Raw genomic sequence first — 72089 nt, 5'->3', positions numbered from 1 at the left:
CATGTCATCTTTAGGGACCGGTGTCTTGAAGTCTTTCAATCCATTAGCTTGTTAGGCATACAATGTGACAACGAGGAGCGGTGTAGAGGCACGAGATGAGTCTGTGATTCAGCAGAGATCTAGAGGAGGAGTTGTCGAGGAGCCTGCGGTTGATGGAGAGAGCAGGTGGATGAGGAGATTCAGATGGAGTCTCCGCCGGCCCAGGTGCATCAGAGGAGCAGCCCAGGGAGTTCAGCACAGGCCGAGGGACAACAGTCACCGAGCGAGCCACCGAGAGTCTACAAACCCCGATTGCCATACCCTGGGAGAGTCCGTAGAGATAGAGATGTGGAGCAGAACTCCAAATTCCTTGGTCTTTTGAAGCAGCTTTACCTTAATATCCCATTCCTTGAGGCACTCACTCAGATGCCTAAACACGCGAAGTTCCTTAAGGATATTCTTTCGAATAAGGAGAAGTTAGCTGAGGTAGCTTCCACCCCTTTGAGTGCAAATTGTTCTGCTATCTTACAGAGGAAGTTACCAGAGAAGAGGGCCAATCCAGGGAGTTTCACAATTCCCTGCACCTTGAGTGATGATACGGTAGTTCATGTGCTGGCTGATCTTGGTGCCAGTATTAATCTCATGCCGTATTCTGTGTATCCCAAGCTGGGTTTAGGCGAACCGAGACCTACGAGGATGAGTATCCAGCTTGCTGATCGTTCCGTGAAGTATCCGCGTGGGATTGTCGAGAACATGCTCATTCGCATTGGTAAGTTCATCTTCCCGGTGGACTTCGTTATTCTTGACATGAATGAGGATGATAATGTTCCACTCATTCTGGGCAGACCTTTTCTTGACACCGCATATGCGTTGATCGACGTTCGCGATGGCAAACTGATCCTTCGAGTCGGGGATGAGAACGTCACGTTTGACGTTCGACAGGCACCTAAGCATCCCAAATCGACTGATGACTCCCTATGCTTCATTGATACGATCACGACTCATGTGTGGGAGTTTTCCAGTGACCCCGGTGGAGGCCCCGCCTCAGACACACATATCTTAGATAGGGAGACACCGGAGGTTGAGATGGTCTCCTTGACTGCACACCCCCCTGATGCTAACATTGAGTCGCCTTCCTTTGATTCTGAGTTATCTACCGGAGATCATCGTGTTCATCAGTTGCTTGAGTTGGAGGAGTTACGGGACCATACTGACGCGCATTCAAATTGTTATAAGAAGCAGGTGAAGGAATTACAGGATCGTAAGTTAGAGGGTATTGACCAGTTTAAGTGTGGGGATATGGTCTTATGGTATAATTCCCGGTTGAGGTTATTCCCGGGAAAGTTGAGATCCCGTTGGTCAGGTCCGTTTATTATTACTGAGGTTTTCCCGGATGGCACTGTTGAGATAAAGGACAAAGGCGGGACATTTATGGTGAACGGTGATGGACTGATGCACTACACTGGCGAGCCGATGACTGATCAGACGGTCGAGGTATTCTACCTTGACTCGCTCTATGAGACGTAGACGTGATGGATGCACCACTCGGGAGACTGTCCGAGTTGTAGAGTTTGTATTTTTGTTATATGTTTGTGCTATCTGTTTTATTTGTTTTGTCTATTTCAGGATGTTCCAAGATGAAACCGCTCGTACTCAATCTCCATTCGAGTCGGTCGATTTAAGGGGTGTTCCATTTTTGAAAAAAAAAAATTTATAAAAACCAAAAACACAAAAATATGTTTATTTCTTTATGTTTTTGTTTTCCGTTGTGTAGGCCGCTACATGCGAGCGATTTTGAGTTTTTGCAGGTTATATTATATGCATGGTAGATACGATGGCGTTGTGGAACAGGTTCTCCCGAGGTTGCGGCCGCGAATGAAATGCTATACGGTCGTTTGGTTACTACTCAGCTATTGAAGATTCTGCACACAAACCAGGGGAGTAACCCGTTCTTTGTTTTTACTCTTGTATATTACCTTTTTATTTTCTGTTTTATTTATTTTTCTTGTACTCATCGAGGACGATTTCGTTCTAAGTCTGGGGATGGGGTTTATTTTACTTAGTTGTAGGAAATTTAATGAAAATTTTTTTTTAAAAAAATAGTCCCTTGAAATTTTTTTTCTCTACGTTAAACAGGAAATGATATTATTACTGAGTAGTGGTTATTTTGTAACTTCTTGATGTTTTCAAAAAATATATATAATAAATAAGAACAATGCCCATTAGATCCTCACGTAATGTATGATAACCGAACGGTTTAGACTCAGTAATCGTGTGTCGGTAGGCTCAGCCTTTGAGAATGAAAGGGCGGTTTGGTTGTTGACCTAATTGAACCTCTTAAATGGCTTGACTTTAGTGGGAAACATCTTAGGGGTTTTGTTTGTTTAACTAAGCTCGTGACAGGATTGGAATGAAAAGTCGGGTCATACTCAAGCCTCGAGTCACATGATCGTCTGTATATTATTTGTATAATCTTTTGTATATGTGTTTATTCCTGTGAAGCTCCGTACTCTGTTGCGTGGTGGTGCAGACCTGAACGTTGATGCTAGCAGAAGACAGTTTTGCTCGGCCCTCTGTTGCGCGGTGGCGCAGATCTGAGCCTTGATGCATTTCTGTAGTTTCGTCCAACATGGTGTATATTAAAAAAAAAATATTTTAAATCAAAACCACCATGAAGGAAACTACTGTCGGTCGATCTTGACCAAGCTAGAGTTTATAGGTTGTATTTGAGTCAAAATGTTTAATCATGTGGCAATAGGTTTAAGTCAAGTTGGGGTGGCTCGGCCCGATAAAACCATAATGGAATTGGTGAAGTGACAGCAGGGATTTTAGGTGTGGGTTCCACTTAGTCATACAAATTAATAGAATTATCACGCCTTATTTGCCTCGGTATGTATTAGGGGCATGGGTTTAAAGTGGACAACAATACCGGCAATCGACCTGATCTAGCTTATTAGGTGAAAGTTGGAAGGGGTAACGGGTCACTTGTTCTAATACTTTAAAAAGAAAAAAAAATATATTAATAATAATAAATAAATAAAACCAAGAGTTGTCGGTTGAACTCGGATATGATCCTGTGTAGTATTCTTTTTCAGGGACGAAAAAGTCTTAAGTGTGGGGATATTTGATGTGTTGTAAAACACTCGTATTTTCCGCACCTTTTATCTACGTTTTTGTATTACATTTTATATGTTTTAACTCGTTTTAGATAACTTTTACATAATTTTATTCATGTTGTAGGTTTTGGGTGAAAGAAAGAAAGAAACCGAGCTTTTGGAGTGGTTTACAAGCCTTTTACGCATACTTTTTCAAGTAAAAACTCAAGGCCCGGTCCACTACATCATGGAAAAGCCCAAGCCTACTATTATATTATATTATAAAAAATTAAAAAAAATTAAAAAAAACCCCTAACCTAGCAGCCTAGTTCCAATAGGCCAGAGGTAGAAGCAAAGGAGAAAAGTTTTTTGCAAGCAAGGTTTGGACTTGTGGCGGCTAGGGAAGGAAGAACAAGCAAGAACAAAGCCTCGGGAAGGTTTTACATCAGTTGTAGCAGCCAAGAACATCCCGGAATTCATCCATATCCTTTCTTTTCATAACATTGTTCATCATCTTTTTATACTTGTTCAATTGATTACTAGTTTTGCAATTGATTTAAAGATTGAAGTGTTTATGATTGTTATTGATTGTTGAAAGAATTTTGAGATGATTGATATGAGTTTATTGATTTGTTTATTAATTGTTCATGGCTGTCCAAAAAGTATGAGAGGCTAAACTTGTTAGTTCTACCTAGGAATGATGATAATTGTTAATGTTTGATGAGCTTGTTGGATTGTTTGATTGATAGACTTGAATTGTTATTGTAAAGTTTGATTTAGACATGAAATAGGTTGTGTTTAGTGGCTGGAAATTTTGGTAATTTATTGCATAAACCCCGTGTGTCGGTTGATTAGTTTTGTATTGATTGATCGGCGCATTGTTTGATTCTAGACTATGTGTTTAGGGTTTGTTTGCGGTAGGTACCACCGTAGGGTTTTGCTGCGTGATTATTTGGATTAAGTAAAACGGTTAAACACCTTCTTTGAGACCGAGAGGTGATAAGAAGTTAGGGTCATCTCATTGCCTTTATATGCTAAGAATAAGGATTGTGCGAGAGCGAGTTCGTTCTTGTCAGGTTTAGGTGTTTTGAGTGATTAGTTGATCTATTTTGGGTTAAGTTAAATTTTTCCTCTATCCTTGGTTGTGTAGTATTCATTGCCATTAGGGTCAAGTGTTGGTGAGACCGAGAGGTGATCTAGCATTAGAACACGTTAGCAATTGTTTCCCGGTTTGGTCGTTTTAACCGATTTTGAGTAGTTTAGGCTTGTTGAGTGAGACCGAGAGGTAATCCAGTGAGCCCGAGCGATCCTTAGTCGTGTCATCTTTAGGGACCGGTGTCTTGAAGTCATTCAATCCATTAACTTGTTAGGCCCACAATTTGATTCAGACCTAGGTAGACGTTTTTCTCCATCTGAAGTCAACTCAGTTAGTTTGTCGTTAAGTTTTCTATTTTTGGTAAGTTTTGTTAGTTAGTCCAGTTAAGTAAGTAAAAATCAAAAATCAATTAAATATATTATTCTAAGGTAGGTCTTGTCTAGGGTTAGTAATCGTTAGCATCTTACGTGTCCACGTGTTCGATACTCGGACTTCCTAGGTCTATACTACTTGCGATCGGTACACTTGCCGGTTGTGTGTGGTTTTAGGATTTTCGTTTTAATATTAAAGCTTCGTTGTGAGGGTCATTACTATAGGGTCATTAGACACACATCAAGAAGTTTCGTAGATGTAACATTCTGTATGTCACACCCCGATCTAGGGCCTAGGAGTGTGACCAACAGTTGGTACCTGTTTTTGTAAATATATCAGAGTAGCGGGTTCATTTTAGCGGAAGTCTTTAAATATTAAAATATTAATTTGCATTATCAAAATTACTCGGGAATTAAACACCGAGCTTCATGATGTGTTGTAAAACACACGTATTTTTCACACCTTTTATCTACGTATTACAGTATATTTTATGTGTTTTAACTCATTTTAGATAGGTTTTACATATTAATCTTTATCTTGTAGGCTATGGGTGAAAGATTGAAGAAATCGAGCTTCTTGAGCAGTTTACGAGCCTTTTACGCATACGATTTCAAGAAACAACTCAAGGCCCGGCCCGATTACATGTTATACAAGCCCATGTCTTACACTAATCAAGATATAAAAAAAAACAAACCCTAGGCTGGCAGCTCTTCTGCATCGGAAAACACAGCAGGAAGAAAGCAAGGGAAAAACTTTTTTCGGTTAGGGTTTGAAGGTTGTGGCGGCTAGGGAAGGAAGAAGACACAAAACCAAGCCTCGGGATCATTCACCACTGTTTTTTTACAGCCGAGAGCAGCCTCGAAACATCTCATATTCTTACATCTTTTTCATTGTTCATACACTTTGATTTTCTTGCTTGTTGATTTGTTTTGCAATTGATTGAGAGATTGAATTGTTTATGATATTTGTTGATCATTGAATGCTTGAATTGATGTTTGAGATGAGTTATTCAATGGTTTTATTAAGTGTTCATGTCTGTCCAAAGATGATTAGAGGCTAAACTTTTTAGTCCTACCTAGGAATGATGATAATTGTTAGTGTTTGATGAGCTTGTTGGATTGTTTGATTAATAGATGTTGATTGTTATTGTAAAGTTTTATTTAGACATGAAATAGGTTGTGTTTAAGGGCTGGAAATTTTGGTCATTCATTGCTTAAACCCCTTGTGTCGGTTAATTAGTTTTGTGTTGATTGATCGGTTCATTGTTTGATTCTAGACTTTGTGTTTAGGGTTTGTTTGCGGTAGGTACAACCGTCGGGTTTTGTTGTGTGAATTTGAGGTTAAAGTACAGCGGTTAGGCACCTTCTTAGAGACCGAGAGGTGATAAGAAGTTAGGGTCGTCTCATTACCTTTGCGTGCTAGAATAAGGATTGCGCGATAACGAGTTAGTTTCTTGTCAGGTTTAGGTGTTTTGAGCGATTAGTTGATCTATTTTGGTTTATGTTGAATTGTTCCTCTATCCTTGGTTGTGTAGTATTCATTTCCATTAGGGTCGAGTGTTGGTGAGACCGAGAGGTGAGTCAACATTAGAACACGTTATCAATTGTTTCCCGGTTTGGTTGTTTTAGCTGATTTTGAGTAGTTTAGGCTTGTTGAGCGAGACCGAGAGGTAATCCAGTGAGCCCGAGCGATTCTTACTCGTGTCATCTTTAGGAACCAGTGTCTTGATATCATTCAATCCATTAGCTTGTTAGGCCTACAGTTTGATTCAGACCTAGGTAGATGTTTTTCTCCATCTGAAGTTAACACAGTTAGTTTGTCGTTAAGTTTTCTATTTTTGGTAAGTTTTGTCAGTCAGTTAGGTTAGTTCAGTTAACTAATTAAAAATAAAAAAAAATCAATTAAATATTATTCTTAGGTAGGTTTTGTCTAGGGTTTGTGATCGTTAGCGTCTTACGTGTCCACGTGTTCGATACTCGGACTTCCTAGGTCTATACTACTTGCGATCGGTACACTTGCCGGTTGTGAGTGGTTTTAGGATTTTTGTTTTATATTTAAAGCTTAGTTGTGAGGGTCATTGTTATAGGGTTATCCGACACACATCAATTTTTTGGCGCCGTTGCCGGGGACACGGTTTTTGGCGTTTTGAGAGCAATCCGAGTTAGGACTTAACTTTTGTGCTACTTGTAATTATTTTTTGTTTTGTTTATTTATTTGGATAGGTTGGCTTCTTTTATTGATTTGTATAGTTGTATGCGACAGACTCCATCTCGTGGACCACCTGACACTGAAGCATTTCCCGAGACTGAGAGAGAGTTTCGTGAGAGACGTCGCACCGTTTCACCATCATCCACTTCATCATTTGTTGGCAGTTTATCCTCATCTCCTACATCTTCCGATTTCGTCGATAGTGATAGGATCATGGGCGACAATCCACCATCGAGGAGGACAGTTGCAGACCGGGCCCGACCGGCCAATGCTGGCCGCGAGATCCAGCATCGCACCACCCGCCATTGGAGTTAATGCAAACTGGCAGATTCCTTCAAATATTCTGAACACCATTTCTCATTCTGCTCAGTTCCGTGGGTTACTTCACGAAAACCCGCATCATTATCTCACTCGCATCGCGCATATCTGCGACACCTTTCATCTTGCCGGCGTATCTGAAGACGCCGTGAAACTCCGCGTTTTTCCATTCTCGCTCATTGATAAAGCGAGTCTGTGGCTCGGGTACCTCCCACAGGGCTCCATAGCTACTTGGGCTGCCATGCAGACCCAATTTCTTGAGAAATACGATCCTCCGGCTAAGGCCGCTCGTCTACGTAATCAGATTCATTCTTTTCAGATGGAGGACATCGAGAGTTTCTACGAGGAATGGGAGCGTTTCAAAAATCTTTTATCGTTGTGCCCGAACCACGACTTGCAAGATTGGGTGGTTTTCGAGAAGTTCTACAATGGAGTGACGTATGTGACGCAAAACATGCTTGACATGGCGGCGGGAGGAAATTTGCTGACGACGAAGGACCCGGATGAGTGCATCGCTTTATTTAATGGGTAGTGGATACCTGCGACCACCCGCCAAGGGTGGTAAGACCGTCGACTCCATATCACGCGGCATGCATTCGGTGGACACGACCACTGCACTCACAGCACAGGTTGAGGCGTTAGCACAGATTGTGAAAGACTTGCAGATTAAGAGCAAGTTGTGCGAGATATGCAGAGGAGGTCACGATACCGTTCAGTGCCCAGTCAGTTCGCAGGAGGAGGCCGTAGACTTCATAGACAATCCAAACCGAAATCCAAATTCTTTCAATTCTTATAATTCGAGATGGAGAGGTAACCAGAATTCCAACTGGAGGGGCGGTAATCAGTCTAGTTTTCATCAGTGTCAGAGCCTTTTCCAGGATGCCGGTGAGGGAGCGAGCAGTGGGGAGAAAAAGCCTACTTTAGAGGAGATGATGGGGCAGCAGACGCAGATGTTGTCACAGCTCATGACACGAGAGGATTCCCGACATAAGGAGATCCAGGAGAAGTTTCGCAAGCACGAGCAGTTCATGAGGAATCAGGGAGCGTCGATTTAGAGTCTCGAGCGGCAGATGGGATAGATAGCGAGTCGGTTTAACGAGAGGCCGCAAGGTACGTTACCGAGTAACACTGAGCAAAACCCGAAGGGATTCGTGAAAGCTGTGACGACGGAGCGGTGCAGGGGCACGAGATGAGCTCGTGATTCTGGAGAGGTCGAGAGTGAGAATTGTCGAGGAGCCTGCAGTAGTTGTAGAGGAGTAGGTGGATGAGGAGATTTAGATGGAGTCTCCGCCGGCCCAGGTGCATCAGAGGAGCAGCCTAGGGAGTTCAGCATAGGCCGAGAGACATCAGCTACCTAGCGAGCCGCCAAGAGTCTACAAACCTAGAGTACCATACCCTGGGAGACTCCGCAGAGATAGAGATGAGGAGCAGAATTCTAAATTTCTTTATCTTTTGAAGCAGCTTCACCTTAATATTCCATTCCTTGAGGCACTCACCCAGATGCCTAAACACACGAAGTTCCTTAAGGATATTCTTTCAAATAAGGAGAAGTTGGCTGAGGTAGCTTCCATCCCTTTGAGTGTTAGTTGTTCTGCTGTCTTACAGAGGAAGTTACCAGAGAAGATGGCCGATCCAGGGAGTTTCACGATTCTCTGCATCTTGAGTGATGATACGGTTATTCATGCGCTGGCCGATCTCGTTGCCAGTATTAATCTGATGCCGTATTCCGTGTATCGCAAGCTGGGTTTAGGCGAACCAAGGCCTACCAGGATGAGTATCCAGCTTGCTGATCGTTCTGTGAAATACCCTCGAGGGGTGGTCGAGAACATGCTTGTTCGTGTCGACAAGTTCATCTTCCCGGTGGACTTTGTCATTCTGGACATGAACGATGATGATAGTGTACCATTTATCTTAGGCCAACCATTCCTTGCCACTTCACAGGCGTTGATCGACGTCTGCGAGGGTAAGTTGATCTTGAGAGTTGGGGATGAGAACGTCACCTTTGACGTTCGACAGTCACTTAAACACCCCAAGTCTGCTGATGACTCGTTGTACTTTATCGATACCATCATGGAGCTTGTTGGGGAGTTTTTTAGCGAGATCTGTGGAGGATCTGTCTCCGACACTCAGATTCTTGATAGGGACATTTTGGAGATTGAGATGGTTGCCAGGACCGATCAGTCAACGGAGGATGACACTGAGTTACATACCCCTGAGTCTGAAGTGTCCGCTGGGATCGTACGGGACAATCCGATGGACCGACCTTCTGTCGAGAGCCCCCCTCCATCCTTAGAGCTTAAGGATTTGCCTGCCCATTTGGAGTTTGCGTTTTTGGACGAGGAGAGGAAGCTACCGGTTATTATTACATCTGCTTTGACGAAGGTTGAGAGAGAGAGTTTGTTGAGGGTGCTTCGGGAGCACAAGGAGGCCATTGCATGGAAGATTATTGACATTAAGGGTATCAACCCTTCGTTCTGCACTCATAAATCCTCATGGAGGATAATTTTAGGACTGTCGTTCAGCCGCAGCGGCGGCTTAATCCGAAAATGCAGGAGGTCGTGAAGAAGGAGATTATCAAACTCCTTGATGCGGGGATCATTTTCCCAATTTCTGATAGTTCGTGGGTTAGTCCAGTCCAAGTGGTTCCTAAAAAGGGTGGCATTACTGTCGTCACCAATGAGAGGAACGAGCTCATTCCCACTAGGACTGTGACTAGTTGGAGAGTCTGCATTGATTACCGCAGACTGAATGATGCCACGAGGAAAAGACCACTTTACTTTACCTTTCATCGATCAGATGTTGGAGCGTTTGGCGGGTCAGTAGTATTACTGCTTCTTGGATGGTTTCTCTAGGTACTTTCAGATTCCGATCTCTCCCGATGACCAGGAGAAAACCACGTTTACCTGCCCATACGGAATGTTTGCCTACAGACGTATGCCGTTCGGACTTTGTCTCCAGCCACATTTCAGAGGTGCATGGTGGCTATATTTCACGACATGATCGAGGACTCCATGGACGATTTTTATGTGTTTGGGAGCTCCTTTGATCATTGTCTCTCCAACCTTTAGAGGATGTTGGCCCAATGCATTGACACCAACCTAGTCCTTAACTGGGAGAAGTGTCACTTCATGGTACGCGAGGGCATCGTTTTGGGGCATCGTATTTCGAGTGCGGGGATAGAGGTTGACCGAGCGAAGGTCGATACCATTTCTAATCTTCCACCCACTTCTGCGAGGTCCATCCGGAGTTTTCTGGGTCACTCTGGGTTCTATCGTCGGTCCATTAAAGATTTTTTTAAGATCGCGAAACCCATGAACAAACTTCTGGAGAAGGATGCCCTATTTGTGTTTTCTGAGCAGTGTATCGAGGCGTTTGATCTTCTGAAATACAAACTCGTTAACGCCCCGATCATGATTGCTCCCGACTGGTCGCTTCCCTTTGAGTTGATGTGTGATGCGAGCGACTTCGTAGTCGGAGCGGTTCTTGGACAGCGAAAGGATAAACACTTCCATCCGATTTACTATGCTAGCCGGACCTTGAATGGTGCACAGTAGAGTTACACCACCACCGAGAAAGAGCTTTTAGCTGTGGTGTTTGCATTCGATAAATTCAGGTCCTATCTTGTTCTGTCCAAGACGATTGTGTACACGGATCATTCTGCCATTCGTTATCTCTTTAGCAAATAGGATGCTAAGCCCACGCCTTATCCGATTGATCCTGTTGCTTCAAGAATTTGACATTGAAATCCGTGATAAAAAGGGGGCCGAGAATCTGGCGGCCGATCATCTTTCGCTTCTTGAGGGAGCTGAGTTAGGAGAGCCGGGGGTCAGGATTAATGACCACTTTCCAATAGAGAGTCTCATATTTGTTTCGGATCAGGATGAGGGTTTTCCATGGTTCGCCAACTTCGCGAATTATCTTGCGGACGGGTATTAACCAAAGATGTCTTACCAGCAAAATAAGAAATTCTTTGCTGATGTTAAGTTTTACCTGTGGGACGACCCGTATCTCTTTCGTATAGGTGCTGACCAGTTGATCAGGAGCTGTGTTGACGTTAAGGAGGGATGGCAGATTCTAGGCCACTACCATGTTAGACCGACAGGAGGTCACCACGGTGCGAGTTTGACAGCGAAGAAGGTTTTTGATTGTGGATTTTATTGGCCTTCGATTTTTAAAGATGCGCACGCGTTTGTGAGGAGTTGTGATCGTTGCCAGCGGGTCGGCAACATTTCTTCACGAAATGAAATGCCCCAGAATGCTATTCAGGTTTGTGAGGTTTTCGATGTTTGGGGCATTGATTTCTTGGGACCTTTTCCATCTTCGCGTGGAAACAAGTACATACTCGTGGCGGTTGATTATGTCTCGAAGTCGGTTGAGGCCAAGGCCTTACCCACGAATGATGCCCGATTTGTACTCCGTTTTCTCAAGAGCCTTTTTGCTCGTTTTGGTGTCCCGAATGCAGTGATCAGTGATAGAGGTACTCACTTATGCAATGTGCAGATGGAGAAGGTGTTACGATGCTATGGGGTCACCCATCGGCTTGCAACCGCCTACCACCCACAGACTAGTGGGCAGGTGGAAGTGAGTAATCGGGGGATCAAACGGATTCTTGAGAAAACGGTTGGTTCGAATCATCGGGATTGGTCCGACAAGTTGGATGATGCGTTGTGGGCTTTCCGTACAGCCTACAAAACTCCGATCGGTTCCACACCGTTTCGGATGATTTATGGAAAGGCCTGCCACCTGCCTGTTAAGTTTGAGCACCGTGCTTCTTGGCCCCTACAGAGGGTCAACTTTGATATGTCTGGCGCAGAGAGCACTCGTTTCCACCAGTTGCACGGGTTAGAGGAGCTGAGATATCACGCTTACGCGCAGTCATTTAGGTATAAGGAGCGGATGAAGGAACTACACGATAGGAAGTTGAAGGGTAACAAGTAGTTCAAGTGTGGGGATTTGGTTTTATTGTCTAACTCCCGATTGAGGTTATTCCCTGGAAAGTTGAGATCCCGATGGTCGGGACCGTTCACGGTTACTGAGGTTTTCCCGTATGGTATGATTGAGATAGAGGATAAAGGCGGGAAGTTTAAGGTGAACGGTCATAGACTGAAGCACTACATTGGCGAGCCGGTGACTGATCAGACGGTCGAGGTATTCTACCTCGACTCGCTATCCGAGATGTAGACATGATGGATGCACCACTTGGGAGACTGCCCGAGTTGTAGAGTTTGTATTTTTGTTATCTGTTTGTGTTATCTGTTTTGTTTGTTTTATCTATTTTAGGATGTTCCAAGATGAAATCACTCGTACTTAATCTCCATCGGAGTCGGTCGATTTAAGGGGTGTTCTATTATTGAAAAAAAAAAACTAGTTAAATAAAAAATAAAACAAACAAAAATTATAAAAACCAAAAGCACAAAAATATGTTTATTTCTTTATGTTTTTGTTTTCCGTGTTGTACGCCGCTACATGCGAGCGAGTTTAAGTTTTGCAGGTAATATTATGCGCATGCTAGCTACGATGGTGTCTTGGAGCAGGTTCTCCCGAGGTTGCAGCCGCTAATGAAATGCTATACGGTCGTTTGGTTATTACTCAGCTATTGAAGATTATGCACACAAACCAGGGGAGTAACCCGTTCTTTGTTTTATCCTTGTATATTGATTTTTTATTTTAGTTTTAATTTTCATTTTATTTTATTTGTTTTCCTTGTTCTCATCGAGGACGATTTCGTTCTAAGTGTGGGGATGAGATTTATTTTACTTAGTTGTAGAAAAAAAACTTATAAAAAATTTTTGATAAATTTGAAAAAAATAGTCCCTTGAAATTTGTTTTCTCTACATTAAACAGGAAATGATATTATTACCAAGTAGTGGTTATTTTATAACTTCTTGGTGTTTTCAATATATATATATACATAATAAATAAGTACAGTGCCCATTAGACCCGTATGTAATGTATGGCAACCGAACGGTTTAGACTCAGTAATCGATGTGTCGGTAGGCTCAGCCTTTGAGAATGAAAGGGCGGTTTGGTTGTTGACCTAATTGAACCTTTTAAATGGCCTGACTTTAGTGGGAAACATCTTAGGGGTTTTGTTTGTTTAACTAAACTCGTGACAGGACTGGATTGAAAAGCAGGGTCATACTCAAGCCTCGAGTCACATGATCGTCTGTATATTAGTTGTTTTATCTTTTGTGTTTGTTTCTATTCATGCAAAGCTATGTACTATGAGTAAAAAAAAAAGCAAAAAGCCAAAAGGCAGAAAAAGAAAAAAAAAAAGAATGCATTTGTAATTGCGTGCACTTGAAAGAGAGCTAGAGTTTATAGTTTGTATATGAGTCGAAATGTTTTAATCATGTGGCAAAAGGTTTAAGTCAAGTTGGGGTGGCTCGGCCCGGTAAAACCATAATGGAATTGGTGAAGTGGCAGCAGGGCCTTTAGGTGTGGGTTCCACTTAGTCATACAAATTAATGAAATTGTCACGCCTTATTTGCCTCGGTAAGTATTGGGGGCATGGGTTTAAGTGGATAGCAATACCGACAATCGACCTGATCTAGCTTATTAGGTGAAAGTTGGAGTAAAAATTTGGGTAATGGGTCACTTGTTCTAATACTTTAAAAAGAAAAAATAAATAATAATAATAAATAAATAAAACCAAGAGTTGTCGGTTGAACTCGGATATGATCCTGTGTAGTATTCTTTTTCAGGGACAAAAAAATCTTAAGTGTGGGGATATTTGATGTGTTGTAAAACACACGTATTTTCCGCACCTTTTATCTGCTTATTATAGTATATTTTATGTGTTTTAACTCGTTTTAGATAGGATTTACATATTAATCTTTATCTTGTAGTCTATGGGTGAAAGATTGAAGAAACCGAGCTTCTTGAGCAGTTTACGAGCCTTTTACGCATACGATTTCAAGAAACAACTCAAGGCCCGGCCCGATTACATGTTATACAAGCCCATGTCTTACACTAATCAAGATATAAAAAAAAATAAAAACCCTAGGTTGGCAGCTCTTCTGCGATCGGAAAACACAGCAAGAAGGAAGCAAGGGAAAAACTTTTTTCGGTTAGGGTTTGAAGGTTGTGGCGGCTAGGGAAGGAAGAAGACACAAGAACCAAGCCTCGGGATCATTCACCATTATTTTTTTACAGCCGAGAGCAGCCCCGTAACATCTCATATCCTTACATCTTTTTCATTGTTCATACACTTTGATTTTCTTGCTTAATTGTTGATTTGTTTTGCAATTGATTGAGAGATTGAATTGTTAATGATATTTGTTGATCATTGAATGCTTGAATTGATGTTTGAGATGAGTTATGCAATGGTTTTATTAAGTGTTCATGTCTGTCCAAAGATGATTAGAGGCTAAACTTTTTAGTCCTACCTAGGAATGATGATAATTGTTAGTGTTTGATGAGCTTGTTGGATTGTTTGATTAATAGATGTTGATTGTTATTGTAAAGTTTTATTTAGACATGAAATAGGTTGTGTTTAAGGGCTGGAAATTTTGGTCATTCATTGCTTAAACCCCTTGTGTCGGTTAATTAGTTTTGTGTTGATTGATCGGTTCATTGTTTGATTCTAGACTTTGTGTTTAGGGTTTGTTTGCGGTAGGTACAACCGTCGGGTTTTGTTGTGTGAATTTGAGGTTAAAGTACAGCGGTTAGGCACCTTCTTAGAGACCGAGAGGTGATAAGAAGTTAGGGTCGTCTCATTACCTTTGCGTGCTAGAATAAGGATTGCGCGATAGCGAGTTAGTTTCTTGTCAGGTTTAGGTGTTTTGAGCGATTAGTTGATCTATTTTGGTTTATGTTGAATTGTTCCTCTATCCTTGGTTGTGTAGTATTCATTTCCATTAGGGTCGAGTGTTGGTGAGACCGAGAGGTGAGTCAACATTAGAACACGTTAGCAATTGTTTCCCGGTTTGGTTGTTTTAGCTGATTTTGAGTAGTTTAGGCTTGTTGAGCGAGACCGAGAGGTAATCCAGTGAGCCCGAGCGATTCTTACTCGTGTCATCTTTAGGAACCAGTGTCTTGATATCATTCAATCCATTAGCTTGTTAGGCCTACAGTTTGATTCAGACCTAGGTAGACGTTTTTCTCCATCCGAAGTTAACACAGTTAGTTTGTCGTTAAGTTTTCTATTTTTGGTAAGTTTTGTCAGTCAGTTAGGTTAGTTCAGTTAACTAATTAAAAATAAAAAAAAATCAATTAAATATTATTCTTAGGTAGGTTTTGTCTAGGGTTTGTGATCGTTAGCGTCTTACGTGTCCACGTGTTCGATACTCGGACTTCCTAGGTCTATACTACTTGCGATCGGTACACTTGCCGGTTGTGTGTGGTTTTAGGGTTTTCGTTTTATATTTAAAGCTTAGTTGTGAGGGTCATTGTTATAGGGTTATCCGACACACATCACTTCAGTTTTACAAAACGGTGATATTAATAATACAAGGATTCATAATATTCAAAAATGAGCCATCTCTAGCGATCTTCTATGACTCCAATCCTTGTATACATCTATTGTCATCTAATTAACTGCAAGGGTGGAAAAAACACGTCAGCTATATGCCGGTGAAAAGTTGACTCGATAAAACATTTATAACAGCCGTTAAATACAAACATAGTTTTCTGTTTCACAAACTCAACAGGAATGCCTGTCCATTCCCGAGATTTGTACCACTGCCCTACACACACAATTCAAAGGTTCCCCCGAGTACATAGCCCCTGTTCTGAGACAACCTTCCCCTAGGCTATGTAACCCTTATGGAGAACCGGTTATGACTGACTTGGTTTTGTATGCCAATTATCAGTTATGTTTGGATCCAGACACATGTGTATTCGGTCTAAGTTGCTTTTTATTATCTATTTTTTATTGTAACGATTTTAGAGATTATATCTCATGCAAACATTTATCAGACTCTTTGTAATAAACAACCAGTCTATTACAAGAGTAAAATTAGTTTAGACAGTAAAAGGTTAACGTGTTCACCTTATATTATCAGTTGGAGATATCAACCTCCTTGGCTTCAGTATGCTATTAACCTATATATTATAATAGGTTTGCATAAGTACCTAGTTGGTATTATTCAGTAAACTTTTAAGTCTGATTTAGTTTCAGCAGACTCAAGGTCTGATCAGCAGTCTTGAAGTCTGATTCAGTTTAGCAGACTCGAGGTCTGATCCGCAGACTCTTAGGTCTGACCTAATCTTAGTATAGTTATAGTCGTTTTATGAAAATACTTTGGATTTACGTATGACATTTGGAATAGCACGCTTTGGCCTAATAAAGGATATCACGTTGGCAAACTTCTCCAGGTAAGCAAACGGGTTCCGCGGTTGTGTAACGTCCGTAAATTTCTAACCAAAGGTTTAACCTTGTAGTGTTGTGTGCACCTTTCGGGCTTGACCTGGCATTCTTCCGAGAGTTCCTTGCCACCCTCGTAAATGTATTTTACTTAACTTTTCTTACAAGTTCAACGATTAGTAAAGTGGAGGGGCCAGAATGTTATTTTGTTATTATATTTTATATATAAAAAAAAAAAACTAAACCCTAACCCTAACCCATCACCGATCGGCGCCCCCTCCCCCTCTCTTTTCGATTTCCATGCAGGTTTCAGCCATTCTCCGGCCTTCCGAGTCTAATTCAAGGTCGGTTCTATCATCATACAACTCTTTTTCACCATTAAAACCTTTGTTGAACATGTTAGGGTTAAGTTTTGATTATAACAATTTCTGACATATTCGTACTTGTTTATTGGTCGGTTTGTAAATCGATGAAAATATATTGTTTTTGATCGATTCTTGTTTCTATGATATTCTACTTTGAGTCTAGTTTCCAGAAAGGTATAATACGTAATTTTTGGACGAGATTTGAATACTTTTTATGATTTTATAAGATCGAGTGTCAAAGCTGATGCGGGATGACGGATTCTGGTATGTCTTCCCAACATCATAACCCTTTTTTGTCAAGTCTAAATTGGTTGGTTCTACTTTTGGAAGTTAATATTTTGAGTTAGGAACTAAACCCAATTGGAATCGTTTAATTTAGCTGGGTAATGAATTTTATAAAAATAAAACCATTTTGTTGCGCACTGAAATAGCTGCACATACCTTTTTGTGTTGGAGGAATTTTTATGATTTTTGTGTCCACTAGAAAAATATAATAAAAATACTTTTATAAACTTAAGATATTTATGCAACTCCGGTAAAAATTTAATAATTTAATTCTATGGTTTTCCTATGTAATAAAATACATCTTTGCATGCTAAAATCTGCATGTTATATTCGTTATTGATCGATAAGTTCTTTTTAGGCTTAACCGGTGGCTGCCCTTTCTCGCATCCTTCGTGGCTGTTATAATTGAAGTTCATGCTCCGTCATCTTCTTAGGTATGTCTAGTGTAACATACTTTAGTATCATGAGTTTTGGCATTCGTTAGATTGGTCAACTGTTGATGAAGTGAATACTAGGTTTCGGTTGTCTAGTTTGTCAATTGTTGCGTCTAGCGCGTTGTTTGAGGGAATTAACAACCAATTCGGATGTTGTAGCCTCAATATGATTTGTTGGCTGTGAAAAACTATATTTTTATGTTATTGGGGCTGAATTGGTTGTCGGTTACTCAAACGGGTCGGTACGGCGCAAATTCGCGTTTATTGGTAATTTGTGCATCGTGCTTGCGAATTACCGACCCATCAAACTCATGTAGCGTCGTGTGGACTTTTTGGCTGTGATTTTACTAAATTTGGTCCACACGAGGCTGAGTCGGTATCTAAGTGCATAAACAACCCGTTAACGTGCGTATTCGATAGAGTCAACAACTTTCGGGGGTAAATTGGGAACCCTTTATCCCGGGATTAACTAAGGGTGGTTTTGGTAAATACATGGCCTCGGGGGCTGATGTAATTGAATTTGGTAATGTCAAGGCTTTAGGTCAATCAAATCATGTTAGAACCTCTCGTAGGATAAACGAGTCAGTACGTTTAGTTAGTAATCTTTATGTGCAATCCGACAGGCTTGTAAACTGTGGATTGGCTTTGAAATTCTCAAACTCTTTGATGTTTGTGTGGCTCGTTTCAGGTGAGTTCATGATGCCCCTTTTTACTCTTTTCAAGTTTTGGGCTAGCATACACACCGTAATACAATTTTACACGATTTTACTCGTTACAACTATTCGGATGGTATTACATAGCCTTATTTGTATTTGTGCATTTATAAAACTATGAGTGGATTATATTCTATGCCTTAGGATATTTTAGACTCGTTTATGGTCATATATTCCTTAAGGTTATACATATTACTTGTGCTCTAAGCTCGAGGTTACTATTAGGCCTAGTATTGAATGCCTAGATTATCCATTATTTATGGATTGTATGTGAGGATAATGTTGGTTGGATATTTGAATTAGATGAATGTGTATGTGTGTATGTGAATGTGTGTGTGTTGGTAAACTGTGACCAGGTCAAATATATTACTCGGGGAAGACCCGGGGTGAGGAGGCCCGTGTTGCATGTTTATGACGCGGCTGGGTCAAATATATTAATCGGGGAAGACCCGTGGTGAGGAGGCCCGCCGTTCTATAAACCGTGGTCGGGTCAAATATATTACTTGGGGAAGATCCGGGGTGAGGAGGCCCGTATCACGTGTTTGGTATGTTAAACCGCGACCGAGTCAAATATATTACTTGGGGATGACCCGGGGTGAGGAGGCTCGTGTTGCGTTACGGATGGATGGTGATCTTGGCCGGGCTAAACTATACGACTCAGGTTCTTAAATCCTATGGCGGGCCTTGAAAAGCCTGTGAGAGGGGAGGCTCGTGTGGCATGATCATCATCGGATGTTACGTGTTTGGGTTGTACGTGTGCTCGACCCTGAATGTTATACGTGGATGTTATATATATATATATTGTTATATATATAGGGATGTACTTAAAGGATGTTTATATATGTATATTTTGTATATGTACATATGTATGAGAATGTTTAGTCTTCGGTAATGATGACTTAATGAATGTAATCTTTTTATTTTTAAAGTTTTGGCATGACTATCATAATTTCCATTACTGATATTATCTATTTAAAACTTGAACTCACTCAGCTCAAGCTGACTTTGTGTGTATGTTAGTGTGAGTTTAAGGTTTAGAGGAGGATGCATACCGCTTGGACGTGCTCGAGACTACTCGAAAGGTTGAAGGCATTTTTGGTCGAACATTTCCAATAAAATGGATATTATATTTATATTTGATTTTTGGACACTTGTACCCCCGTATTTGGGATTTTATTTAAATAATTACACTTTTTCCGCTGTTATTTACTCTGAACTTGTTTTAAATAAAAACGAATCGTTTGGTTTTAAATTTTTGTGAAATTGTGGATGTGATTACTAACTGTAGGATTCCCGGAATTCGGGGTCTGACAGGTTGATTGGGATGTATACGAATTGCTTTCCTTAGGCAAGAAGAGTCTACTAATGATACCCCCCTTCCAGTTACTACGTGCCTGTCAAAATAATAGTTTTGATAATATTACTTCACGTGGAAGTAACATCTTTACTTTGATAAACATTAATTGGAAAATATTAACAGTTTAACGACTATACCCTTCACTAAGTTATAACTATGTATTTAAAGCAACTAGTAAAGTAACTTAACTTTAATCCTACCTTAATCGGCTAGGCGGAACTTAAGAACTTAACAAATTAGCAGCACTTCGACTTGTGCTTCGTTTGCAAGATCAACAGCTTGTTAAACAGCGTAACGACACCTTGTTTCTTCGCGAGAACAGTTCTCGGAACCCCGGAACAACCTTGACACGATTCCCTAGGTTATGTGTGTGAAATGAAGGTGAAAACGGGATGAAATGGTTTGAACTCGTAGCTGCCCTTTTATAGGCAAGTTTTGCAGACCATCGCGTAGCGCGATGGCCTTTTCCCCAAGGCCGTCACGTAGCGCGATTAACCAGAATCTGCCACGTGTTGACACGTGGTTGGCAACGTGTCTCGGGTTACTTAACCTAGTCATCGCGTAGCGCGATGGACCAGTTGGGTTGGCCGTCGCGTAGCGCGGCGCCCCCTTTTTCTTGAACTATGTGATTCTCTGTCGCGTAGCGCGACGGGGTTAACTAAGGGACCATCGCGTAGCGCGATGAGTCTTAAAACTCAATTTTTTCATTTTCAGTCCTCCTACTTCCAGATTTGTCTTTTTTAGTCCCTTAACTTCTAAAATTTGCACTTTTAGCTCAAAGTTAGATGGGATATTTTCACGGTGTTACATCCTCCCCACCTTTAGAAAAATCTCGTCCTCGAGATTCATGTAAAGAGATGTGGATGTTTTTGTTTTATCTCGAACTCAAGTTCCCAAGTGAATTCCGGACCTCTCCGTGATTTCCATCTAACTTTTACCATTTTCAATCTTTTACATTTAAGGAACTTGGTTTGACTATCTTCAATCTGTATCAGTTCCTCTACAAATTTGAGTTTCTCATTCACTTGTATGTCTTTTAGAGGCATAACAAGTGTCTCATCAGCTAAACATTTCCGTAGATTCGATACGTGAAATACATCATGGATTCCTTGCATTTCTTTGGGTAACTCAAGGCGATAAGCTATAGGACCTATTCTTTCAACAATCTTGAATGATCCAACAAAACGTGGGCTTTACTTCCCTTTCTTTCCAAAACATACTACACCTTTCCAAGGTGATTCCTTGAGCAACACTTTGTCTCCTTCTTTGAATTCTAGCGGTTTTCGTCTTACATCAGCATAACTTTTCTGTATGTCACTTGCTGCTTTCAATCTCACTCGGATTTGTATTACTTGGTCAGTTGTTCTTTGAACAATGTCGGGACCTGATAACTGATTATCACCAATTTCAGACCAACACACAGGTGTTCTACATTTTCGTCCGCGTATGGAGCCATTTGTATACTTGTGTGATAACTATTGTTATATGAAAAATCCATTAGAGATAGGTGAGTATCCCAACTACCACCTAAATCTATAACATAAGCGCGAAGCATATCTTCTAATGTTTGGATTGTTCTTTCGCTTTGTCCATCGGTCTGTGGATGATAAGCAGTACGTAAATTTAAACGCGCACCCATCGCTTTTTGAAAACTTCTCCAAAAGTTAGAAGTGAAACGACTATCTCTATCGGATATGATTGATAATGGCACACCGTGTAATACTACAATGTTTTCCACATATAATTGTGCCAATTTATCCATGCTATATATTTCTTGAATCAGAATGAAATGGGCTGATTTGGAAAGTCTATCAACAATGACTCAGATAGCATTATTTTGTCGTGACGTCTAAGGTAATTTGTAACATCATGAAAATTTGGTCCAAATTTGACAAACTAATAAAAGTTAAGGACTACAAATATTCATGGCAAAAGTAAAGAGAAAAATAAGACAAAGAATGGAAGTAGCTTATGTTAAGGAATGAAGTAAGGATACTCCATCCCACATCAGAAGAAGAAAGAAATATAAAGCACTTTATAAGGAGAGAACATTCCATGAAAATGTTCTTATGTGGCCAACCACTCTCCCTAGTCCTAGCGGAGGGTGTGAAGCACTCGACGCGCACGTGCACGGGCTATGGGCGCAATGTGGCGCTTTGATGGCGCACTTTGCACGTTCGCATCGTCGTGAGCCGCCTTTGTATTTTTGGATGAGGAGACGAAATCAAGATATGGCAAGTCACCAAAAGATCAGGGACCAAAAACTAACAAATTCAAAGTTTTGACACGTGGCGATACCGTAGCGACACGTGACATGCCTACATGGCGACTCAGTGAAGCTAGTGCACCTTCGCGATACGCGAAGCAGCTTCGCGATACACGAAGATGCAGGAAAATTTCTATAAATAAGTCGGCCATGGGGGTGGTCCTCACTCATCCAACACACTCCAAAAACACCTACATTACCTTGATAAGCGTGCCACGACCCCGATATGGCGATATCCCGACAAGTCTTACCTTGAAACGCGTTCCGTAACTCTACCTAGTTACTCTCTCTCGACCTCTCTCCAAGTAGAAGTGCGGTCCAAGTAGAAGTTTGGTCCAAGTAGAGTATAAGCATTTCGAGTAATAAGCCATTCAAGGTAGGGGTTCTGCCCGATTATTATATTATAAGTGGCTTAGACCCTAGTCAGGGATATAGCCCATACCTTGATCACATAATAAAGTGAAAAATAGATTTTTATAAGTTTATAAATGAAATATTATGTCTTTATTTTAAAGATTTTATAAATATTTCTTATGATAAAAGAAAAGTGAAATCAAGAAGAAACGTAGTTTATAAATGATTAAAAGTAAGGACTAGAGGTCCTTATATTTATAAAGAGATAAAATGTCAAGGTAAAGGTTATGCAATCGGACTAATGGTCTGAAGCTAGATCGTTGATCTAGTACTTATAAAATGTTATTCTCGTATTATAGGTCTGAGGTAACAAGACTGATGTGCGTCGGATAACCCTACAACAATTACCCTCATAACTAAGCTTTAAATATAAAACGAGAATCCTAAAACCACACACAACCGGCAAGTGTACCGATCGCAAGTAGTATAGACCTAGGAAGTCCGAGTATCGAACACGTGGACATGTAAGAACGCTAACGATCACTAACCCTAGACAAGACCTACCCAAGAATAATATTTAATTGAGTTTAATTTTAGTTACTTAACTGAACTAACCTAACTGACTGACAAAACTTACCAAAAATAGAAAACTTAACGACAAACTAACTGTGTTAACTTCGGATGGAGAAAAACGTCTACCTAGGTCTGAATCAAGCTGTAGGCCTAACAAGCTAATGGATTGAATGATATCTAGACACCGGTTCCTAAAGATGACACGACTAAGAATCGCTCGAACTCACTGGATCACCTCTCGGTCTCACTCAATAAACCTAAACTACTCAAAATCGCCTGAAACGACCAAACCGGGAAACAATTGTTTACGTATTCTAATGTTGACTCACCTCTCGGTCTCACCAACACTCGACCCTAATGGCAATGAATACTACACAACCAAGGATAGAGGAACAATTCAACTTAAACCAAAATTGATCAACTAGTTGCTCAAAACCCCTAAACCTGACAAGAAACGAACTCGCTCTCGCGCAATCCTTATTCTAGCATGCAAAGGCAATGAGACAACCATAACTTCTGATCACCTCTCGGTCTCAAAGAAGGTGTCTAACCGCTGTGCTTAATCCAATAAATCATGCAACAAAACCCTACGGTTGTTCCTACCGCAAACAAACCCTAAACGCAAAGTCTAGAATCAAACAAGCACCGATCAATCAATACAAAACTAATCAACCGACACAAGAGGTTTATGCAATGAATTACCAAAATTTCCAGCCCTTAAACACAACCTATTTCATGTCTAAATCAAACTCTACAATAACAATATACGTCTATCAATCAAACAATCCAACAAGCTCATTAAACATTAACAATTATCATCATTCCTAGGTAGAACTAACAAGTTTAGCTTCTCATATTATTTGGACAGCCATGAATAATCATTAAAAGCATCATAAAACTCATACCAGTCATCTGAACAATTGTCCAATAATCAATTCTACTCATAAACAATTCAATCTCTCAAGTAATTGCAAAACAATTCGACAATTAAGCAAGAATATCAAAGTGTATGAACAATGTGTAAAAGAAAGGATATGGGGTGAATATGGCTGCTCGTGGCTGTGAAAAAATTGATGATGAATGATCCCGAGACTTGTCCTTGCCTTCTACTTCCTTCCCTCGCTTCCAAGACACCAAACCTAGCCGCCACACCACTTTTTTTCTTTCTTTTTCCTACTGTGAACCTGCCGATCGGAAGTTAATGGGCAGCTAGGGTTCTTTTTTTTATTTTTTATATCTTCATATTATTGTAAGACTTGGGCTTTTCCAACATGTAATGGGCCGGGCTTTGAGTTTTACCTGAAAACGTATGCGTAAAAGGCTCGTAAACTGCTCCAAAAGCTCGGCTTTTCTTCCATTCAACCCATTGCCTACAAGATAATCAAAACTATGTAAAACCTAAATAAAAGAAGTAAAAACACATAAAATATAATATAATACGTAGATAAAAGGTGCGGAAAATACGTGTGTTTTACAACACATCAAATATCTCCACACTTAAGACTTTTTCGTCCTTGAAAAAGAATACTACACAGGATCATAACCGAGTTCAACCGACAACTCTTGGTTTTATTTATTTATTAATATTATTAATATATTTTTTTTCTTTTTAAAGTGTTAGAACAAGTGACCCGTTACCCAAATATCTCTTCCAACTTTCACCTAATAGGTTAGATCAGGTCGATTGCCGATATTGCTATCCACTTAAACCCATGCCCCCAATACTTACCGAGGCAAATAAGGCGCGACAATTTTATCAATTTGAATAAAAGTGGGACCCAACAACTAATAACCATACCAGACCCGAGTCACCCCAAGTTGACTTAAACCTTATATCGAGTTGATCAAAACATGAAGTACCAATTTTTATGAATAGCTAAAGACAATCAAGGGTATTTTTTATCCACCTAAGCTTAAGCATTAAGGTCTACCTAGCAGCCATTAGATACGATTAATGTACGTTTAAGTAGCTAAATAGTAAGTGTTCCCCACTACATGGCATACCCCCGTTATCAAGCAATACCCCAAAGTTCATCTCTAAGGATGAGTATGCACAGATTCATCTGTAGGACTTACATATGACGTGTCCTTTATGGCCTGTTTCTTAATGGTAATAAGGCGCGAGCAAGGTGACCCCATATGACTAACAGCGTGTATGATCAAGTCAATAGTGTATTTGTACTTTGAAGTACGAGGTGATCATGTTTAATGACTTATGTTTGGTAAATAAACTGCGGGTTTGCTCTTTGAGCTCTTTTAATATTCATAACTCCACTTAGGTGATGTAAATACCCAGATGATAAATCGCATAAAGACTCATGGTGTCCGTCCCCCGGGGCATCCCATCAATACATGATTTAAGATTATAAAACCATACGCCTATGAAGTGTTAACCACTAAAACTAGAAGCATGAAATTTATGTTTATATCAAAGGCTACTTTGCATACCCTGATGTTAAGCCTACCCAAGCATTGTATGATTAGTCTATTCCAATTTCTATAAAATTTTTAATTTTTACGATCAAAGTAAACATAAGGCTTAAAGTATGACCCGCCTTTTCATCCCATTTTATAAAGTTAAGTCAACAACCAAACCGCACTTTCATTCTTGAAGGCTGAGCCTATCAGCACATCGATTACTGAGTCTAAACCGTTCGGTTGCCATACATACGTGCGGGTCTAATGGGTACTTTTCTTATTTATTATATATATATATTGAAAACACCAATAATTTATGAAATAACTACTACTCGGGTAATAATATCATCTCCTGTTTAACGTAGAGAGAACAAATTTTAAGGGACTATTTTTTTTCAAATTTTTTTTTTCAAAATTTTTTCTACAACTAAGTTAAATAAATCCCATCCTCACACTTAGAACGAAATCGTCCTCGATGAGAACAAGGAAAAAAATTAAAATAAAACAAAAAATTAAAAGGATAATATACAAGACTAAAACAAAGAACGGGTTACTCCCCTGGTATGTGTGCAGAATCATCAATAGCTGTGTAGTACATAAACGACCGTATAGCATTTCATTCGCGGCCGAAACCTTGGGAGAACCTGTTCCAAAACACCATTGTAGCTATCATGCGCATAATATAACCTGCCATCTAGAACCCATCGTTCCTCCCGATGGTCAAAGTGATGAATACTATGCTAACTTCTTTGATCAAGACAGACCCCTCACACCAGTGGTCCCATATGGGAATCAACCCATTTACTTCCCAGGCATAGAGTAATTACCTATCAACATTCCAAGTGATCCGCCATCCCCGAAGAATTTTCCTTCCAATAATATGGAGATTGATGAGCAAGCTAAAACCAATCCTAAGGAGGGTACCCCAAGTTGGATGCAGATTTGCTCTGACCCAAGAACCCCAGTTTACAACCCCACATATTCTCCTCATTCTATTTCAGGACCATCAAGAAGACCCAAGATGAGAGTAATGCAACTGGAGATCATTCGGATTGAGGTGAATCAAAGTAATGTGGAAGTTGAACCAGAAGAAGACCCCGAGGAGGAAGTTGAAGAGGAGACAGAAGAAGTTGAAGAGGAGACAGAAGAAGACCTAGAAGAAGAACCAGAGGAAGAGGTTTCAAAGGAGATGAGCATTTATGAGAGGAAACCTGAGGTGCAATACCACCCAGGATGTGACTGTCCACCGAGTATGGGCTGCCAGCAACCGTTGTTTCACCTGACCCCTCATTATGATCCACCAGACCCGTATGTCCAACCACTCACAGGTAGTTTTCCACCCTTCACAGGTGTCGTTCCAACCATCTCGGAACAAGCAGAGGAAATCAGGCAACAAGAAGAGGCTGCAGAAGTTTTTCACAACATGCCAATTGAATCCAGTCCATCACCGCAGTATCCAAGGAACCATTATGACATAGTCATGATGGGGTATCGTGATCCACCGCCCTAGTATGGATATCCAAGTCTCATTCCTCAGTCCCAGGAACAGCATTTGGATCGAGCACTGCATGAGATGGACGAATTGCGCAAAAAGTTGGCTAAGAAAAGTAGCAAAAAGAAAAAGGTGGAAAGGAAGTTACTACACAAGTGTAGTAAGTTGAAGAAGATAATCAAGAAACACATGAAGGATTGAAGATCCCGTTCTATTGTGACCATACCGTTTGTTCCCTGTTCTGTTGGGGTTCTATCATTTGTTTCTTGTTCTGTTGTTGTAGTATCGATGGTTTCTAGAATAAGTTCTTAGTATTTGTGATAGTATCGTTGTTTCTAGAGTTCGTGGTGATAGGAGTTGTCATAATGTACTCCTTTTTGTGAGATAAATAAAAACATCTAAGTAATGAGTCAATTTCCTTATAATTTCAGAATGTCAAAACAAAGTAATCCATCCCAAAATAAGGAAGCTTCGAATGCTAAAAGCAACCAATCGAAAACTGGGCCTGATCAAGGAAACAATGAGCAGTTGATAACCAAACTGCAAGAAATGATTAATGCCATGAATACATTATTACCCGTTATGAAAGAAAAATATGTCCATCAAAGTGAAAACCGACAACCCAGTAAGTTTGTCAAATCCAAATCCTGTCCTAATCCTACCCCTCAAGATGAAGGAAGTGATCAAGGATCAACTAATGGTGAAAAGATCCATCAAACCTTTAAGAAAAAGTTACGAATTGTAGGTTCCTGGACGGATCGTACACGGGATATCACTAACAACGCAGGTGCGGAATCCCTGCGCAGGTAGTTACGAGTGTAGAGATAGAATAACACGAGCAATAAATCAACCACGTTATATTGATAACCGAACACGTGACTCACGGTCACTATTACAGAAGATAACACGTAACAATATGAAACACACTGAAACAAACCCTAAACGACCAACTACCCAAACTGTTTCAGCGAAACAGTTTTATACACGACAACTTCGCCATTGGCGAAGTTGTCCATAACTTCGCTGATTCAACAAGTTCGCCATAGCGAACTTGTTGACAACTTCGCGTATTACAAAACAATCATAAACAAAACATAATTACATTACAGACTCGATTACAAATGCTAGACTATGAACTACTGACACACATGTACCAACAGACTCCCCCTTGGCAGTAGCTTCATATCTTGATCTTCAAATCTTGAGTCTTGTAATCTTCACCTCTACGCGTGCGCCCCTTCTCTCACACATACTGACACTACCCCTTGATATTTCCTAGCTTGATCCTTCCAAGCAGGAATGTAGAAGATCTTCTTCTCGTTGAGCACTTTCAAATCAGCCTGCGACAGATTAACAAGATGCATCGGGTCGTAAACCCGAAGTACTTCTTGTTCATCCTCATCTTCCATTACTGCCTCAGCTGTCTCGCAATCTACGTACCACCATTTTAAATCTTTTAGGACGTTCTTGGGCATAACTTTCATCGGTACTTCTTTCAAATGACGGACTGGTTTATACTTCATAACCAACCATGGTTTGCCGTCAGCCCTCATTCCACGATCTTTATCTTCTATCAACTTTCCTTTTTGAGGCTTTAGCAGTTCAAACTTTTTGTCTTTAATGGCTTCTTTCCATACGATCTTCTCAATGATTCTTGCCATATCATCATTGCTTCTATTGATCAGCCCCAATCTCGCTAGATCTTTCACCTCACATTCTGGTAAGGAATTCAAAGATCTCAACAATCTCTTAAAGTACTGAATGCCGTCGTACCGTTTGATCACAAATAGTTTCAGCTCTTTGTCGTACAACCAGCATATGATTCCCTTCTTTGACTCTGCATAGCCCTTTATATTATAAGTCTTTCTGAACATCGTTGGCACTGCAGGCTTCTTGGTTTTAACAAACCACTGAGCACAGCCTTCTTTCCAGTTCGGCTGCTCCTCCCATACAGTCTCTTCTATCACGCTCTCATCCCCCAATTCTGATCTCTCAACAGCTGGAATCTCATGTTCCACTGAATCATCCACAATTTCACCCTCTTCTAATACATCTTCCACATTAATCTGTTCTCCAATCTTCTCAATCTCATCCATAGGCAACACGTCGTCATCATCCATCAACTCATCGTCCTCCTCCTCATCCAACTCCTTCAAAGCATCGATAACGTCTTCAACATCAGCGTCGTCATCCACAACTACAACATCATCACCAGCTGCATTTGTAGACTCCCCCTCAGTTGTGGAAGCCCCAAGAGCCTGAGAGGTTCTTGGCAGCTCATCACCTGCACCGGAAGGTGCATTGGGATCATCGTCATGATCTTCTCGTCTTTTCGTTCTCAACTCATCGCCCCTACACGTCGTCTCCCCCTGAGATGCCAAGTAATCCTTGAAGGCATCTATTATTCTTCCATGTTCAACCAGGAGGGCAGCTTGTAGTCGATTGGATTCCACTAGGCGGTCAATAGTCTTTGACTGTGCAGTAACAATCCGCTCTAGCGAAAGAATCCTCTCGGTATCTGAAGTAGGCAATGGAGTTGGTGGAACATCAGTAGCTGAAGTGACCGCAGGTGGTACCCTTGGTAACCCTGCAGTAGAAGTGATGGTCGACTCCACAAACCGTGCAACTACCACCGGTGGATTAAGCGGTTGTGGTGGTAGAGACACAACTGTTGGTGCCGACGTCTCGATCGCTGTAACCTGTGCTGTAGTAGGAATAAGAGACATACCAGATAAGGCAGGTGGAGCAACACGTACTAGCCTTGAAGATTCTCCAGCTCCCGAACCTATACCTCTCTGTTCTCTTCTTGAACGTCTTAGCACAATCTGTACTGCCTCCTCTTCATCCACTTCATCCTCATCCTCCTCCACAGTTCTCGGCCTCTTTCCCGTAGTCCGTTCCCGAGACACCATAAGTCGTCTTGCCTCAGCAAACGTCTCGTCTAGATCAGAGTCAGCTACCGAAGTAGCTGCTCTGGTAACATCCATAAACTGAGGACCCGAGACATCCATATCAAACAAACCATGTCCACTAAAAGCAGCATCTAGATCAACTTGTTCAGCAGTGGACACAGCCTGAGATATAGTAGCTGGCACAGCAGCAGAAGATACAACAGGCGCAGCTGATACAACATGAGGTGCTGCCGCCTGATGTGGTTGCGGATCCCTGAACTCGTCCCCTCCTGCAGGAACATACTCCGGGTTGATGAGATACCCGAAAAGTGGAGTATGCCTGGGACGCCGCTCAGGGTTGCTACGAGTGCTCGACGTCCTGCACTGAGCAAAGATACGTTTTGTTACGCACTCAACATATCTGATAGGGCGTCTTTGCGGTATAGACGGAGCGACATGATTAATAATCATTTGTAGAAATCGAGGATACATAGTAAAACGCTCGCGCGCCGTCGCCCGTCTCTGACGATCAATCTCGTAAACGATTAGCTGACTAAAAGAATATCTGCGGTTGTAAGTCAGCGCAATCATAGCCGATTGCATCGTCGCACCCATCCCGTCTGTTCCTGCCTTTCTGCCGGACATGCATACTATTAACACATGCATCAGAAAGCGCCATTGATCCAGCAGAAAGCCTTTCCTCCTCTGCGAGTCCCCCAGCGGACCCGAATAACCCATCCTCAAGTAAGCTCCGTCACGGAAAGGAGCTACGAACTCCGTTGGGTCGTCTCTCGTTTCATCACCGAACTGCAGAGCCAACCGTATATCTTCCGAGGAAAACTGTATGTCATGACCATTGACAGTTGCTCGCATCACTGGAGGCTCAGGTCTGCAATCATAATACACCGTCTGCCAGAAATCTTGAATGTTGGGCAGAGATATGGGTAGTGTATTAGTGATCGCGTGAAAAACTCGTGATCGTTGGAGAAATGTGATAATCTCCCTATAGTCTTCAACGCCTCGTGCGTCTGGATCCAAAGTGATGTATTGGTTATGGGCTGGAAAGAATTGTCGTTGCTCATCACCATCATCACCACCAGCACCTCCAACAGCAGCCATATCTGCATAAAACAAATCAAGTTAGAGATCATATAACCATCTCACAAGTTCGCTGTGTACCATGTGCGAAGTTGTGATGTACACAGAACAGGCGAATTTAAAGGTGAGGCGAAGTTGGGAACAACTTCGCTTCATCTGTAAGTTCGTCTGAAATCTTATAAAAAATTTGAAATAGGCGAAGTTGTGTTCAAGGCGAAGTTATGGATAACTTCGCCATAGGCGAAATTAAGCTTCAAGCGAAGTTGTGGATAACTTCGCTGAAAGCGAACTTAAGCCACTGGCGAAGTTGAGAATAACTTCGCGTAAACCTTAACTTCGCCTGAATCTGAAACGGCGACTGTTCAGATTCAAACAAGTTTTATCCGACGTTTCGGACCGATTTAAGGACTATAACAATGTAGTCCAACATATTTCAATGGTGTTAGGACGAAAAGGTCGTCCATGAACACGTAACGTGAGGTCGAAAAACTTGGTTTCGAAGGTTCGACGGCCCGAGAGTCTCGAACCGGGTAAAACAATAAAGAGAAAGATAGGATGATATTGACAACACATACCACTAGTATAGTAGAAACAAGGAACACAAGATCGAAATCGAAAGTGAATAACAAGATCCGGATATAATGGTTATTGTAACAAGTTCGCCGGAATTTCGAAAATAAGTGATACTGTTACTGTTTAAAATCCCTTATATAGGGCAGAGTTGGTTCAGGCGAAGTTACGCTTAACTTCGCCAAGGCGAAGTTAAGCACAACTTCGCCGAATTCAACAACTTCGCCCGTAATTTTCAAAATCAGCCCTTTAAGTTTGAATAATCTTGAATTTAACCTTATAAGTTACCAAAAAGAGTTAAACAAATATGATCAAGACCCAGTAACCAACAATAAAATAGTATAACTACAAAAACTAAAAAAAACTTAGAAAAATTTTAACGAAATAAGGGATCAAATTTCAGTCTAGTCAGGGACCACTGCGTTTTAGAAAAGATCCTAACAGGAATCATACTAACGATGTGACTGTCACTTAGATCCGTGTTTAGCTGTATTATGACATAGAGACACAGGTTGTAAGCATGTAAATAACGTAAATGGTTTTCATCGTTTCTGTGATACGGATTAAGGTTCAGTTAAGCTCAAAAATTTAAGTTGGCAACATCTCAGAGATGATGATGTCTTCTATCTATTCTCAAAGCGTATTTGGCTATACCCAAGTCACCCCGAATTGACTTCGACCCATAATGTCTGATTATCTTGTATATACTCGTTGACTGCATCCCGTTCTCTTCTTACTCCAGACATGAGAAGTCTTGATTGTTACTATGTCTCATAAGTACTAAAAATATACATGGTTTTTTTTTTTTTTTTTTTTTTTTTTTAAATCAACATTATTTATCGACTTCGGAGTACTAAACCACTGCAAGTCCCGAATCTGGATCACTGCAGTATCTTGAAATGCTTTCTTCACGGGAATCAGAACACTCACGGGCTCGTGTATGACTGGGTAGTCGCTTTTCTGCCTATCCTTCGAAAAGATATGTATGAAGACATACAAAACTCTTAAGGAGTTTCCACGTAAATTCGAGTAAATTTAAGTTAGTATCACATACACTTTTACGCACCATAAAAATTACCATGACATACAATGACTGTTCTAAAGCCTTTTAAGCCTAATAACTTCACTAGTTAAGCACACACAATCAGTATATATATCATTTTCCAAGGTTGGATCAATTTTCTGTTAAACACAGCATTGAACTTCTTACGAAGTAACAGACTTGAAAAGTAATTTCATTTCCCAAAAAAAAACTTTAATTTCAATCGCCCCAGTCACATCAAAGTCGTCAGGTAAACGGCTATCCTGAAGATCCAATGGATCAACTGGACCGACCACATACAAGTATGTGTCCTTCTTACTAAGTATGACCGACTAATTTTCAGCAACTGAAAGAACACACGTCATAGCTGCCCCGGTTACTTTCAGTCTTCCGGTTAATGGCTATCCTTATTTTCCAAGTCGAAAAACGAGGACCAAAACATATCCGAGGATATGTCCATCAAACTGAGGTAACCGACTAATTTTAAGCAAAAATGACCTTTTTTTTTTATTTTATTTTATTTTATTTTATTTTTTTTTTTAAAACAAAGACATGGTTACTCGGGATTGATCATCCCGTTTAGCTCAATTAGGTTTTGAAATCTGGATTTATCAAACGCTTTTGTAAACAAGTCAGCAAAATTTTCAAGTGTATCAACTTTTTCGATCTTTATCAGTTTCTTCTCAGCACAATCCCGTATGAAGTGATGACGAATGTCAATATGCTTAGTTTTACTGTGCTTCACGGGATTGTTAATTACTGAGATGGCGGCAGTGTTATCAATTAAAATAGGAGTAAGTAAGAAATTCAGACCATAGTCGCGCAATTGTTGCTGAATCCACAAAACCTGAGAGCAGCAGTTGGATGCTGCCATGTATTCAGCTTCGCATGTTGAAATTGCAACTGATGTCTGTTTCTTGCACTGCCAGGAAACTAATCTTCCTCCAAGAAACTGACAGCCTCCTGTTGTTGACTTCCGACTCTGATTACATCCACCATAATCAGAATCTGTATATGCCACCAGTTCAACGTCTCCTCCCTTTGGGTACCACAACCCTAGTTTCGGCTTGCCCTTAAGATACCGCAAAATCCTCTTCACACCTTTCATGTGAGATTCCTTTGGGTTTGCCTGAAAACGAGCACAAAGACAAACAGAAAACATTATATCGGGCCTAGAAGCAGTTAAATACATTAATGAACCTATTATCGCCCGATACAGAGTAGGGTCCACATCTGCGTCACCATCTGATTCAGCGCCCAATTTGTGATTGACGCAGATTGGGGTGTCATATGGAGAACTGTCCTCCATCTTGAATCTCTTCAGCACATCATGAACATACTTTGTTTGATGAATGAACATCCCATCCTTCTTCTGATCAACCTGCAATCCTAGAAAGAAGGTTAGTTCACCCATAGCACTCATCTCGAATCGTTTCTTCATGACAGCTTCAAAATCCTGACACATGGATACTCTTGATGCAGCAAAAATGATGTCATCCACGTAGACTTGAACCAGTAGGAAGTCACATCCTTCTCTCTTCACAAACAACGTACTGTCAATCAATCCTCTTTCAAAACCATTTTCCAGCAAGTAGTCTGATAACGTTGAATACCAGGCACGAGGTGCCTGATGTAACCCATATAACGCCTTGCTCAACCTGTATACGTGATCCGGAAAGTCTGGGTCAGGAAAACCCGGAGGTTGCTCAACAAACACAACCTCATCAACTTTCCCGTTAAGAAACGCGCTCTTCACATCCAACTGAAACTCCTTCATCTTTTTAGATGCAGCAAACGCCAAAAACAATCTAATCGCTTCTAACCGGGCAACAGGAGCGAAAACCTCATTGTAGTCAATACCCTCTTGCTGATTAAAACCTTTAACAACCAGCCTCGCCTTATTTCTCACGATAATCCCCTTTTCATCTCTCTTGCACTTGAACACCCATTTCGTGCCTATAGCATGCACATTCTTTGGTTTTTCAACCAAAGTCCAAACTTCCATTTTTTCGAACTGAGCCAACTCTTCTTGCATGGCTTCGACCCACGAGCTGTCCTTTAAAGCCATTTGATAATTCTTCGGTTCGACTTGGCTTATGAAGCAAGAGTACAAACATTCGTTCATGATACCTGTATCTTTAATGCTTGTATAAACACAGGTGTGCTCATTCAAGCTACTTCTGGTTTGTACACTAGAGGACACATCACCTATAACATTCTCCAATGGGTGATCTTTGTGAATTCTCGTGGTCGGAACAGCACCGACATGCAAATTGTCTTCCAAGTTTGAAGAGATCTCATCTATGGTAGTTTCAGGCTGAGAGTGAAAAGGATTAATAAACTCATCTTCAGTTGAGGCCGCAGGGGTATCGATAGGGTTTGATGTGGAAGGCTGAGATTTTTCTGTCATCTGATGTTGCACTACCTCTTCTTCCTCATCAAATATCATCTTCGTCACTGCTCTTTCGTCTTCTTCAGAAATTTCCAAAGTAGGTACGTTAAACGACTTAAAAAGTTTAACATAGTCAAACAGCTCAGCAGGTCCATTGCTTGGTTTTGGCGGTTGGTAACTAGTAATGTTGGTGTTACAAACCACCTCCACCTTGCAAGTTGTCGTATTGAAGACCCGTCTGTTGGGAGTCCCAACAACATAACCGACTAGGATTCCCTCATCAGCTACTTCACCAAATTTCGAATTAGTCTTCAAAATCGAACAAGGAGACCCAAAAGGTTCAAGACCGCACAAGTTGGGCTTCCTTCCGTGCATAAGCTCGTAACAAGTTTTTCCAAGTCTCTTAACGGTTAGCACCCGATTCAGAACATAGCAGGCTGTAGCAACTGCTTCAGCCCAGAACATCACAGGAAGCTTTGAGTCTGCCAGCATAGTTCTGGCTCCTTCAATCAACGTTCGGTTCTTCCTTTCAGCTACTCCGTTCTGTTGTGGAGTATACGGAGCGCTGTATTGGTGCTCAATACCCTTCTGAAGACAAAAGATTTCCATCTCAAAGTTCTTGAACTCTGTCCCATTGTCGCTTCTGATGAATTTAACTGATTTACTCATGACGTTCTCGACTTTTGTAATTAGATTCTTCACCATCTGAGTCGTCTCGTCTTTCGTTTTCAGAAAATATACCCACGAGTATCGCGAGTAATCATCAGTTATCACCAAGCAGTAAGAAGTACCGCCTAGACTTTGTACATTCACCGGACCGAAGAGATCCATATGAAGTAGTTCTAGAGTACCAGCAATTGAGTTGATCGTCTTGGTGAGATGGCTTTTCTTGTGTTGTTTTCCCTTCTTGCACGCTATGCATTTATCTTCAAAGTTAAAACTCTTTAAGGGAACGCCCATCACAAGCCCATTTTTGACAATGAAGTTCATCTTACGAAGATGAATATGTCCCATTCTCCTGTGCCATAATTCTGATTCTGATTCGCTTGCCTTTGTCATTAAACAGGATTCTCCGGTTGCCATTTCAGTAGACCTCATATCCATCACGTACGTATTCGTTTCACGTGGAGCTTTCATTACTATCCATTCTTCTGGTATATGAAAACCAGGCTTCAATACAATCGCTTCATTCTTAGTGAAATGGACAGTGTATTCTTTATCACAAATCTGCGACACACTCAGCAGATTGTGCTTTAATTCCTCCACAAAATTTACATTTTCAAGTGTCATCTTCCCATTTGACACAGTTCCTCTACCGGTAATCCTTCCACCGCTTTCACCAGCAAAACTAACTCTTGCTCCCTGAACAGGTTTTAAATCTTGCAACAAGTGTTTGTTGCCCGTCATGTGCCTGGAACAGCCGCTATCTACAATCCAAAGATTGTTGGCAGCCCTGTTCAACTGTTCCTGCATAATAAAACAAAGAGTTAGTATCTTGGGACCCAAGACCAATTGGTCTTGGATCGATACGTCCCGTACCCTGGCTTTCTCAAGTTAGCATCAGGATAATTTCTGTAAGTCCTGTTAGGGAATCTCCCTGCAGATTGAGTGTAATGCCTTCCAAACCTTTGAGAATTGAAAGTGTTATATCTTGTGGTTTGGTTGTAAAACTGAGGTTTGTTTTTATGAAAACTTGAATTCGATACATTTTGGCATTTTTTAAAGTTTTCATTTTTAGCAGTAGCAAAATGACGCTTATACTCAGTTTCATTTGGCTTTACATCTCTAAATCTCGGTTTCAAAGGGCAATCTGCAACTAGATGTCCTAACTTGTTACATCTAAAGCAACATCGACTCTCCATTTTCTTGTCAAATGTTGGTTTGGATGTAGAGGCAGTGTTACCAGCCGTTCGTCTCATATAAGGTGGGACGTACGGATTGAGTGGAGAACTCTTTTTTGAAACTTTATTTTTATCTCCATCGGTGGGTAAACCTACCTTCTCTTTTGTCTGACCAGATTCGGACATCTTATCCGAATCCGATGAGACAGGACTTGAGACAGAAATATTCACACTAGAAACAGGCGAACTTGTTTCGCCACAGCTAACACTTGATTCTACCCTTGAAATCTTAATTGGAGTTGTCTGATTAACCTCGAAATCAACAGATTTCTGAACACTCGGATTATATGTATAATTGTGGTTAAAGGGTGGTGGAACTTCGTGATATCCGATTCCTCCCCTCTTTGCAGAGGTACCTGGATCACTCACGAGGTGATCAAGGATGGTTGAGGAATTCCTGAACTGCTCAAGTTTGCGGTTCAGTTCCACCACCTTTACCTGATGGTCAGCAATCTGTTTATCCCGATCAGCAATCAATTTAGTTTTTTCTTCTAAAACTTCGTAACTAAGATCAATTATGTCAATTTTCTCAGCAAGTTTAGTTTTCAAGCTTTGAATGTCCTTTTCACATGCTTTAATCTTAATTTTATAACTGTTTTCTCTTGATTTAGTAAAATGGTGATCTTTTTTAATAGTTTTAAAGTCAGCATCTAAACGGACGTACTGATCAGTCATAGTTGTTAGTTGCTCAGACAAATTTTCACAATTAGTACAAATATTTTTATTACTTACCTCGGAGCGAGTGTCCTTGTCATTTGCCATGAAAGCTGTTTCTTCTTCAGTAGCTTTCTCAGTTCCATCAACCTTTTCAACCTTCTCACATTCTTTAACTTCAGTCTCAGCCATGTTTGCTTGCTCACCAGAACCACTTGAATGCAGGTTCCAGTTGTACTCACCTGCTTCTCTGGTCAACATGGCGTTAATCTCTCTGTTAACTCCAGAATGTTGTGTAGGCCGACCTTGTCCTCGTTCAACCCTCTCATTTCTGCATTCCTTGGCAAAGTGCCCATACTGTTGACAATTATAGCACCTTACCTTGGATTTGTCGAACCCAGGCCGACCACCTACAAACTTTCTCCCAGTTTTGTTCATAAACCGTTTCACACGCCTCACAATCATTGCCATTTGCCATTGCAAGTCCATCTCCTCCAGATCATCAGCATCGATCTGGTCGTAATCCTCATCTAGTACAGCAGGGTCCACAATCTTCCCCTGGATGTAGTTTTCGTAGGAAGCAATAAATGATGCATAGACTGCAAACTGCTCTTCAGCAGATTTTACACTCATAGGCATCTTGGAATAACTATTGCTTGATGCATTTGCAGAAAAACTACTTGTGGATGCTTGAGGCTTTGAAGTACTAGATCCTCCAGCAACGAAACATACATCACCATTCGTGTTTACAGAAACGTTTCCTTCATGAGAAGAGTCAGAACCTGACTCCCCTTTAGAGTAATAAGCAGCAGATTCAGGCCTCGAACTTGAGCCTGAGTTAACCTTTGCACCATACATACCAGGGTCTTGTATCTGATCTGTAGGTGTTTCTTTTCGAACCATATTAAGCTCATAAGTTCTGAGCTTGTTCACTGCCGTTTCAAGATCATAATTAGGAAAGTCTCTGTCTTCCCTCATAAGAACGGTGTACATTTCCCACTTCGGTGGGAGAGCATCGAGAAGTTTTTCAACGATCTCTTCTTCTCGGTAAGCAATCGAATAATTGCTAAGCTCTGTCATTAGATGATAGTATCTGGTGATAATATCATCCAGCGATTCTTTCTTCAAAAATTTGAAGACGGAGAACTGGGTCTTCAAAAGTTTTACCTTCGATGCACGGATACCCACATTCCCCTCGAATCTATTTTCAAGAGCATCCCAAAGCTCTCTTGCAGAAGTGTACTTTCGGAACGTATGGAGAACCTCTTGAGGAAGTGCCATTGTTATCGCAGCATGGGCCTTGCTTTCGGCCTCGTACATTTTCTTTTCTTCGTCCTCCATTTTGCTGTACTTCTTAACTACGTCACGGCCTTCGTATTGCATAGTTGGAGGGATATATCCATCCTGGATGCACACCCACATTTTGGCATCCTGGTATTTGATGTATTGGATGAATCTATCCTTCCATGCCACGAAGTCAGTTCCTTTCATCAGCCTCGGGGCCTTAGTGGCAGACCCCGCTTCTACTTCCATCTTGACCAAATCGGAGATGTTGATCGACGACATCCTTGCAAAAACCTGAAAAACCTGGAAAAACAAAAAAAATATTAAAACAGCTCAGTAGGCGAAGTTAAGAATAACTTCGCTTGAAGGTTAACTTCGCTGAAAGAGAACTTCGCTGAGATCTTAAATTCGCTTGAATTTGGCGAAGTTAAAAATAACTTCGCTTAGCTCTGGCGAACTTATGAGTTGAGCGAACTTGGGTATGAAGCGAAGTTGCGGATAACTTCGCTAAGGCGAACTTATGAAGTGAGCGAAGTTGTAGTTAACTTCGCTAATCCTTATATCTTCGCCAAAAACCCTAATTCCAGCGACGGCAACTTCGCCTGAAGAACGGTAACTTCGCCCGATGAACGGTAACTTCGCCCGATGAACAGGGAAGTTTGTTCAGATATGTTTTCGTCAATCCAGCAGCTCCCGATCAATGCAAAGGCTTGAAAATGACTGTCAAGCACTAGCAAAACTCAATCCCAACAAAAACACGTCCCGCGAATAGGTCAAACGAGACGTTTTCTACACCCGCATGAAATCCCGAACCTCACAATCGAGCCGATTGGCTCTGATACCAATTGTAGGTTCCTGGACGGATCGTACACGGGATATCGCTAACAACGCAGGTGCGGAATCCCTGCGCAGGTAGTTACGAGTGTAGAGATAGAATAACACGAGCAATAAATCAACCACGTTATATTGATAACCGAACACGTGACTCACGGTCACTATTACAGAAGATAACACGTAACAATATGAAACACACTGAAACAAACCCTAAACGACCAACTACCCAAACTGTTTCAGCGAAACAGTTTTATACACGACAACTTCGCCATTGGCGAAGTTGTCCATAACTTCGCTGATTCAACAAGTTCGCCATAGCGAACTTGTTGACAACTTCGCGTATTACAAAACAATCATAAACAAAACATAATTACATTACAGACTCGATTACAAATGCTAGACTATGAACTACTGACACACATGTACCAACACGAATTGAAGGTTGTTTGTTTAAAGATTTTAAGAACTGTGGACAGAAAGATTTTTATGGCGACAAAGGAGCCATAGCCGCCATAAGATGGCCCGAAGAAATGGAATCAATTGTTATAATAAGAAAATGTACTGAGGAGGAAAAGATTTAGTACACGGCAAAAATGTTTAAGAGGGAAGCCCTAGAGTGGTGGAACACTCTGTTGATGACAAGAGGTAGAAGAACCATGTACCAGTTGACGTAGGAAGAATTTAAAGATCTAGTGTTGCAGAAGTATTGTCCGATGCATGAGACCGACTTAATCCAAACCAAGTTTCTTAATCACAAAGTGGTTGGGACTAATCTGAGAGACTACAATACCGAGTTCCAAGAATATTGTAGGCTTGTGTCACAGTTGGTAACACCCGAATAAAACAAGGTAACCCGCTACATATGGGGTTTACCAAGAGAGATACGAGACATGGTAAGGTCTCATCTACCGCAGACTGCCGAATCCGCCATGGAGCTGGCTGGTTATTTGATGAATGGTTTGATCTGAAACAAAGAAGAAGATAAGAAGGAATATTCAACAAATGGCAGGAAAGGAAAAGGAAATAATCGTTTCAAAGGAAAAAATGTGGATAGGAGGTTTCAATTCCAACTACCCGTTGCGCAAGATTTGTAAGAGGCATCATCTGGGTCGATGCCGGTTTGCAGTATCTTCATCCATCATCTGTGATACATGCAAGAAGCCAGGACATGCCACTGCTGATTGTTGGAAGAACAAGATGACTTGCTTCAATTGCAAGGAGATGGGGCATCTTAGTTTTGAATATCCTAAGAAGAATGTTGTGGGAGTGGAGGTGCTGGAGGAAGCGGCACCAGGAATGAAGGAAAGAAAGTGAATGCAAGAGTCTTCGTACTTGACACCAGAAGGCCGCCAACATACCGGAAACCATCACTGGTACGTCCTAGTCAATAACGTCTACGCAAGAGTTTTATTTGATTCTGGTGCAAATAAGAGTTTTATAGATTATAAATTTTGTAGTCTATTAAACGAACCTTTAAAGAAATTAAATAAAACCATAAACGTTGAGACGGCCAGTGGTGAGATAGTTTAAATTTCCGAGACCTTAGAAAATGGAAAGATCTTATTAGCAGGCTATGTCATACTTGTACAATTACTACCCATGACCTTAGCGGGCTTTGATATAGTTCTAGGTATGGACTGGTTATCTGAAAACCATGCCCGTATCATCTGTAATAAGAAAACCATAGAACTCCGAGCCCCAGACAAGCGAACAATTCAAATCACGGGCGACAAAGATGCTGGTCATGTTAGCATAATCTCCATGATGAAAGCTAACAAATGCTTAAACCAAGGATGTTTAGCATTTATGGCTTATGTTATGGAAGAATCAAAACCGAAGGAAATCAAAGATGTACCCATAGTATCCGAATTTTCTGACGTCTTTCCAGATGAACTTCCAGGAATCCCACCCAATCGAGAAGTCGAATTCAGAATAGACTTAATGCCTGGAACAACTCCAATAGTGTAACGCCCGTTAATTTTCGGTTCAAAGATTCGAAGATTGTATAGTATGTACATTTCTTGGGATTTAACCGACCATTCTCAGAAACCTTCTCGTCATCCCGGTACGTTAAAACATTTAACTTTTCACCCAAGATGTTAATTCTCTAAAATTTGAAGGGCTAGATGTGAAAATATTTTATGTCATAAACCTAACCTCTCCCTCCCCTATTCTGATCGGCAGCAAGGACCCCCCCTGCGATTTTTTCTTTCCAGCCAAGGTGTGAGCGTAAAACATCAATTAAAGGTTATTCCTACGATTCCCCAAGTCTTTTACACCTTAATGCACGAGTATTGATCGTTAAATTGCGTGTTATAGGCTTACCGGGTGGCTGTCAATTCTAACCTTTTCGGGACTGTTTTGGTTGAAGCTTTTGCACCATAAACCTCCTAGGTATGTCTAGTATATTATATTTAAAAAAAATCATGTTCATTGGTGTTCGTTAGATTGGTCAACTAGTTGTAGTTTGATTGTTAGTGTTCGGTTGACTAGAATTGTAGTTTGATGCGTTTAACGCGAGGGTTGAAGTGATTAACGAACAATTCAGCTCGGGGGAACTTGGTTTGATGTACGGGCTGTTGAAAAATCATTTTTATAAGTTATGGGGCTGAACTGGTTGTCGGTTACTCAAACAGGTCGGTACAATGCACAATTGCGTTTATTGAATAGTTGGTGCGTTGTACTTGCAAGTTACCGACCTATTTGACTCGTGTAGCATCGTGTGGACTTGTTGGCTGTGATTTTATCATATTGGGTCCACACGGGGCTGAGTTGGATGTCAACGGCCTAAACGACTCTTAAACGCGCGTGTTAGCGTCACCTAGTGCTTCCGGGGGTAAATTGGGAATTCTTTATTCTCGGGAGTATCTAAGGGTCGTGTTTGTGAATGTAAGGCCCCGAGGGCTGTTATGATTGAGTTTGATGAGAGCTAGACTTTAGGTAACTCAAACCATGCTAGAACGTCTCGTAGGATAAACGAGTCCTTTCGATGTCGATTGTTACGTTTGTATGTAAACCAACAGGTGTTTGAGTTTTGGGATTTCTTAGGGGTTACCTAGCTCGTGGTGAATACGTGTCATGTGTTAGGTGAGTTCATGATGCCCCTTTTTACTCTTTTTAAGATTTTGGGCTAGCATGCACACCTAAGCGATTTTGCTTGATGAATTGTTTAAAATTATTTTGGATGGACTTACTTGTTTAGGGTAGGCCTTGAGATGATTTTTTATATCATAAACCTAACCCTAACTCCCCCTCCCCTATTCCGATCGGCAGCAAGAAGGACCCCCCTCTGCGATTTTCTTCTTTCCAGCCAAGGTGTGAGCGTAAAACATCAATTAAAGGTTAGTTCTACAATTCCCCAAGTCTTTTACACCTTAATTGATCGTTATAGCACGCGTATTGATCGTTAAATTGCGTGTTGTAGGCTTACCGGGTGGCTGTTAATTCTAACCTTTTCGGGACTGTTTTGGCTGTGGCTTTTGCACCAAAAACCTCCTAGGTATGTCTAGTATATTATACTTAAAAATCATGTTCATTGGTGTTCGTTAGATTGGTCAACTAGTTGTAGTTTGATTGTTAGTGTTTGGTTGACTAGAATTGTAGTTTGATGCGTTTAATGCGAGGGTTGAAATGATTAACGACCAATTCAGCTCGGGGGAACTTGGCTTGATGTACGGGCTGTTGAAAAATCATTTTTATAAGTTATGGGGTTGAATTGGTTGTTGGTTACTCAAACGGGTCGGTACAACGCGCAATTGCGTTTATTGAATAGTTGGTGCGTTGTACTTGCAAGTTACCGACCCATTTGACTCATGTAGCGTCGTGTAGACTTGTTGGCTGTGATTTTATCATATTGGGTCCACATGGGGCTGAGTTGGATGTTAACGGCCTAAACGACTCTTAAACGCGCGTGTTAGCGTCACCTTGTGCTTCTGTGGGTAAATTGGGAATTCTTTATTCTCTGGAGTATCTAAGGGTCGTGTTGGTGAATGTAAGGCCCCGAGGCTGTTATGATTGAGTTTGATGAGATCGAGACTTTAGGTAACTCGAACCATGTTAGAACGTCTCGTAGGATAAACGAGTCCTTTAGATGTCGATTGTAATGTTTGTATGTAAACCGACCGGTGTTTGAGTTTTGGGATATCTTAGGGGTTACCTAGCTCGTGGTGAATACGTGTCGTGTGTCAGGTAAGTTCATGATGCCCCTTTTTACTCTTTTTAAGATTTTGGGCTAGCATGCACACCTAAGCGATTTTGCTTGATGAATTGTTTAAAATTATTTTGGATGGGCTTACTTGTTTAGGGTAGGCCTTGAGATGATATTATCGTATATATGTATGTATTATTGTATGGCCAATGTTTGGCGATGTTTAGTAGTCGTTATAGACTACGGATGTTTACGTATACCTACTTCATGTTTGCATACGTTGGATGGGATGTTACGTGTTTGGGTTGTACGTGTTCTCGACCCTGATGTTATTACTTGGATGATATATATATATATATATATATATATATATATATATATATATATATATATATATATATGAAGGTATATAATTATAAGGATGTTTACATATAATTATAAGGATGTTTACATATACTTTTAAGGATGTTTACATATAACTATAAGGATGTTTATATATAATTATATGGATGTTTATATATACCCATATGGATGATTACTTATTGTTGATGATGGCCTAACTGTTATATCCCGATTATTTTGAAAACTCTTGGAATGACTATTATGATTATTAATTATTGATGTTATTTATTAAAACTTGAACTCACTCAGCTCAAGCTGACTTTGTGTGCATGTTAGTGTGAGTTTCAGGTTAGGAGGAGGATGCCTTACCGCTTGGACGTGCTTGAAGCTACTTGGACGGTGAAGCGCATACATGGATGGAAGATTTAAATATTAAACATTTCTTTTTAAAGTTTTATCAAATATATTTAAATTGGTTTTGGGCAAAATTCCCGGGTTTTGGGAACTTGTTTTATTAATTATGATTTTCCGCTGAATTATACTCTGAATTGGTTGTTTCAATGGAATGAACTGTTTTCAAGTTTAAGTATTCTTATAAGTATTATGGATGAATACCAACTGTAGGAATCCCGGAATTTGGGGTCTTACAAGTAGCCAAACCCCCCTATTGTTTGGCTCCAACAGAAATGAAGGAATTAAAGAAACAACTGGATGAGTTGTTAGAGAAAGGGTTTATTCGTCCAAGTTCATCACCTTGGGGAGCTCCGATTTTTTTCGTCCAGAAGAAAGATGGTTCCATGAGAATGTGTATCGATTACAGAGCCTTGAACAAAGTAACTATTAAGAATCCATATCCGCTACCTAGAATTGACGACCTATGCGATCAATTACAAGGAGCAAGTTTCTTTTCGAAAATAGACTTACGTTCTGGATAACATCAGTTGAAAGTTCAAGATGAAGATATTCCGAAAACGGCGTTTCGAACAAGGTATGGACATTATGAGTTCACTGTAATGCCATTTAGACTCACTAATGCCCCAGCCGCTTTTGTGGACTTGATGAACAGAGTTTGCAAGCCTTATTTAGATAAATTTGTAATCGTATTCATCGACGATATACTTATTTACTCTGAATCAGAAGAAGATCACAAAGTTCATCTTAGAATCTTACTTGAGATACTCCGAAACGAGAAGTTATATGCAAAATTCTCTAAGTGCGAATTCTGGCTGCATGAAGTACAATTTCTTGGCCACGTTATCAACGCAAATGGAATTCAAGTGGACCCCGCAAAGATTGAAGTAATAGCTAAATGGGAGATTCCTAGATCGCCAACCGAGGTTTGAAGCTTCCTGGGTTTGGCTGGATATTATAGAAGATTCATTGAGAATTTCTCCCGTATAGCAGTTCCCTTAACTTCATTAACCCGAAAGAATGTTAAGTATGAATGGAGAACCAAGCAACAAGAAGCATTTGAATTACTTAAACAAAAACTTACAAATGCACAAATGATGGTTTTGCTAGAGGGTACAGAAGATTTCGTTGTATTCAGTGACGCATCTCATTCAGGTTTGGGTTGCGTACTAATGCAAAGATAGAAAGTAATAGCTTATGCTTCTCGTCAATTGAAAGTGCACGAAAAGAATTATACTACTCAAGATCTAGAGTTGGGTGCCATAATCTTTGCCTTAAAGTTATGGAGATACTATCTCTATGGAGTCAAGTTTATCGTGTACACTGATCATAAGAGCTTAAAGCATATATTTGATCAGAAGGAACTTAACATGCGTCAAAGAAGATGGATGGAAACTTTAAATGATTACGACTGTGAAATCATTTATCATGAAGGAAAAGCAAATGTTGTAGCTGACGCATTGAGTCGGAAAGAACATGAGAAACCCAAAAGGGTTCAAGCTTTGAGGTTAGAGCTACAAATAGATCTAATCGAACAAATCCAGAAAGCTCAGAAACAAGCAATTGAAGAAAACCATATCTCTGAAGAAAAGCATAACGGCACCATTGATTCTTTAGTAAAAGGAGAGGACGACATACTCAGACTTGGAAACCGAATCTGGGTACTGATTGTTGGAGATTTGCGCGAAAGGATCATGAGTGAAGCTCATAAATCAAAGTATATGATGCATCCCGGTAGTGATAAAATGTATCAAAATCTTAAGCCAAACTACTGGTGGAATGGGATGAAGAGAGATATTGCTTTATATTTTGCTAAGTGCTTAACATGTTTACAAGTCAAGGCAGAACATCAAAAGCCTTCAGGTTTACTCCAACAACCTGAACTTCCTGTATGGAAATGGGAGATGATAACAATGGATTTCATTACGAAACTCCCTAAAACTACCTATCAGCACAATGCTATTTGGGTAATTGTTGATAGGTTAACTAAATCCGCTCATTTCTTGCCTATCAATGAATCTTATTCTATGGATAGATTGGCACGAATTTACGTAAACAACATCGTAGCATTACATGGTGTGCCATTATCTATCATATCTGATCGAGACAGTAGATTTACGTCTCATTTCTGGAATAGTTTCCAACAAGCGTTAGGAACTCGGTTGAATCTTAGCACTGCTTATCATCCTCAAACTGATGGGCAGAGCGAAAGAACAATTCAAACGCTTGAGGACATGCTTCGAGCTTGTGTGATCGATATAGGTGGATGTTGGGATGATCATCTACCTCTAATTGAATTCTCGTATAATAATAGCTATCATACAAGTATTCAGGTTGCACCATTTGAAGCTTTGTATGGACGGAAATATAAAACACCTGTATGTTGGTCCGAAACAAGAGATAATCAAATATCTGGACCCGAAGTAGTCTAAGAAACCACGGATAAAGTAATACAAATCCGTGAGCGACTTAAGGCGGCAAGAGATCGACAAAAGAGCTATGCAGACGTCCGCCATAAGCCGTTGGGATTTCAAGTAGGCGATAAGGTTTTACTAAAAGTATCACCATGGAAAGGAGTTGTACGATTCAGAAAGAAAGGAAAGTTAAGTCCACGTTTTGTAGGACCATTTGAAGTACTGGAACGAATCGGTATTGTTTCATCGCTTACAATTTTCAAAAGAGATGAAAGGAATACACGATGTATTTCACATCTCTAACTTACGTAAATGTCTGGCTGACGAAACTTTAGCCATGCCCTTAAAGGATGTCGAAGTCAATAGAAATCTAAAATTTGTAGAACAACCCCTACAAGTTGAAGATTTTCAAATCAAGCAACTTAAACGTCGAAGGCTAAAATTAGTCAAGATACGATGGAATTATCGAAGAGGACCCAAGTTTACTTGGGAGTTAGAGTCAGAAATGAGAAGGAAATACCCGCATCTGTTCTAAGCAAATCTCGAGGATGAGATTCAAAGGTGGGGAGGATGTAACATCACAAAAATTTGGTCCAAATTTAACAAACTAATAAAACTTAAGGACTAAAAATATTTATGGCAAAAGTAAAGAGAAAAATAAGACAAAGAATGGAAGTAGCTTATGTTAAGGAATGAAGTAAGGATACTCCATCCCACATCGGAAGAAGAAAGAAATATAAAGCACTTTATAAGTAGAGAACATTCCATGGAAATGTTCTTATGTGGCCAACCACTCTCCCTAGTTCTAGCGGAGGGTGCGAAGCACCCGACGCGCACGGGCACGGGCACGGGCTCGGGTGAAGGGCGATGGGCGCAATGTGGCGCTTTGATGGTGCAGTTTGCACTTCGCATGCTCGCATCGCTGCTTAAAATCCGCCTTTGTATTTTTGGATGACGAGACGAAATCAAGATATGGCAAGTCACCAAAAGATCAGGGACCAAAAACGAACAAATTCAAAGTTTTGCATCTCCGCGATACGCGAAGAATCCACGTTTTGCATCGTCGCGATACGCGAAGATGCAGGACACATAGCGTACTGTAGTGACACGTGGAAAGCCTACGCGGCGACTCAACGAAGCTAGTGCAACTTCGCGATACGTGAAGATGCAGGAAAATTTCTATAAATAGGTCGGCCATGGGGGTGGTCCTCACTCATCCAACACACTCCAAAAACACCTACATTACCTCGATAAGCATGCCACGACCCCGATATGGCGATATCCCGACAAGTCTTACCTCGAAATGCGTGCCATAACTCAACCTAGTTACTCTCTCGACCTCTCTCCAAGTAGAAGTGTGGTCCAAGTAGAGTATAAGCATTTCGAGTAATAAGCCATTCAAGGTAGGGGTTCTGCCCGATTATTATATTATAAGTGGCTTAGACCCTAGTCAAGGATATAGCCCATACCTTGATCATATAATAAAGTGAAAAATAGATTTTATGAGTCAAGATTATAAATAAAATATTATGTCTTTATTTTAAAGATTTTGTAAATATTTCTTATGATAAAAGAAATGTGAAATGTACGTTTCTTCTTGAAGAAGAAATGTAGTTTATAAATGATTAACAAAAGTAAGGACTAGAGGTCCTTATATTTATAAATAGATAAAATGTCAAGGTAAAGGTTATGTAATCGGACTAAAGGTCTGAAGTTAGATCGTTAATCTAGTACTTATAAAATATTATTCTCGTACTATAGGTCCGAGGTAACAAGACAAATTGGTGAGAAACACCAACTAAGAAGAAAGTTGAATACGTCCAACTTTTTATAAAACAAGTCTTGAATGTTTGCATGGGATTATATCCCTAAAACATTATAAACAAAAGTAATGCTGGCCCTCAGGCTATTGTATACGTTTGTCTGGATCCTTACATATGTGGATAGACGGTGGGCACACCACACCACACTTGCTAATGCCTCCGCCACGTTGGGCCGGACCTAAGTAATGTCCGAGAGGGGATTATCTCATGTATATTGATAGTTGCTAAGACCTCGATGCTGCGGTATCGCTGAGAGGTTTCAAGTATAACTGGAGGTTTATAATAGTATATTTAACTTGGTTGTTTCCTAAGCCAAAATGGGCCGGGTCATAAGATACCCGAGGGGATAACTAAGTAACTTAAATATTTTGTGTCAGCGTGTTCACCAGCATGTGTTGCTGACGTATTTTAATAACTGTTTTACAATGGAGAATAAGTGTTTAGAAAAGAAGGGTAGCCGTTAGACGATCTGATGGCTCAATGGATGTTTTATAAATAAAATAATGTGAAACATGGTTTTGTAATCCAAACACTATTGTACAAATTAACGGGCATCTTTTAAATATAATAATATTTTAATAAGTCTTCCGCTTTATAACCCTAAACTCTGATATATTTACAAAACAGGTACCAACATTGGGTGTCACACCCAGGCCCTGAGCCGGGGTGTGACATAATTTCATAATAAAATCCATGGTAATCGTGTCCCATTTCCAGATTGGGATTTCAGGTTGTGTCAATAAACCTAATGGCTTTTGATGCTCGGCCTTGACTTTTGAACATGTTAAACACTTAGCCACATACAAGGCAATTTCTTTCTTCATTCCAATCCACCAATAATCATCCTTAAGATTATGATACATCTAATCACTACCCGGATGCATCATATACTTGGATTTGTGAGCTTCTTCCAAGATTTTCTCTCGTAAACTTCCAACCATCGGCACCCAGATTCTTTTCCCTAATCTGAGTATCTCATCATCGCCTTTTACCAGTTGATCTATCGTACCATTTTCCTTTTCACCCTTAATATTCTCTTGTTCCAGTGCCAACTTCTGAGCTTCCTTAATCTCGGTTAATAGATCAATTTTGAGTTCTAACCTCAAAGCTCGTACTCTTTTTGGCTTTTCGTGCTCTTTTCTACTTAAAGCATCAGCTACCATATTGGCTTTACCCTCATGATACACAATTTCACAATCATAATCATTCAACGTCTCCATCCATCGCCTTTTTCTCATGTTCAATTCCTTTGGATCAAATATATGCTTCAAACTTTTGTGATTAGTATAGACAGTGAACTTTACACCATATAAATAGTGTCGCCATAATTTCAACGCGAAGATTATAGCTCCAAGTTCAAGATCATGTGTGGTGTAATTCTTTTCATGAACTTTTAATTGTCATGAAGCATAAGCAATTACCTTTTTCCCTTGCGTCAAAACACACCCCATGCCCGTATGTGAAGCATCACAATATACAATGAAGTTCTCTTGCCCTTCAGGTATGGCTAAAACAGGTGCATTTGTTAATTTCTGTTTAAGGGTTTCGAATGCCTCTTCTTGCTTCGGTCCCCATTCAAATTTAAACAGATTTTTGGGTCAATGATGTCAAAGGAACAGCTATTCTTGAAAAATTCTTAATAAATCTCCGATAGTAGCCAGCCATCCCCAGAAAACTTCGAACTTGCGTTGGGGTCTTCGGTTTCTCCCATTTCAAAATAGCTTCTGTTTTGGCTGGATCTACTTGGATTCCTTTCTCATTAACAATATGTCCGAGGAATTGTACTTCGGACAGCCAGAACTCACACTTTGAAAATTTTGCGTAAAGCTTTTCTTTCCTTAACGTTTCCAGTATGGTCTTCAAATGAGCTTGATGTTCTTCTTTCGTCTTGGAATATATTAAAATGTCATCGATGAAAACAATAACAAATTTGTCCAGGTATGGTTTACATATTCGGTTCATCATATCCATGAATGCTGCCGGAGCATTAGTGAGTCCAAACGACATAACTGTAAACTCATAATGTCCGTATCGGGTTCTAAATGCAGTTTTGGATATGTCTTCTTTTTGGACTTTCAATTGATGATACCCGGATCTTAAATCAATCTTGGAAAAAAAACTAGCCCCTTGTAGCTGATCGAAGAGATCATCTATTCTTGGAAGTGGGTATCGATTTTTAATCGTCACTTTATTCAATTCTCGGTAGTTGATACACATTCTCATGGATCTGTCTTTCTTTTTACAAACAAAATCAGAGCTCCCTAAGGTGAAGAACTCGGCCGAATAAATCCTTTATCCAATAGTTCATCCAATTGCTTTTTAATTCTTTCATTTCGGTTGGTGCTAATCTATAAGGAGATTTAGCAATTGGAGCCATCCTTGGAATTAAATCTATTTTAAACTCAACTTTTTGATCCGGTGGGATTCCAGGCAACTCATCAGGAAATACATCTTTGAACTCGGAAACGATTGGAACTTCTTCTATCTTTTTAGGTTCAGGTTCCTTAGTAACGTATGCCATAAAGGCTAAACAACCTTTACCCAAACAGTGGCTCGCCTTGATTTTTGAAATAATTCCAATTCTACCTGCCTCTTTGTCACCAGCTATTCGAATGATTTTCCTATTGGGAGTTAAGATTTCAATAGCCTTTTCATTACATAATATTCTGACTTGATTAACGGCTAACCAATCCATTCCTAGGATAACATCAAAGCCGGCTAACTCCATAGGTAACAATTGAACTGGCATATTATGTCCAGCTAAGGAAATATAACTACTTAATACTTCAGATATTTTAATCAAGGATCCGTTAACCGTTTCTACTTCGTATTGATTATTTAGCTTAGCTAGAGGTTCATTTAATAGATCACAAAATTTATAATCTATAAAACTTTGATTTGCTCCTGAATCAAAAACAATACTCTAGCATAAACGTTATTGATAAGAAACGTACCAGTAATCACATCTGGTAATTCTCCCGCCTTTTGAGTGTTAAGCATGAAAGCGCGGGCATTTCCTTTTCTCCCCTCGTTTCTGGCACCACTACCACTGGCGCCTACAGCTACCTGTTTCTTCTTAGTGCATTCCGCACTAAAGTGTCTCTTTTCGCCACACTCAAAGCAAACAATCAACTTCTTCCTACAATCTTCCTCCTTGTGTCCTGGCCTCTTACAAAAATTGCAAGTCGAGAACGGATCAGACTTGCATACATCAGTCTTAGGTGTAGGCTTCAAACACCTGACGTCATGCTTCTTACCACAATTCTTACACAGCGGTCGATTAAACACATCCGACCTTTCCTTTCCTTTTTCAAACTTCTTTCTATCATCCCCCTCACGTTTCCTTTCAATCACAATATTTTCTCCTCATCACGATTCCTTATCATGCTCTCCATTAAGTACCCAGCAAGATCGATTGCAGACTCAATCGTCTCAGGCATGTGTGACCTTACATGATCACGGATTTCCTTGGGTAAACCATAAATATACATGGTCACCTTGTTATACTCGGGTGTGACCAAGTGCGGTACAAGTCTACAGTATTCCAAAAACTTGGTATTATACTCTTTGAGGTTTGTGCCGATAACCTTATGATTCCAGAGCTTTGTTTGAATTTGATCAATTTCATGAATTAAGCAGAATTTCTGCTTAATCAGCTCTTTAAAAGTTTTCCATTCAAGGTTGTATAAATTCTCTCTCCCTTTTACTTCGATTAATGTATTCCACCACTCCGGTGCCTCTCCCTTAAAAATCTGGGACGAGTACTGGATGCTCTCTTCCTCGGTAAATTTGCTTATGATCATAATAGATTCCATTTCTTCCAACCATCGGAGCGTAGTAATTGCTCCTTTATCTCCATAAAATTCCTTTGGCTTATACACTTGAAAACCTTTGAAAGTACATCCCGTGCTAACTTTTATCTTTTTACTCGGGACATGTTCAGCGGTGGAGCTTTCATAACCTTCATTTTTCTTTTTTCTTTCATCTTTTAACACTTTTTATTCCTTTTTTTTAGTGTACATACACACTATGACTCGGTTGTACTTGTTTCGTTGACTTTGACTTGACCAAACTTTTTGAATTTGCCGTGTGTTCTTGAACTATTTTTATTAAAGGAGTCACAGCTTCGTTTATTAACGGAGAAACTGTTTCCTTTGTCATATCACGTATGCCTCCAATATATTCTTCCGGTAATGAATTGTTATTATTTTCAGGGGTCTTTGCTTTGTTAGCTTGACTCCCTCCACTCACTCAGGTTTCATGTTGTTCAGACATTCTGTGAATCACATAAATACATGAATTTAAAACACAAAACATAGGCTTTTATTCATAATAGTACAGAAGGATAGAAAAATACAACATGTTTAAACAACAACATTTATATAATCCTAATCCTTGGCCCATTTCTTAACTAGACTCTTCATTTTATCACACTCCTTGATGATCTTGTTGCGTATCGTTTTCTTCTTAACCCTCTTGTTTCTTAATTCGTCCATTACTGAGTTAGGAGGGTTGGGATATCCTACGGGTGAAGATGCAGAAGGGAAAAGATAAGCGGTTTCCCTTGGATACAGGTGAGGATTTGCTACATACGCCTGCATTTCCTCATCGGGAATATTCGTTGTATAGAATTCCTCAATGAGTCGGGCCTCCTCCCGTATCTCGTTAGCTTATTCAGCCTTAGTTGGTACAGGACCTTGGTAGGGTGGAAAACCAGGAACATCAGAATAGTGAATTGGTCCTTGAGTTGGTCTTGCTAAAATTTGGGCACCTGGTGGCGGTGATCCAAAATGCCACAGACTCTGGTTGGAGTGACAATTCATCCAACTGGAAGATTCGGTACTTGTTTCCTGTTTTACTCTACTTTGAACTTCCATATCATATGGATAGTAGTTCGGGGTATCAGTCAGCGGAACACTTTCTGAAGTGTCACTTGATATTTCAATTGGCATCTCGAGGATTCTCGGAGCATATATTGGTTGGCTTCCGTAAGCCAAGTAGGGATCAATAGGATATTGGTTTGTCTGACTCGTTGGATTTGGATTCATCTGGTTATTACAGTTATTCAGATCTGCCGGGTTTGTGTACACCGGTTCAATTGGGTTCACTGTTACAGTTGGCCATCTAGGACCGGACGTCTTTGTCCATAATAGTTGGTATATGACATTTGCATATATATACACTTAGGGATATGTAGACTACCAATCATAACTTATCCCTACTTATTAGAATAATGGTTAAAGCTTAGCTACTAATTTGTATTTATACCTAATTCGCTGAAACCAATGGCTCTAATACCAACCTGTCACACCCCGATCCAGGGCTTAGGACTGTGACCAGCAGTTGGTACCTGTTTTTGTAAATATATCAGAGTAGCGGGTTTATTTTAGCGGAAGTTTTTAAATATTATAATATTAATTTACATTATCAAAATTACTCAGGAACTAAACACCCGAAGTTCAGTTTTACAAAACGGTGATATTAATAATACAAGGATTCATAATATTCAAAAATGAGCCATCTTGTTGGGACTTATATTTTAGACCGACGCATCGAATTATTATTATTATGGATGAAAAATATATTTATATTATTGGTCTTATCGAAGAGGCGGATGGAGTGAAGACCAAGGCACAAGACCACTATAAATAGACGATTAGGTGATGTGTGTGTGTATTGAGAGTTTCCACCCGGCGTAGAGCTCTCCCCGGGTGGCGAGTGTTTATGATTATGTATGTATGTATGTATGTATGTATGAGTGTTCTTTGTGACAATTTTTTGGTTAATAAAATCATACTACTACATCTATCTATTTATGTTTCGATTACAATTGTTCATCCTATTATTGATTGTTAATCGAATCAAACTCTCCACACCCGTCCATAGATCTTTCAAGAGTGAATACAAGTTGTTGATTCAATCCTAGCTCAGATCCGAGCTCCTCCGTTAATACCGACTATTCACGCTTCCGCACCGGGCTCGGTTATCACAGTTGGTATCAGAGCAAGTTTACCTAATCGTTCAGACTAACCGCTGAATTTGATTCAATTCGCTCTTGAATCTACCATGGAGGTTAAGGATTGAAGTTCGTTGAAGTTTTTGTGGGTTTTTTCATGGATTTGGATGAAGTTTGATGATCCGGATATGATTTATGTGAATTGATGCTTGGGTTGATGATTAGTTCGGAGATTCAACATCAATTTCACGTTTATTTATTCAATGTTGTCCAGATCTACATTTTTCGGTTTGTTTAAGGTTAAATTTGTTCATATTTGATGTTAGTTTTTGGTGAAATTGTTGAGTGATTGGTGATAGAATGATGATTTCGTGATGATTAAGATTGATATTTTGGTTCAATTTCGTATATCAAATGCTTAATTTCGGATTTAAGATTCTAGGGCTCGCAAGTCAAAATTTGGGGAAAATGATTATTATGTGTTCTGACTATGTTAGTTTCTGATTAAGTGTTCTATCGGGTATTCAAAAGGAGATAATATGCACCATAGATTGTTAGCAACACACGAGCAGTTGGGTTATTAACGAACAGATACTACAAGTGCGGTATGGTAATTTTTGCTGCTGATGCCACGGGTAGCTTTGTCCATTTCACAAACAGATGTCTGGTTGCTGATATGTTATTCATTCACGAGTAGCTTTGTCCATTTCACAATCGGGATATGTTTTCGTAATGAATGGTGGGGCAATCTCTTGGAAGAGCTCAAAGCAAGATGTGGTAGCATTATCCACCACGGAATCGGAATACATCTCCGCCTCATTGGCAGCTCAAGAAGCTGCGTGGATTAGAAAATTCATTGCCGACCTAGGGGTAGTCCGTACCATTCAGGACCCTCTAGAGATCTTTTGTGACAACGAAGGTGCGATTTCTCAAATCAAGGAACCTCGTGCACATCAAAAGACGAGGCACATTGAGCTGAGGTTCAACTACATAAGGGATGAAGTTGAAAAGGGAAATATATGTATTCACAAAGTTCACACCGATCAAAACATTGCGGATCCACTCACGAAGTTCCTTGAAAGGCTAAAGAATGAGGATCATACTTGTGCCTTAGGACTTCGATATTCTAGTGATTGGATATGATCAAATTTTGTATTTTGATATCGGAACAATTGTTATTTTGACTCATTCATATGATTATGGTTTATGATTATGACATTTTGAGTTATGTTCCATTTTAGGATGTTTAAATCCATGAATAAGTTATTTATTCTAAATGTCCCTAGTCGCTCATATTTGTGGGAACAAATATGAAGGTAACACTATTATGAACTTGGATTGGTGGATACTCATGGGATATGAATATAGAGCAAGGGTTGCTGCCAAGGTTCATAGATATTTATGGGTTATAAATATTGGACTGACCCGCTCTCAAATGTTACTACATGGAATCCTTGTGATTGATCATAAGTAAATTTGAGTAAAGGAGAATATCATAGTATCCTCCGACCTGAGATACATATTGGCTCTTGATATTCACCAAATATTATACTTCGACTTATTTCTTCACTGCTCTGAAATATGATAGCACATAAGGCTAAGACCAGGTCTGGTACAAGGTGATTATGAGAGACGTATGTAGTCAATAGGGGATTTGTCCCTCTTATTTGTTGAGAGTAAGATGTCTAAGGCCGGATAAGCTAAATCAACAGAGAATGATCACTCTGTGTCTCTTGATTTGACATGACATCTATGGCAAAAGGATAAATGATAGATGTACCTAAATCATTTCAAGTAAGGGACTTGAAGGGATGGTGTTATTGAATGGCACTTCGTCATGCGTATTAGGGGTAGTAAACCGTAGTTAGGCAGTATTTGCTACTTGCATCAATCTTCTATGTATCTTGTGCAAGTGGGAGATTGTTGGACTCGGTAAGCCTAAGATTCATATTATAATTGATGTAGCTTGTATGTCATGATCCAAGTCGGGTCATACCCAATAACAAGCTAGACAAACACCAACAATATTTGTTTATATATGATATGATCATAACAAATAAGTATTAACACTTGAGTTATTTAGAAAGGGGTTTCTAAATACAATGTACTTGTGTAGTGAATAAATCATATGGATGATTTATATTTTAAGAGAGAACATTCCATAGTGTTATTTAAGATGGTTAAATAACAATATATGAAAAATGGTTACATTGCATGTTACATATAATGTGTTATGTTTATTATGGAATAAATTATACCATATATATATATATATAAAAGGAAAGTTGTATAAAAATAATAATAAGAAGAACCAAGAAGGAAGGCCCCCCTTCTCTTCCACTTCTATTATTTTATTATTATTTACACCTTAGTGGAGACATGCATAGCTTCCTATTGGTTCCTTGGGGTGGTGCCTTATTTTGAAAGACTACTTGTTTTCTTTCATTGATTTCTCTCAAAACATACAACACATAAACAACACAAGTAACAAAAGGCAATAGAGGAAAAATCCTCTCAACTCTTCTTTCTCTCTTGGTGATTTTGGCCAAAGGAAGGAGCAAGAAGGAAGTGCTTTCAAGTGTAAAATCCTAGCTTAATCAAGGTGTATTGTCGGAGGCTTGGGGTATGCAAGCTTGAGGACCTTCCCTTTGAAGTTCTTGCCTTCCATCCATCCTCTCCTTCACCCGGATTTGATTCTCTTGAAAGGTAGCTTTAACATGCATGTACTTTTAGTGACATGCATGTGTTTGATAGTATGTATTTCGTATTTGGATCCAGGCTTGGGTTTTGCATGTGTAAAATAGGTTTTATACATATGAAATTAACAAGATTTAAAACTTATATCCGCTGCATTTTTGGTAAAATTGGGATTTTATCACTTTGATAATCTTGTTAAAACCCAACACAGAGCCGCATGGGTATTTTGGTAATTTGCAGCTGAAATGTGTTCGGTTGCAAAAAAATTCAAGTTTAATGCCGAAAAGTTAAGTTGTTGCTGCCCCGAGCACACCATGTTTAGTCAAGCAAACCTTCTCCGAGCACACTTTGTTTTATCATGAACAGTTAGAATTTGATATTCTACACTTACATGCTCGTGAACGGATTTAAAGGAATTACTTGTGCTCGTAAACAAAAGTTTGCGTATGTGAAATATTTCAAGTGTTTTGGAAGATTTTTGGGACTTGATTGATGCAGTTGACTTATTAAAGTCAAGCGGGCCAAGATGGAGAAAGATTTAATATTGGCTTATCCGTTGACTTTTTGACCATGTGCTCTTAACGAAAAATGTTTGCCCAAGTTTGAGTGACTGTTTGGAAGTGACTTTTCTGGTCAAATCAGCTGTTGACCATGTCGGGTCAACGAGGGGCATTTTAGTCATTTTTGAAGATTTTTGAACAAAAATTGGGCAAAATTCACTAAAACTTAACGACTTCAACAAGGTGCTTACAAGATCAAGATGGTTGATTTTTCCGGATCATTTCATGAGTTGACCAAGTCAACATCAACTATCAACCACAAAGGTATCATTTTATTTCATCAATAATTCTTGATAGGGATGGTCAAGATTGTTGGAATTGAAGAGTTTTATGTTTTCACCCGCACTTGATTTGAAGACACGTTCGTTAAAGATAATTGCAACAAAATTGGGGGAGAAAACTTCTATAAATTTCATTGCAAATTGTTTGCTTCAAATCAAGTGAAAGACTCATGTAAAGGAAAAGATGATCAACATCAATTCACAATTCGATTTTCTTCAAAGACGTTTGTTGGTTTGTGAGTTCTCGGATTTCCTAGTACGTGTAAATAGTTGGAATCTCTTCCTAAGAAAAGAAGTCACTTGAAATTCAAGAACGGGTTATAGTTTGATTCCGAATTCGGTTCTTAATTAGGGAAAGGTATGAAGGGAGTTTGCAAAGAAAGAGACGAGCTTTTGAAGAAAGTTGGATTATTTGATGATCATACCGAGTTTATTTCCTTTCGTGTTGACCGATTGACACGATTTAGATTATTGGAGTTTGAAGCTCGCTAAAGGCCACGGGACTGAAGGTGTGTGATAAAACTTGAAGCTTTACTCTGTTTTATTGCTACAAATCTCAGATCTAATTAGAATGGAAGACCAGGAAGTTTCCACCAACAAGATTCCAAGGTTGCTTGGACAGGAAAACCTCATCAAATGGAAGGTGCTCTTCGAAGCAGCCGTAAACTACAACGACCCAGAGCTTTGGACTTCCATCACTAAAGGAAACTATGTTCCCTCAACAGCTCCAAACATCAATGCCACCGTTGAGCTAAAAATGAAGAAACGAGACGATAAGGCTTTGTCTATGCTGAAGTTAGGGCTTTGTTGGGAAATTTTGACAACTGTCAATCATCATAAGACTGAAAAGGGTATGTATGATGCAGTTATCGAAATGTTTGAAGGAAATACTGAACTTAGAGACATCATGAAAGACAGACTGAAGCAGCAACTGGACAGGTTCAAGTTTAAGGACGGGGAAAGACTGAAATCAGTGTTACAAAGGTTTGTGACAATTTTGAATGATATAAGAACAACTAATTTACAATTCTCTGACTTTGAGTTGAACAAAAAGCTTTTATCATCATCGTTCGGAGAATGGTACACTGCTAGCAAGTTTATCAAAGAAAAGGCCAGTTTTCCTAACTTCAAGTTAGATGATGTGATTGCCTTTCTCAAGGCTGCGGAACATGAGATGATAGAGAACCATATGATTAGGGAGGACAAGCCAAGCTTTCAATTAAACAATGCTCTTGTAGCACCAATGGGCAACCTCTCAATCAAGAACCAGCAGTCTATCATTGAGGAACCATCAGACACACGTTCAACCTGCAGTGGCCAATCCAGATTCAATGTTCAGCTGATTGAAGATGACACTCCCTCTGCAGCAAATGAGCAGTCAACATTCTTGCAGAACAATAGTGCTCAAGGAACAGATTATCAAGCATTATTTTTAATGTTTACTAAGTCATATCACGCTTTTGTAACCAAGAATCTGATAAACACAAGCATTATGCAAGAAGATCTGGAACAAATAGATGCTGATGATTTAGAGGACATGGATATAAAATGACAGGCAGCTATGTTGGCAGTAAGAAGCAAAAGGTTGTATAACAGAACTGGCAGAACAAGTTTCAATGGACCAAATGAAAGAATTGGGTTTGACAAATCAAAGGCCATCTGTTATAACTGTCAAAAACCAGGTCATTTTGCTAGAGAGTGTAACATGCCCAAGCTAGTTGGCAATCAAGTTAACCATAATCAATTCTATCAGAACCAGAACCAGAATTTCTAATAGAGAAATCAGATTTCCAACCAAAATCCCTATCAAAATCAGAACAGAACCCAGCAACAAACATTTCAACCACAAAGAAACAATCAAATGCAGGTTCACTCAAGTCAAAATAGGCCAAATCAAAACACTATGAACCAGCAGAGAGATCAAGGAAATGTAGCTGTTACAAGGGTGTCACAGGATGGAGAATTTGATTAGAGCAACCATGCTGCTGAGATGGAAAAGGAAAATGTTGCATTCATGGCCATAGTGCATGACAAGCCTAAATCCTCAAACTCTCAGGTACAATCTGATATCTCAATTTCTGATCTTCTTATTACAATTGATGAATTAAATCAGGAGATTGGAAAGTGGAAAACTGAGTGTGGAAGAAAGGTGAAAGAACCTTGAATACGGATCTAGATCTTGATAACAACGATACACATGTTGATTGATATACTATTAAGCTGGAATACGTTATGGAGATGACAATTTGACAGAGTAACGAGAGAGAATCATCACTGAACTAAAAAAAACTTACATTAATGAATAATTTACTGATTATATATAGGGGATGACCACATTCGTTAACTTAACAGTTAACGAATGTGTCATTCGTTACATTAAACCATACGAATGAACTCTTCATTCGTTAATACATTTAACATATAACGAATAGCCCTCATTCGTTATCTCATTCGTTAATCTGGGTTAACGAATGAGCTTACAATTAGACGAATGTGTTACATTCGTTACATGGTAACGAATGTAACATTACATTAGAGCGAATGGCTCATTTAGCCATATTTACATTAAGACCCCTATACTTTATACTAAATACATTAATGCCCTAATAAAGACTGAGACGTACAAAACGTGTATCAACAAACTCCCCCTCGTCTCTAGCTCTTTATCATACTTTAGCGTTGAAACATCTTTGTCTTCCAATCAACGCAGCTATGAATCTTGTATGCGTAACAGACACGAACAACCCTCTGAAACTGCATTGCAAGATCATAATCCTTTACATTAGCGAATCTGATCTGACTTGTGAATAACGCGTCGTTGTCAGACTCAGATAGATTAACCAGCCACATCGATCAATTACACGTAACGTCTTCGTGCGTAAACCCTGGCCATAAACAATAACTGCTTCACCTGTACGATTATCATAATACCAATAATTAAATGAGGTGAAAAGACTCTGAGGGAATATCTTCATCGGAACCCTCTTCATCGTCTTAGGCGGTTTCACTATTAAAATTAACTTCCTCCATCCTGTGCGTGCATCTATCTCATCAATATATTTGTGTTTCGGCACCTGAGGCTGGAAGAATTTGAAACCAAAGCGGGTTTCATGCAATAACTGTCTGTAGAACCAGTTAGCCCATTTATCGTCTCCACGATTAACAACAATAACTGCCTGTAGAACCAGCTAGCCCATTTATTGTCTCCACGATTAACAAACGGACGATTAGCTACGGTTCGTACATCCCATCGAGGCATAGATAAAATATCGTGTGGGCGTTTGAAATAATAAATACCATGCTCCCACTTAACGATATATACCTTAAGATCTGAATCGTACAGCCATGCCACCATATCACCTTTAATGTCTTTAACAGGCTTATACTTTTTCATCTGGTATGCAGATTTTCGAGCTTTCTCAACTTTCACATCTTCTCGATCATAATATCTTAAAGTCTCGATCATCTTATTCATCTTTTCAACATTATGCTCAAACATACCATCAAAAGCACGTTTCCTCTTCTTCTTTGTAGTGGACACATAGCTCGATTCAGCAGCTTTTAACTTAATTTTTTCTTCCTGTAATCGATGCTCTGCTGCATTGAAATGCTCAGTTGTAAAGAACGGAATACCCGAGTCATTGTTATTATCTGTGTAAAACTCTGGATATTCTTTAGCAGTAACATCTTCCACTTCCACTTCTTCAAAATCAGGTACATTCCCGTGAGGAATACCTGTATCAGTACTATCTTCCATCTCCACATCCACATTTTTACCTAATTCCTCAATCTCATCATCATTTAGATCCAGAAGTAAGGCAATTTGTTCTTTTGTTAACGAATGATCAACAAATTCACCTTCTTCGATCTCATCAGCATTCACCATACTGTAAACAATCCCATCCATTCCTACAAACAGAAGCATATTAGCCGGAATAACATCTATTGGCTTGGCTCTCGTGTAATCTTTATATGGAACAATCTGTAGATTACTCACTTCTGATCCACCACCAACACCAGCATCAGTCTTATTACCCGCCGACGGTGTAGAACTTCTGCCCGGTTGCTGATCTACCCCACCCCCTGCACCATCCTGGTCATCTTCATTATTTTTCAACTTCTTCAATTCATCTTCTTCGCATGTCAGTTGAAGAATAATCTCCTCTTGTTTGTCTAACCTCTCCCCCTGAGCAGTAGAAAGGGCTCGAAGTTCTTTATTATCACGCTGAGCTGTAAGAAGATGTCTTAGTAAATTTCGTTGCGCTAACTCATTTGCAGCTCGATCTGCTTGCATTTGTGTGTGTTGTAAATGCAACAGATTCATCATATGAAACCATTGAGCGTGAGGAGCCATAAGATAAAAATTAGGATGTATTGGTTGCATAGGACCCTGAGACGACTGAATGTCATAAAGGAATGCTTAGGCCTCGGCAACGGTATAGGTGTAACAGGAGTAACAGGTGTAGTTGGCTGCAGTGTAGGCATCTGTGCCAATACATTATGTAATATATCTCCAAACTGAATATCAGGCCTCATAGTAGTAAGAATTGGAGGCATTGGAGACGTAGGCATTTGCACAGGTGTTGGAGAACGAGGAAAATCTGATATAATATTAGGAGTAGGAGATCGTGGAATCTGTGCACCTGGAACTGGAGATGCAGTAGAAGAAATAATAGGAGTAGAAACAGCAGTAGAAGGTACAAAAGGCTGGCTTGGTATCTCAATCCCCGAACCCCTTCTAACTCTTTGTTTCTTGACTTTCTCCCCTTCTTCTGTCATCGGTTCTTTACCTTTACGCTTACGCTTCTGTTCATAACTTAATTCAGCTTGTGGTCCTGGACCACCATCACCACCATCATCTCCATCGTCATTACCATCATCATTTCCATCACCATCTTCACGTTCCGAATCGGAATCGTCATGAATCCAACGATCATTAGATGGCACGACATAATCAACATCTGCTAAATGACCAATCAAACGTTTGAACTTAGGTCGATCTGCCAGACTCTGCCCTCTATAAGATCTCAATCATCTCATAGTTTCTTCGTTCATGTGTTCAAGCTTCATAACATCAGCTTGATCTTTCTCCAAGTCTGGCACCAAGTCGTTGATCATCATTTGCAAAAAACGAGGATACATTAAGAATTTGTGTCTGCTGGTGATATTCTCCTTTAGATGATAGTAAACCAATTCAGAGAAATTGAATGGTTTATTCAGCACTAGGGCCACGAAAGCAAATTGTAACATCACCCTACACTCGTCGAAACCTCATTTCCGACCACCCAGGCAATGTATAAGAACATGAAGCAGATACTTGTATTGTTCACACAAGTTCGCTTTGTTGTACATTGATTTACCCAAATCACCATTATACTTTACTCGGCCGAATAATCCTCTTATCAACACTCGATCGAACTAACACCTATCATCAATAGTATCATGAAAACCCAGTGAGTCTTGAATAACTCCAACATCTATCACAACCCGCTTATTCTGAACAACTGCTTCAATCTGATTTTCTGCTTCATTAAAGCTGGTAGTATTCCAAAATTCTCTAATAATATACTGATATACAACTGTTCGGGTCGAGATGGCCTTGTAGATTCTCGAGCGGATGAGAAAACGAATCACACCCCCAAAGATAGGAGTATCTTCAAAGTTCGGCTCTACAAATGCACATATGTTGTGGCTCTTGTTCCAAGACAGTGCCATATCTGTAGAAAAAAATATATAAATAAAATATTCCAAAATAATCAACATATTAACGAATGACTATCACAGTCGTTAAAAACTTTAAACGAATGTGACATTCGTTATACATTAAAAGAGACATTCGTTAATCATTAACCTATTCGTTACAAGTAACGAATCAAGTTTAACGAATAACTCAGATTCATTAAAATCATTTAACGAATCAAATCTGATTCGTTATGAAATTTAACTATCCATTCGTTACATTAACGAATCAGATAGTTATTCATTAATCCATTAACGAATCATGTTACATTCGTTATAAAGATAACGAATCAGACTATTTAACTAACCCAGGAGTCAAATCATAATCAATTTTGACTAATCAAAGTCAAATCCGACGATATGCATCGATTAAACTTCTGATATACCAAACATTCCAAACATTTTAACAAATAATCAGACTAAACATGTTCGGAAATCAGATGCATGAATGTAAACCAATGATTTTTTAGGTCGATGATGATTCAATTAAGCATTTTAGTAACAATCAATTTATCGATGAATAGTCATCGCTTTACTAAGACAATTTACACTCAAAACACCGATGAAATTCCATGAAAATAATATGGTTAGGATTGCCATTACCTGCTGAAGCCAAAGATATCAATCAATAAGGCTAATGTGCAAGCAAAGAATTCTGGTGAAATTTTGGCAGAGTTTCGTTTAGAGAAGACGATGAAATAGGAAATAGGCGAATGAACCGTCATTCGTCTAACCTAGGGATTATATCCAATAATTTCACACGAATCGAGGTCATTCGTTCAAAATTTGAACTAACGAATGGCCTCATTCGTTAACTGTTGAATCTCATTCGTTAAAAATTTTTAACGAATCTTCTCTCATTCGTTAAATTGTTAACGAATTACTAAGTCATTCGTTAATCTTTAACGAACAATACATTAACCATTCGTATTTGTTAAGTGTTTAAACGAATGTCTTCCATTCGTTATGCACAACGGAAGCGAATGTCTTTATAACGAATGAGAAACTCATTCGTTATGTTTAAATAACGAATGGCTTTACATTCATTAAACATGTTAACGAATCACCAAGTTCCTTAGCGAATGAGACAAAATTCTCATTTTAAGGAATTAAATAATCATTAAAACCAATTTGCGTTTTAATCAATGAATTAAATAATCAATTAAATCCAAGTTAGGTTTTAATTGCATACATTAAACTACCCGATCACCGTGGATCGGTAATACTTAACTTAAACGGATTTTTACATTAAAACATCAATTGTTACCAATTGAAATACGTTAAACACGATTTAACTTAAAATTTTGTTTTGGGGTTGAACTATTTTCCTTTTCTCAATGATTAATTCGTTAACTAAAGCAGAAACAAAAAAAATTTAAAAAAATAAAAAAATAATAATAATAAAATCTTTTTGTATATTTTGAAAACTTTCAAGTAGCAAAGAACTAAACACAGTAAATGAAAAGCAGTACATAGTTTTGTGAGTTGAGTAGGGAATCATATTGACTAATAACGTCCTAGACTACACTTCAATTTTGACATTATTATGCACGTAACCCAAAGATGATTGCAGATATAATTGTCCACTTTACGTTTTTCTTCTTTGAATTGATTAGCTGTGACTCATACAAAATTAACAAAAAGAAAATAAAGCAGAAAGTTAAAATTTTCCCTTAAGATCGGTATTACTACACGCAGATAAGGTTCCATTTTAACAAAAATAAAAAGATAATATAAGTTGAAGTTGCATAAATCTTAACTCTCAATTCGGATAATCCCGTATTATCGCGCGGAGAAAGTCCAAGATTTTATACGAAACACTAAGAAAATAAAGTAGAATATCCAAATTTTAACCCTCAGGTCGGATAATCTTATCGCGCAGGAGAGGATACAAGATTTGAATAAAAATAAAGAAAAAATGAAGTTGAATTTCTTTGCAAAACTAAAGATAAAACAAAGCAGAATTTTCTTTAAAAATGAATGTATGCACACACAGCAATCTTTAAAGATTTTTGATACTTAATACAGATATTAACTATTCATCAAGATGTAACACCACTAGATTTGGCAAGAATTTAGATTTATATCTTTTCAGCACTTATACGATCTGTTAAGCCTATTATACACATCATACAATTGATCTTACGACACTTTTTAGTCTAGTTTATTCATGTGTTAGGTCCGCTAAGTCAGTATACTATCATTTTCCCTTTTTGCTTCAAAACTCAATTTTTAGGAGCATTTTTCAATGTTTTTGGATTTTTCAATATTTGAATGTTTTTGGATTTTATAGAATTTTTCTGTACAAACGAAACCACACTATTTTTGTAATTTTCTATTTTCTCCCCCTAAAAACAGTAAAAAATGAAATAACAAACAAAACAAAAAAATGATCTAACCAAGCTTTTGAATTTCTGTGAAAGATTTTAAACCATTTATACCAAGCAAGTATTGAAAACGCGTTTTGTCAAAAGCTTTAGTATAAAGGTCAGCCTTTTGAAAATCCGTATGAATTTTATCAATTGATATTAATTTCTTTTCATAACAATCACGAATAAAGTGATAACGGATTTCAATATGTTTTGTTTTTGAATGTTGAACCGGATTTTTGGTGATAGAAATTGCAGTAGAATTATCAATAAAAATAGGAGTAGTAAGAAACTTCAAACCGTAATCCCGCAAATGTTGCTGGATCCAGAGAACCTGTGAACAGCAACTCGAGGCCGCCACATACTCCGCTTCGGCTGTTGAAGTTAAGACCGTTGTCTGCTTCTTACACTGCCAGGAAACAAGCCGGTTTCCTAAGAATTGACATCCCGCCGTTGTCGATTTGAAATTGATCTTGCAACCTCCATAGTCCGAGTCAGTAAAGGCGGTGAGATCAAAGTTGTCGTCTTTGGGGTACCATAACCCGATGTCTGGAGTTCCACGCAGATAATGTAAGATACGCCTTACTGCTGCCAAGTGAGTCACTCGGGGACTCGATTGATACATAGCACACAAACAGACAGCAAACATAATGTCCGGTCGAGAAGCAGTTAAATACATGAGTGATCCAATCATAGCTCGATATAGGGTCGGATCTACAGTATCCTCCAATTCATCCGGTGATAAATTGTGACCCACGGGAAGAGGAGTAGAAGGAATTTTGCCATCGGATATCTTGAATCATCTCAAGACATCGTTCACATATTTTGTCTGATGGATAAAGATCCCGGAGTCAGACTGGTGAACTTGCAAACCCAGAAAGAAACTCATTTCTCCCATAGAACTCATCTCGAATTTTGTCTGCATCGTTTTCTCGAAGTCTTTGCATAAACTATCGTTTGTCGAACCAAAAATAATATCGTCCACGTAAATGTGGACGAGGAGCAGATCATCACCCATATTCTTTTAAAATAACGTACAATCCACAGTTCCCCTCTTGAATCCACTTTCAATCAGATGATCAGACAACGTGCTGTACCAGGCTCTCGGGGCTTGATGCAAACCATATAGAGCTTTGTTTAAACGGTAAACACGCTCAGGAAAGTCTGGATCCTCGAAGCCAGGAGGCTGTTTCACGTACACTTCTTCATGAATTGCTCCGTTCAAAATTGCCGATTTTACATCCATTTGATAAATTTTGAATTTTTTGTAGGCTGCATAGGCAAGAAATATTCGTGTAGCCTCCAGTCGTGCCACCGGAGCATACACTTCTGTATAATCTATGCCTTCCTGTTGATTGTAACCAAGAACGACCAAATGCGCCTTATTTCGCACGATAACCCCACGATCGTCCTTCTTGCACTTAAAAACCCATTTTGTAGGAATCGCCTTTTTAACACGATCGGGTTTGTCGATTAAGTCCCATATACCCAGTCTAACAAACTGTTGCAGCTCCTCCTGCATAGCTTCAACCCATGATGGTTCCTTGAGTGCCATTGCGACACTCGTTGGTTCTATCTGTGATAAAAAGCAGGTGTATTGTGCAATACTAAGTATACCCGAAGAGTGCAAATCCGCATAAGCACAAACAATCGAATCCTCAGTAGGAGATACATTATAATCAGATTGATCATCACATATGTTAGCCAATTGGTGCCTTGTGCGAACCCCGTCGTTCACATCACCAATTATCTAATCCTGTGGATGTTGCGAAGGAATCCGTAAAATAGGATTCGCAGGAATAGATACATTATTACCCAAATTAGTAATATTCTTTTCCACAGTGTCTAAAGAGACAGATGATGAATCATCACTGATTAGAATAGGCTCGGTAGGTTCTTGAGCGTCATCTACCAGTACAGACGATGAATCAACAAAATCAGCATCATCGGAAAATTCAGAAGCATCGTTTAACATTTCAGATACATTAGGAGAGTCACTTGCATCAACCGAGGAAAACCTTGAATTTGGAAGACATTGATCCTCCAAATACGATCTAACGAGATCTTCAGGTATATCAGTAACTGTTGATGTAAATGAATTAAATAATCGTTCATAATCGAACATCTAATCGGGTCCTGTACCAGTTGGTGGAGTAGTATAACTTTGACAATCAACGTGATACCATTCCTCTACGCAACCAGAAGAAAGATTGAAAACCCGTTTCTTTGGAGAATTATAACCCAAGAAATAACCCTCAAAAGCTTTCTCATCGAACTTTCCAACGGCTTTCTTCAACACAGTACATGGACATCCAAATGGTTCCAAATACTTTAAGTTCGGTTTACAATTATGTAGAAGCTCATAACTAGTATTCTTGAGCTTCTTTACCGTTAGTACGCGATTCAATGAGTAGCAAGCAGTATTCACAGCTTCGTTCCAGAATTGAACAGGTAGCTTTGAATCAGCCAGCATTGTACGTGTAGCTTCAATCAACGTACGATTCTTTCGCTCAGACACACCATTCTGTTGAGGAACATAAGGTGCACTGAATTCCCGATGAATTCCTTTCTGAATACAAAAGAAATCCAATAAATTATTCCTGAACTCAGTTCCATTGTCACTACTAATTCATCTCACTTTCAGGTTGTAAAGTGATTCGATCTTTGTAATAAGGTTTTGAATCAGCACAGGAGTTTGGTCTTTCGATCCTATAAATAACACCCACGAATAACGAGAGAAATCATCCGTCACAACGAAACAATAAAAATCTCCAGCAATGCTAGCACGGTTCACTGGACCAAAGAGATCCATATGAAGTCGTTCCAGAGGAGTAACGATATCGTTTAGTGATTTGGTCGGGTGAGATTTCTTCTTTTGTTTACCCTTCTTGCATGCGACGCAATGATCATTAAATTTAAAGTTCTTGAGGGACACTCCATTCACTAAATCATTTGTCATCAAAAAGTTCATTTTTCTTAAGTGAATGTGTCCCATGCGTCTATGCCAAAGAATAGAGTCTTTCTCTGTTGCTTTAGACACGAAGCAAGTAGATGAGGGTGAAACTTTGACATCGTAACTCATGTCAAGTACATAAATATCATTTGATCGAGGTGATCGCATGACAACCATGTCTTCTGGAATTTTGAATCCTGGTTGAAGAATAACACATTCCTTGTCGGTAAAAATGGTGGTAAACTTCTTATCGCAAATCTGTGAAACACTCAACAAATTGTGATCCACCTTTTCACAATAATTAACATTTTCAAACGTAATTCTACCATTTGAAACTTCTCCTTCTTTTGTAATCATCCCTCCTTGATTACCAGAAAAACGCCACATAACCCCCTTGAATATCTTTAATGTTGTGCAGAAGGTCTATGTTACCGGTTATATGCCGAGAACATCCGCTATCCAATATCCATTTTTGAGTTGATACGGACCTAGATGTACCCTGCATAATCAAGTAAAATGATTAGTTCAAAAAGGCAGCCCAAGCCTCAGTCTTAGGCTCTCCATTTGAAACCTTTGGAGAACTTAATAAATTAACACACATATTCGGTACTTGAGAATAAGTGGCAGTTTTCTTAGATTTCTTCTTAAGATAACCATCACGGATTTTTCCTGAATCTGTGTTTGAAAAAATGGGTTGAACACGGTCAACACATGTGTTCAATACATTAAGTGCATCAATCCGAATAACTTTCCTTGGATTGATGTTTGAATACATTATCAAAAAATCATCAACTTGATTTTCTTTTATGTTAGAAAAATCATTCGTTTTGCAAGTTGAATAATTTTTGATATTATCGATCTTTGCTTTGCATCGTCTTGAAACGTGACCCGGTTCACCACACTTGAAACATAGTCGAGAGTCTAAACTTCGTTGTGATGATGTACCGGTCGGTTGTGATAACAAAGTTTTCAGATTATCAGATTTAGGTGTCTCAAAAGTGACCTTCTTTGATGACTCATGTTTTAAACCCTTCTTCGTTTTGTAAAATTCAAGATTTGTCAAATTCAATGAATTTTCCAAACCTGACGATTTGATGAATTTTATAGGTTTAAAAACATTTGTTTTTTGTTTTTGAACATTACTAGTTTTTGATTGAAGAAATTTCCTCTCAAGTTCAGTTATTTGAGTAGTTTCATCTTGAAATACACTTTCAATCAATTCTGGTTTAAGAAGATTCAATGGAACTTCTTTGTCTGAGAACACTTTTGAGAGACCTTTTAATTTAAATATTTTTCCAGTTGAAGTTTTCAGTGGAGGATTAATAAATTGCATTAATTCCTCATCAGATACTGAAAGCTTGTCTGTGGAAGTTACATTAACTTGTTCCTTTGGAATTACTTTAGGAAGCTCATTAGGAACACTTGAATTGTTTAAAGAAACATTTGAAGATTTTGCATTATAAACAACTTTTTCAAAATCTTCTGGTTCACACAGAATGTGATTATCAATTGGAATGTCCTTATTTTTAACAATCACATCTGTTTCAGTCAACTCCTCAATTGAACCATCCATTTCATTTTTGGTAAACACCTTTTTGCTTTCAATAATAGCTGGTTCACGAGTCGGTTCACATGACTCAACATTTTCAGGTTTAACAGTAGGCATATTTAAAAAATTTTATGCCTTAGGAATGCTACTGTAATCCTGATTAAATGGAGGAGGAATTTCGACGTATCCCAAACCTGCTTTTCCGTTCTTTTTGTGTGAATGATTAACCTCAATTATCTCATTCAAAAGAAAAGAAGAATCTCTGAATTTACTGAGTTTATGATTTAATTCCATTTTTTCTTGTTCGAGTTTGGAAATGCAAGTTCGAAGACGAAGAATCTCCTTTAAATGTTGATCCACTTCAATAATTTTACAATGAACCTTTGATTTAAGATCATGATTATTATCTGATAATTTCTGAATTTTCAGATTAGCTTGTTCAAGCAATTTTGTTTTCTGCTTATAGCATTCCTTAATCGTAAAGTAATCATTAGTAAATGTATTGTTTTGAGTTAATGCTGTTTCAAGTTTGGCTTTTAACATAGCACACTCAGAACAATCCACCATTATTGATGCAGATTCATTTATATTACTTTGAGGTGTAACACATACCTCATCAATCTTAGCCATGCAGGCATAAGATGCAGTTTCTTCAGGAGATGATTCTTGTGAAGATGACAGAGATTGATCACTGTCAGTTTCCGAGTCAGAAGAATCACTACCTTCTAATACATTATCGCTACTTGCATCCTCAAACTTCTCCACAGGCTCAACGATAGCAACGTTTGCCTGGTTTCCCAATAAACGCTGAGACCAATCAACTCCATCATTTACCAATAAAGCTTGAGTAACTGGAGATTTTTCTTGATCACCAGAGCTAGTAGTGTTACTTTTATCTCCTCCAGATGAAGACTTTGTAGAAGAACGGTCAGAATTGCGTGAGCCAGAAAAATCTTTCTTCGGCTACACTCTTTGGCAAAATGGCCAAATTCACTGCAATTATAACATTTGACTTTTAATTTATCAAATCCAACCTTTTTGTTCAAAGTGGGAAGATCTTTTCCCGTTCGTTGCATGAATCTTTTAACCTTTCGAACAATCATGGCCATGTTCCACTTCAAATCCATAAGCTCAAGATCATCTGGGTCGATTTGATCATAGTCCTCATCTGTGAGATCACTCGTAGCAATCTTACTTCCCACCAGTTGTTCATATGAAGTCATGAACGCACATACAAAAGCGAACTGTTGTTCAGCTTCTTGTAAATTAACCTTGGGTAGGCTTAAAGTATGAGCATTTGAGTTTCCAGTTGCACCACTTGCCATGAAACATACATTAGGAGAATTGTTTACGTTAGGACCCTCTTGAGATTGAGCAAAGAATGCATTAATAGGCACTGAGCTTGTCGCATTGTTTGCTAGTAATGCACCACCATAAAGTAACGGATTCTGAGTTGATGACTGTTGATTTTGATTTTCTTTCAAGGTAGATTGACATTTAAGATCAAATTCCCTTTCTTTGATCTTGTTAATGAATTGTACAGCAGTCAG

Source organism: Bidens hawaiensis, unplaced genomic scaffold (genome assembly GCF_021521415.1).
Source record: "Bidens hawaiensis isolate Kalapana, Puna unplaced genomic scaffold, B.hawaiensis_p1.1 tig00018587_1, whole genome shotgun sequence".
NCBI classification, from domain to species: domain Eukaryota; kingdom Viridiplantae; phylum Streptophyta; class Magnoliopsida; order Asterales; family Asteraceae; genus Bidens; species Bidens hawaiensis.
This window is presented reverse-complemented; position numbering follows the sequence as displayed.